The 72089-nt window shown below is 36.5% G+C and overlaps 1 pseudogene; it reads right to left on the bottom strand.

The window, feature by feature from the left end:
• Nucleotides 1–36819: 36819 nt before the first annotated feature.
• Nucleotides 36820–36893, bottom strand: LOC122894790 (annotated as a pseudogene).
• Between the last annotated feature and the right edge of the window lie 35196 nt (nt 36894–72089).

The following is a 72089-nucleotide window of genomic DNA, read 5'->3' as shown; positions in this document are numbered from 1 at the left end:
AAAAATTCAATATCCATTTATGATAAAAACTCTCAACCAAGTGGGTAGAGAAGGAACATATGTCAATGTAATAATGGCAAACTCATAGCTAACCTCATACTCAATGGTGAAAACCTGAAAGCTTTTCGTCTAAGATAAGCAACAAGATAAGAATGTTCACTCTCAGCACTTAAAAGGCATCCAAATTGGAAAGGAAAAAGTAAAACATTTACTATTTGCCAATGATATGATACTAATAGATATACAAATATATAGAAGATTTTAAAGACTCCACCAAAAACTATTAGAACTAATGAATGAATTCAGTAAAGTAGTAGGGTACAAAATTAGCAGACAGAATGAGGATGTGTTTCTATACACTAATAATAAGCTGTCAGAAAGAGAAATTAAGAAAACACCCCATTTATGATTGCATCAAAAATATGTATATGTATGTATATATAGACATTAAGCCCTTGTTAAAAAAGGATGATGTTAGCATTTATTCAGAGGTTGTTATAGAATTAAAGTTATAAATATGTTTGAGTGCTTAAGACACCATCAAGCACATGAAACTGCTCTACAAACATTAACTTTCATTATTCACATATATTCCTATATATTAGTAGAAATATTCCTTCCCATGTTTAATGTAGCATTATTTACAATAGTCAAGGTATAAAACAGCCTAAATGTCCATTGATAGATGAATGGATAAAGAAGAGGTAGTATATATGTATGCAATAGAATATAACTCAGCTGTAGAAAAGAATAAAATCTTACCATTTGTGGGGCACCTGGGAGGCTCAGTGGGTTAAGCATCTGCCTTTGACTCAGGTCATGATCTCAGGGTCCTGGACCTCCATGTCAGGCTCTCTGCTCAGCAGGGAGCCTACTTCCCACTCCCTCTGCCTGCATCTCTGCCTACGTGTGATCTCTGTCTGTCAAATAAGTAAATAAGATCTAAAATAAAATAAAATTAGAAAATCTTACCATTTGTGACTCTATTGACAGACCTGGATGATATTATGCTAGTGAAAAAAGCCCGATGAAGACAGACAAATACCATGTAATTTATTTATATGTGAAATCTAAAAACACCAATTGAACCTATAAAGTAAAATAGAAACAGGCTCATCAATACAGGAAACAAAATACTGATGATTAGTTGGTGTAGACAAAAGAGGTAAAGGGAAATAGGAGGGACAAACTGTCATTTATGAAATAAACTTTATGGGAATGTAATGTATGGCATAGGGAATATAATCAATAATTTGTGATGGTTTTGTATGGTGACAGACTGTAAGTAGGCATCATGGAAATCATTACATAATGTATATGAAATCACTATAATGTACACCTAAAACTAATAGAATATTTCATATCAGCTACACTTCAATTTAAATTTTTTTTAATTTTTTTAAAATTAATTTTAAAAATCTATCAGCAAGAGAAATATCAATAAATTTTCTTCCCTACAATTTTTTAAAATAATTATTTATTTATGGGACACCTGGGTGGCTCAGTTGGTTAAGCCGCTGCCTTCAGCTCAGGTCATGATCCCAGGGTCCTGGGATCGAGTCCCGCATCGGGCTCCTTGTACAGCAGGGAGCCTGCTTCTCTCTCTGTCTCTGCCTGCCCCTCTGCCTTTTTTTTTTAAAAAGGATTTATTTATTTATTTGTGTGGGGGACGATCTGAGGGAGAGGGAGTGAGAGTCCCAAGTGGAGCCTGACATGGGGCTCAAATTCCCAACCCTGAGATCAGGACCTGACCTGAAATCAAGAGTCAGAGGCTTAGCCAACGGCACCACCCAGGCGCCCCTGCCCCACAAACTTTTTTAAGTATGGAACGCTGTTGAATACCTGTAAAGATCTTTATTTATTGTAATATCTCAGAGTCTTTTGTTAGCGATCCTTGTGATTCTCTAAAGGGGCCTACAGGTGCTACATTTTAAAACTTGTCTCTGGAACATTTTTAATATGAAATATCTAGGGCGCCTGGGTGGCTCAGTGGGTTAAGCCGCTGCCTTCGGCTCGGGTCATGATCTCAGGGTCCTGGGATCGAGTTTTTTTTTTGTTTTTTTTTTTTTGATTTAATAAAATTTTATTTTCCAAAATGTACAGTTGGAGGATCTTGTTCATGCATCTTCACCAGCAGCTGGGGCATCTCCACCCTTGGTGTTTCTGGTGTAAATTACTTGAGCTCGACAGGGGCCTACTTCCCTTCCCCTCTCTCTGCCTGCTTCTCTGCCTACTGTGATCTCTCTCTGTCAAATAAATAAATAAAATCTTTAAAAAAATATGAAATATCTATTAATGATCCTAGTATCACACACACACACACACACACAGACACAATACCCATGCCTTAGAAAATTTGGAAATATCTATACACTTGTTGGGTGATGACTATAATTAGCTGAAGATGTTTGAGGGTATGGAAGTAAATCTAATGTGTGTTCAGTTTTGACTAGCATTATGAAATAAGTCGTCTCGGGAAAGAAAATTATGTCCAACAGATACAGGCAATTGACAACAGTCGCAATCTGTAATCTACACAAAGTTTTTCCTACTACATGGATGGGAATACGCACTGTTCAAATTTCCAAATGACAGTGCCTATTTATTCCATAATAGAATACGGATGTGTGAGATGTCCATCCAGGAAATAGAAACTAAGCATTCTAAGCAGAAGGAGATTTAGGGGAGGGGATTAGGTACTTTCAAAGCAGTTGAAAGTGCTGGAAGAATCAGCTGTCAGCTGGGCCTTCCAGGATGATTCCAAGCCCTTGGCAAACTTGACACACCAGGGAAGCTTCAGATCTCTGCGGCAATCAGGAAGATGGGAATTCCAGATGTTGCCACTGGAACATTAGATGTGGCCAGAACACCCCATGAATGCTATGGTCTAGGAGTCACAAAGATGCCACTATTACTATGGCAAATACCACTGCTGTCACTGTCCCTGGACAATGTGGATGCTGATCCCTGGATTGTGATGGCAGGTAAGGTAATGACCACCATCCTTACTTTCCCATAACCTTGCTTTGGTAGGAGGAGCCACAAATCATCAGGAATTGCCCTTTCTTCAGAATTTTTTTTTTTAAAAAGTGCCTTTTATTGGTGTGATCAAACTTGTATCTGAGAAGGTAAGAAATGCACTTACTAACTTTCCAGCCTCTCTAGTTTAGGAAGGCACACTAGGAAGAGTTGGTGATACAGAGGTTCAACGCCTTTTTAAAATGGTGTATTATATTCAAAACGCCGGATGGTACTTATCCACTCCAGGGCCAAGTAGATACTCTGGGATGGTGGTATGCTTTTATGTTAAAAAGTAACACTAAAAATAAGACATGGGAGGGACAGTTAAAAGGGAATAATGCTTCTAAGGAAGATATTTTTCCTAGATCTTTCCATTTTATTCTATACTTGAAGTTTTTTCATTTGTATGACTCCAATTTACGTCAACAGTATTTTTTTTATCTCATTTCATTTTTAAAATTTTTTTGTTTGCAAATTTATTTGGATATACTTTTATTTTATTTTTTTCCATTTTATTTTATTTTACTTCTTTTCAGTGTTCCAGCTTTCATCATTTACACACCACACCCAGTGCTCCATGCACTACGCGCCCTCCATAATACCCACCACCAGGCTCACCCAACCTCCCACTCCCCTCCCCTCCCAAACCCTCAGTTTGTTTCTCAGAGTCCACATTCTCTCATAGTTTGCCTCCACCTCTGATTCCCTTAGCTCACTTCTCCTCTCCATCTCTCAATGTCTTCCATATTATTCCTTATGCTCCACAAGTAAGTGAAACCTTATGATAATTGACTCTCTCTGTTTGACTTATTTCACTCAACATAATCTCTTCCAGTCCCGTCCATGTTGCTACAAAAGTTGGGTATTCATCCTTTCTGATGGAGGCATAATACTCCATTGTATATATGGACCTCATCTTCTTTATCCATTTGTCTGTTGAAGGGCATCTTGGTTCTTTCCACAGTTTGGCAACTGTGGGCTTGCTGCTATGAACATTGGGGTACAGATGACCCTTCTTTTCACTACATCAGTATCTTTGGGGTAATTCAACAGTATTTGTAATCTGAATTACCACTTCCAATCCTTCCAAATCTTTAAACATGGTTTAATTTTAAAAAATCAAACCTCCTTGGAGCACTTGGTGACTCAGTCAGATAGGCATCTGCCTTCAGCTCAGATCATAGTCCGTGTCCTAGATCAATCACCACACCAATCTCCCTGCTCAGAAGGGAGCCTGCTTTTCCCTTTGCCTGCTGCTTGTGCGTTCTCTCTCTCTCTCTCTCTTTCTCATCACTTGTGTTCTCTCTCTCACACACACAAATAAATAAGATCTTAAAAAAAAATTAAATCTCCTTGTTTCACACTCAGATAAGCTGTAAAGGAACTCATTCTCGGTGTCTGAGAATTCCCCTCAAATTCTAAAGACTAATGAGGGACAAGGGTTGTGGAACTAACATTTCCACATGTGGCCTTACTTTATTTTCCTCTTTCCTTCCTCCTTTCCTTCCTTCTTGTTCTCCTTCCCTCCTTCCTTCTTTCATTCCTTTTACCCTCTTCTTCTTCTTCCATCCTTCCTTCTTCCCCTCCTACTTTCCCTCCCTCCATCTTTCCTTCCCTCCCTCTCTCCACCCACCTCGCCCTCCTTCTTCCTCTCCTTTCTTTTTTCACATAAATTTTCCATATTTGAAAATATATTGTATATTCCTTATTTTATCTGAACTCTTTCTCTCTAAACACACACACACAACCACACAGAGGTATATTTATATATGCATTGTTTTCTTTTTTTCTTTAAGCTAAATTAGAAGATGATTATTTACTTCAAGTTACTATTTACATACAAATGTTTTAAAACCTTTTAGAAGAAGATATTACTTTATAAATGGACTTTAAATACATTCTCTGAATAGAAACTTCAAAAACTAGTCTATTTCTTCATGAATTTCTTCATCTACAGAAATTCATTTTACATTCTGTTTTTGGGAATGCATTTTAAGTATAAAATGAACATACTTACTTTAATGTATCAAATTTTGTGAACACAACCAAAATTCCTCTCCTTGAGGAGTACTTCAGGTTATACTCAATGTTTTCCAAGGACAAATCTAGATTTAAAATACTATAGTTAGGGGCATGTAGGTGACTGTGTTGGTTAAGCATCTGACTCTTGATTTTGGCTCATGATCTCAGGGTTCTGAGATCAAGCTCCACATGGGGTTCCTGGCTCAGCAGGGATTCTGCTTGAAATTCTCTCTCTCATCCTCTCCTCCCATTCTCACTTGCCCGCTGTCTCTCAAATAATTTTTTTAAAAATCTTAAAAAATAAATTTAAAAAAAAACTGTGATTATTGTTAAAATAACATCCTCCATAAATAAACACATTGAGCAAATAGAAATGAATAAAAAATAATTCAGGTCTCTTACCTTTGCAGCCTCAATTTTCTCTTCTGGAAAACTGGTACTATATAATACATGATTGCATTTTCAATACTAAGTTCAGGCATTACATATAAACATTAATTTGAAAACGCCTTGGGCAAAGCTGGAAGAAGAGCAGCAGTCTGAAAGAAACAATGAGGCACCAGAGGAATGCCAAGAAAATGACTATCAGAGAGAATACATAAAAATTGATGTTATCAACATGGACGGGACTGGAAGAGATTATGCTGAGTGAAATAAGTCAAGCAGAGAGAGTCAATTATCATATGGTTTCACTTATTTGTGGAGCATAACAAATAGCATGGAGGACAGGGGGCGTTAGAGAGGAGTAGGGAATTTGGGTAAATTGGAAGGGGAGGTGAACCATGAGAGACTATGGACTCTGAAAAACAGTCTGAGGGGTTTGAAGTGGCGGGGGGGGTGGGAGGTTGGGGTACCAGGTGGTGGGTATTATAGAGGGCACGGCTTGCATGGAGCACTGGGTGTGGTGAAAAAATAATGAATACTGTTTTTCTGAAAATAAATAAATTGGAAAAAAAATTGATGTTATCATCGTGAAGTCAGGTTACAACATGTAGATGAAAGTCAGTTCCACAACCACAATAAGAACACAAGCAAGCTTCAATATGTAATGGGAATTTCAGCACTGCTATATTGCGCAACCTTCGGGGACACTACTGCCATAGAGGATAACATGAATGATGCCATTTGAATTTGTTCCTATCCTGGTTCTGAAGATCTAAGGTATCTTCAGGAGGTATGACCATTGAATGGTGACATGCTAGGTCAAAGAAGAGTTGGGATAGGAAGTTCAGAGAGACAGATGGAACTTAGTGATCATGAGCTTTTATATAATTTCACTTTATTGGTGGGGCCTTGATGACATCAAAACTCTGGGTTCTGTTCTAAGTCTTGATTAGAGAATTTTGGGTGTACAGGTGGTTATGAAATGTGTGATGGTCCCTATCCTGTAGAAAATAAAAATGATCAATGACTTGGGGGTAGAGAATGACCATGATTGTACTATTGTTTCAGACAAACTGTTCTATAACTGCAGGATGAGTTTTAGTAGAACAAATGTGGATTCCAGTGGCAGGTTACTTAAGAGGCCTGGAAACGAGATTTTTAGCATTTAAAAATGGTTTATGAAAAAAATAATGAACAACCAAAGACACTAAGATAAAAATCAATAGGATTTGATCATTTTGAAGTTCTTTTCTTTTTTTTTAAAGACTTTATTTATTCATTTGACAGAGATCACAAGTAGGCACAGAGGCAGGCAGAGAGAGAGAGGAGGAAGCAGGCTCCCTGCAAAGCACAGAGCCCGGTGTGGGCTCTATCCAAGACCCTGAGATCATGACCTGAGCTGAAGGCAGAGGCTTTAACCCACTAAGCCACCCAGGCACCCCTGAAGTTCTTTTCAAATTAGGATAATTAGGAGAATAATAACACTATCTACAGAAGTAGAATCATGGTTTCTGGCATTGGACATAAGAGACAAATTGTTTTAATATTGAGATCATACATTGGTAAAGACATCTCCCTTAGAAATTTTCATGTTCTAGTATCTATGATTTACAAAGTTATATTCAAGATCATCATGAGGAAAAGAGTGCCATGAGCATTTGTGTTTTCTATCTATCTCCATATAATCGTATTGTTTAGCAAACTATCCAAAACCTTAGTGGCTTAAAAAACAATCATCTAGGGGTACCTGAGTGGCTCAGTGGGTTAAGTGGCTGACTCTTGGTTTTGGTTCAGGTCATCATCTCAGGATCCTGAGATTGAGCTCTGTCTTAGGCTCTGTACTCAACACAGTCTGTTGGAGACTCTCTCTCTCCCCCTCCCTTTACCCCTTCGCCCCCTTCTAAATAAATAAATAAATCTTTAAAGAAAAAGAAAGAAAACCAACTATTACTTCTCAAAAGTTTGTAGATCAGCTGTATTTCTACTGCTCTGAGTTAGGCTTACCCGACCTCAGTTTGGCTCACTTGTATAACTATGGACAAGTACATGGACCTCATCTTGCCCACTTTCCTCTCACATCCTCTTACCAGAGTAGTCTGAGCATGGCCTCCTGGCATCTGCAGAAGGCTAAGAGAAGGAATAGACATGCAGATATATCTCTGAAACCTCTCAAGTTTCCTACTGTCCCATCAGCACAAGACACATAGTCAAGTAGTGTGGAAAGGGACTAGAAACAATGTGGTAGAGGCATTGTTGAGGAAAATGCACTTCATATGAAGGTTTGCAGAGTCTCTCCATGGTGTTACTAAAGAAGACATGGCATCCATCAGTGGTCATTATGATAACATAGCAGAGGGCCCTGGGATTGGCTTGATGATTTTTCTAGTGTATGGCCACAACCTTATATTTGCAATTGGGAAACTTGTCCTAGTCTTCTTGAGTTTCTTTCACTGACACCTGCAAGTCAGTGCTGGAGAAAAACTAGAACGACATGAAAATATTCTTAGAAGTTTCTTCTGCTCATTGTTCCTACTTCAAGTTATTTAGATGGTCTTCCGAACAAAGAAGAGTTCATATTCCCATTGTAGTTTATCTTTGAAAGGGCTGAAGTCTGTTTTTAAGATATATTTCATTTATTTCAAGTGGTCAGAGTATTTTTCACCTCTTCTTCTAGCATTATATAACTGATGTGTAAAAAATGTGTTATTTAAAAGTGTTGGCATTTTCATTTTAATCCTGATTTTTTTTTCAGCAATCAATGTCATTTTTAATATTGACCATCACTTTGGAAGACCTTACACAACCTGCATGTTTAGTCGGGGAATACCATCTGCACAAAATATAACATTCTAGTCTGTACTTTTCAGTTTTCACTCAAATATTAGTTTGAAGTGAGCAAATATCTAACCTTCTACCAGGGCTTTCTCTGAGAATTGCAGGTCCATCTAGGTGTGAGAGATATGTTGACTTTCTAGATTAGAAGAGTCTTCCAGAAGATCATACCTTTATTTCCTACCCACTCTCTTTTAGGTGTCATTTAAGAGATTGAATTGCTGCAAAATGTATAATTTAAATACTTTAAATGGGCTTATGTCCTGAATGCAATTTTTTAGAAGTTCTCACTAGTGTTTAATAAGAATCATGTTTCTCTTCCCTTTATGTTCCATCCCAAATTCCTGTTACCTAGTCATTTTTTCTTAATGTTATTGCTTTGTCTTACCAACATATATGCGTCAGTATTGAAGACAGAGTAAATGAAATTAATAATAATAACAATAATTAGTACTTGTACAGTAGCACAGTATTATATAGAAAAAATATTTAGGAAAACTCTAACAAAGGGGTATATATGAACTAATAGAATAAGAAGGGCCATCAGCATCCCAACACCCAATTTTATTATTCTTTCTCTTCCCATGTGGTTTCCATCTGTTGCTTGTGAAAAATTTCACTGAGGTCCAGTTCACAGTAGGGCTAACTGAGCCTGACCTTCACCTGAGCATTTGGGTCTAAGGTGTAAGTCTTGGATCTGATTATGTCTCCAATCCTGGCCCAGTTCAGGAAATTAGAACCTGACCAGCTGCGTTTCCCAGTTTGTAGTTTGGAGGCAGTTACCTGGCTCTTTCTCATTCAGCTTGCTGTCTTTTACTTGGGAGTAGACACAGATGTATCCACTAAACCAGTTTTCCCCAATGTTCAATCATGGTTTTGCCATATCAAGTACAACCTACATTTTTTTTTTTTCTTAACAGTTTGAGTGTCTGACATTGAGCCACTTTCAAAAATACTTAAGTATTTTAGATAAAATGTTGTGTGACTAATACAAAGGAAAATAATTACTAATCTCTTAACTAGAAAGTAGATAACCATTAAAAAATGCTGTGGTGAAATCAAAGCAAAGTTTCTTAATTTGAGCTATATATATTTTGGCAGGCCGAAGCTCTGACTGAGCCTGAGGTCTCCATATGTGAAAAAGGAAAACAAATGATGAAGGGTTTAAAAGATAAGCATCAAATGGAACCTTCCTTCTGGATACAGCCAGAAAGATGCAAACATCTTGTTTTTTCCCCCTAGTGCTTTGTCATTTGTTTAAGGTCTTACTGGACTACCATTTCCCATCACTTTCTACAGTGGCAGTGTCTTCTTCCTACATTTGGGGAAATACCATGTTAATCCAATTACAGCCCAAGAAGGCAACACTGGCTTCATTCAGCTGGTGATGCCTGGATTCCTGCAGGGAAGGGGGCATCATGAAATGACTCTTCTGTCCCTCCACGAACTCCTTTGCCATCCTACACTCTCCAATCACAGATTTCAACGTCTTCTTTTTCTTCACTGTTTTTATTTAGGGCCCTCTCTGTGACCTTGTTCCAAGCCAAACGATATTCCTTTCTTTATGAACTAGTTCTGGACCCCGGCTCCTCATATGTCTAAGACCCTCTATAACCTAGTGTATTCAATTCCTTGGTGACTAATTTAGCTCTGAGAGGTTAGGAACTGGTGCGGCTGAAGCAATTGTGTACAGTATCTGGTGATGAGTAAAGTGCAGATTAATTTGCGAGATAGAGCACTTCCACCTTTTTCCCTTTGGCTTGAAGGTTTATTTAGAATTCATGAAGTTGTGTCTGTACTAAAAAGCTTTGAACCATTAAAGAGAATTATTTAACAAAATTTCTAAAAATGCCAGTGCAAATTGGTTTGTCTTGAATTCCTGGTGCTTTGTTATTTTGCCACTGAGAAAAAAGCTTAAAAAAAAAAAAAGCTTGAGGGAGAATATGAATGTAATAAATATTTCATTTTTGTAGCACATCGTGCATTGTTCTTCAGTTTCAGACCTTGCCAGCAGTCAACACAGTAGTAAATTTCAGCACCTGTGGACCTGTTTCAGTAATTTATGATTTCCATTAGATTTCCATTAGAGATGGGCAGAAACAGTTCAGGCAAGTTCATGCACCCCAGCCATGAGCATGGTTGGCCTGAGGGATTGTTTGCATGTGGGTATTTGGCAGCCTGTGCGGTCTTTGTTGTCTTTTGCTGTCATTGTTACCAGTTGGGGGCTGCTCAGAACACAGGGAGAAGCTACAGACATCCGCCATTTAGGATTCCTCTGCTGCCACGATCTGTGCTTGTTTTATTCAGTCATTTAACAAGTATTTAGTGAGCACTTGTTGAGTCCAGGGTCCTGGGATCCACAGATAACTAGGAGATGACCCCTGATAGCAAGGGGTTTCTATGGGAGGAACAGTTCTTTGAAAATAAATGCAATGAAGGACTGTATCATCATACTGAGTATGGCTAAACAAGTAGAGTAAAATGGCCAGTGCAAGAGAGACTTCTGGAAAGGACTTCAGGAAGAAATATCAAATGAAAAGGTGGGGGAGGCAGGGTATTCTTGAGAGGAAAACTGGTGTTGACAAAATACCCAGGAACACTAAACATCATTGGTCTGGCCAAGAGGCAAGGGACTTCTGGGAAGTGGTTTGGCAAGATAAGCCAGAAGCTTAGGGAGCCATGACCATTCCTAGAGAGCTTTGAGGAGTTGACTATAATGATGGTAATATATTTAAACTATAATTATCATGGGGTTTTCTTTCATGAAGTTTTGTGCACTATACTTTTCCCCTAATCAGTTCAAACTATCTGTCCGTCTGGTAGTGAAAGAGATTTAGCCTTGTTAAAACAGTTATGAGAAGAAACAGAAAGTTCATGTTCCTTCTTTGGCATCCAAAGGGGGGGGTTGTTTTCATAACAGGACATAACTTGAAATCCTGACTTTGCTAAAAGGGGGAAAAAGAAAATGATGTTCCATTTTCTCCACCTTGTGCAAAGGACAGCCTGACACTTGATCTTAGAATTTCACTGGATGCTCAGGGTGGAAGAATTACAAGACATGGCAGAGGAAATAAAAGTCCTTAACCCATGAATTCTGAGCCAGAGGACTGTGAGCAAAAGAAGGGAAAAGCTAGAGAGTCAGGAAATGAGAGTACTGGTTCTTATTTCTCTTCTAAACCTCATTGTGTTGAGGTTTCAATACCTATGTATGAGACATATTTGTATAAGAGCACTACAGAAGAAGCCTATTTTTTTTTTTTAATTTTAGCAGATTCCTCATATGCATCCACCTCCTACATGATACAGAAATAATGGCAGGACGTGATAAGAGAAAACATGTAGGAAGCTGAACTTAGAGCAATGCTCCCATTCCTTTGGGGACTGTTCTTGGCATGAAAATAGGCCAAGTTTGCAAGTGGCTCAGTATAGCCCTGGGATCCAAGGAAAGAAGCCAAAGGATCTAGTATTTTTGCAACAAGAACCAAAAGATTGAATTGAGTCTGTAGACATCAACATGTGTCTCTGAAAATCTAAGTAGAACAAATGTCCCCTGACACCCAAGTTAAGCAGTGGCCCAGACCAACCATTCAGGAACCCAGTGAAAATCCACAGGGCTTACCTTGACCTTCATTTTCCCCAGCCTTTGGCCATACAGAGGTTAGATAAGCCTGATTTCCCTAAACACAATTTGGAGAGAGCATAAGAAAGGAAAGAAAATCTAAGACTGTGAACATTTTACCCACATAACTGATCCTGTGCCTAAAGGACTATGTAAATATTTACACTGGACTACATTTGACAGCTTGAACTAAAATTTGTTTATTTTCTGACTCTTCTCATCAAATCTAGGTTTATTAAAAAAGACAGTTTGATTATTTAAAAAATACTACATTATATGTGCCTATTAACCTTGGTGTAACCTTTAATGAGTAAATATGTTACAATTTGCTAAAATGCATAGCATAGTTTGATTTTTATCTCTTTTTTAATGGATAGTCTGATAAAGTCTAGGAAACTGGCCCCCCCACCAAGAAAATCCTAAAATGAAAAAACTCTTTGGCATAAAGATGTTCATTAAAGCATTATTTATAATGGAAAAAAGTAGCAACAACTGTATCTTTAACTTTAGAAAATTAATTATGCATACCATAGCCAAAACATAAAGTTGAAGATTACATGGTTGTTAAAAGTCTTATGAAAAAGTTTTAATAGCTGTAGAAAATTTGTATTTACATCAATAATTTAAATACATACAATAAGATGCACCTGGAAAAAGTTACTGCTCAATTAAAGAAAATTTCAGAACATTAATAAGAAATACACTAAAATATCAAAATAATTTATTGCTGAGCATAGATTCATGATTTTTTACACTGAAGAATTTAAAAAAACTTTATTGTATTAATTTTTTTCAAATTTTTAATGTATTAATGTATTTTTAAAATTTTTTAATGTATTAAAAATTTATTGAATTAGAAAAAACTTTATTGTATTATATAGTGCACATGTACTATTTTCATCATTGAAACCTTAAAAAAAATTACCTATATAAACAAAAAGTGAAGAAGGATGCAAGAGGAGGAGATATGGCATAAGAGGGATCAGAGGACTGGATCTATTATCCTCATTCTTTGATAAATGTGGATAAATGGAAATCTCACAGGTGGAAACACTTTCACAGAATGTATGAATTCAGCAAAATTTAACTGATACTTACCATACCATTTTTGTTGCCTTTCTAATGTCCTGTCTATTCTTCTAAAAATTTAATTTAACATAAATCTAAGTCATATATGTATATATATGTATATATGTATATATATATAAAATATCATATATATAAAATATATGTATTATATATTAGGCATACTAAGATATATATATCTTAAGATTTTTTATTTATTTATTTGACAGACAGAGATCACAAGTAGGCAGAGAAGCAGGCAGAGAGAGAGGAAGGGAAGCAGGCTCCCCGCTGAGCAGAGAAGCCCATGCAGGCCTCGATCCCAGGACCCTGGGATCATGACCTGAGCCGAAGGCAGAGGCTTTAACCCACTGAGCCACCCAGGTGCCCAAGATATATATATCTTAATATGTCTTTCCCACTAGTCCTGGAAAAATATAAAATTTCATCAATTTCTCTCAACCAACCATTGTCAATCCTTCCATGAGTAAATAATAAAGGCATTATTGCTTTGGTTTTCCATAGATTTCGCAGTCCCCAGGAGCTTGGGTATACATTAGACACGTTTTCCAACATTTCTGAGATGTGTCCTTGACAGGAGATTAGTAAGCTTTCCATGGTCAAATGACTTTGGGAAACCCTAGATTACATGAAATTACACATGGCACTTTACTGGAGGATTTCTCATAGTTTGTATCTTGCTCAGGCATAAATTTTTGAGGAGGTATTAGGCATATAACATGTCTTAATTTTATTTGACCCAAAGGTTTTCCTATCCCTCAACAAAGGGAATTAAATTTAACCAACATTTTCTAGGACTTCCAAACACTGACAAGACTGCTGCTTCCATGAGAATATCGGTGAATACACAGGTAAGATACGCAGCTCAGGTTTATCTCCTGCAGGATGGGGAGAGAACGGAAAATTCCAGAGAATAGACACCCGAGAGAGGAGTTAGATAATCTCAGAAGCCAAATTGAGGGATGGGGGTAAACCAAGAGGCTGGAGGTGTGAGTGCTCCATGGCTCAGAGAGGAATATGGAAGTTGGTGTAGCCAATTAATCTGCTTCTGCAATCTCCAGAGTTCCCCAGAGTCACCAGGCTTCCTTACAATCGTCTAGGCCTTGTATGAGAAAGAGCGACAAGATCTTGGTAGCAAGGTTTGGTAACATCTAGAAATCTCCCAGGATGCACCACATGCCCCAGAACTTTGGTATTGCCAAGGGTGGGAGATCAATTCTCCAGATCACTGTGGCTTCAAGTCTTTTCAGAGCTAACAGGCATCAAGCAGTACACCCTTTTCTGGTCAACTAAGTTGAGTCAATGGCAGATTCTGCTCTGGTGTGGATTTTATGATGGAATACTGGTTCTGGTATTGACCATTTCTTTGAGAAAGCTCATTATCCCCTTTAAATGTCAATTTTATCATTTCTAAGATAAAAATATATCCATGTATGTGTCATAAGGTTATTCTGAGGATTCAATGACATGATTTTTATAAAGTGCTCAGAGGAGGGCCTGTCACTTTTCAAGTGCTTAATAAATAGTAATTATTAGCATTGTCATTATTGTACTTAATACACCATAGTTATTTATACTGGTATTGCTATTAATTATATATATTTATAGCACATTAAACTCGAGAGGGGAATTAGATAGTATCACAATATTGAACTGACTGGAAAACATTTAAATCACAGAACTTTCGGCACGAGTACTCATTTTCATCGTATTCTATTTTGGCTTACTAATTCCTTAAACATATAATAAAATCATACACAGTTACAAGCAGTGAGAATAAAGCACATGTTGATAACTAAGTCCTCATTGACTACAGAATGCAGAGACCATTTGAAGAACTTCTCATGGGTCGTCGTTTTGACATTGTTCAGAACCACTTATTAATTTCAGTTTCCAAATATTTAAGTTCAACTATGGCACACCCTTGTCATGCAAAAGAAATGTCGGCTTTACCAGTCATTCAGTGCTATTCACTGGCCTGGAGACACAGACATGAACAGAACCTACCAAACACCTCCCTCAGGAAGCTTTATATAACTACAGTGTAACATAAGCCTGTGGTCATGAAAGTCAAGGGAACAATCAAAATATCTGCCAATAAGACTCTATCATAAAAACTATGGAAGTTTTGTCCTGACCAGCTTCCCTGAATTTGCAGCCATTTTGGTCAAATGCTGCTCCAAACTTCTCCCACTGCAAGACAGAGGGTCAGGAACTCCTTTACATGCTTCTATTAGATTCAAACTCCTACTGCTCACCATGACCAGTCCTAACATTCTCCTGGCTTGTCTAGTTATCCACCCTCTGTAATTGTTCTAATGGGCCCGCAGAGTCACTGTCCTGGAAAAATGCTCTGACAAGGCTGTTCTCGGGCTTTTGAAATTTCAAAACCTTTTTGGTACTGAATATAGTAATCATGACTTGAATTTCCAGCCCCCAGGCCTCCTCTTTCCCTGTCCTGTGCTCCAGTCCAGTTGAATTCTGGTCTTCTCCCTTACACTCAAGCTTGATGTTCCATGCCCTTTATCTCCACGTGAGCAAATCCCAACCATCTCTCCAGACTCAGGACAAATGTACACCCTAACTCTTTCCCTGTCAGCAATTATTTGTACTTCCTTGACTTCACCTGGCTAGGTACCCTTTGAGCACTTACAGCTTTGGGGACACACACATACAAGCACACTAAATTTTAGTATTTATGGTACTAATGACAAGGTTTGTGTATTTTCTATCATCAGGGAAAGAAGACAATTGAAACTATATGATTTCTGTATGTTTCTCTGTTACAAAACACCCAAATGAGATGGACTCATAGAGCCTCTTAGTTCTATGACTCAACTGACTCTAATTTTTCTATTTTGGATCAGTTGTGGTCTTTTATCTGTAAGGATATTTACATGGCTTATGCACCTCCCTTAAAGCCCTTAGTAATCCTATTCCATACATTGGTACTTTAGTACATAAGGATGGTTTAAGAAAAATTACTCTTGTTTCGCTGTATCTTTAAAAATGTTCAGCAATAATGTACAGCTTCCTTCGTTTTTTAAGCTTTCTACCACATTTTATGCATACAAACATGAAAGCATTGGGGAGGGATAGTGTCAGGCTTATCATATTCTTGAGAACAAAAACTCCTGATATCATAGCAAATCGTGAGTTTGTATTTAAATGCAAACATTCTGCTCCTCGCACGTTCCACATGGGAAGCTTTCCGGAATCTATCATTTAACTGTGGACCATCCTACAGGGTATGTGTATTGCTCTCCCAATGTCTAATACAGGTGCATTTTACAGTGATTTTCAACAACCTGAAGAGTGGCATTTTCACAGTAGGATTTCCATCCAGAACCTTGTCCAGAAGGCCCATATGGCTGGAGTTTAAAACAATGGTTAGCCACTAAGACAGTAAATTTAGGGAAGAATGGGAGTGAAAACTACAACTCTCCAAAGGCATGACTCCCATCAGATAAAAAATGAGGTGCAGAAGGTGTGCTTTTGTGTTTCTCCCTGTAAGTTTTAAGGAATTTATTGAGGTTTCCTCACAATGAATTCCTGTGCCACAAAATTGGAGAATCAAACAACAAATTGATATTCCATATAGTTCCTCACCTAAATGAAAGATCAAGAAGTAATCAATGGCAGATAGCAAAACTATAGTATATTATTTGGTGACTATTTCAAATATACATAATTTACTTTGAGGATGTTGCTTTTGACAATATCAACGTGTCCAGAAGGTATGTGCGAGATCGATGTGGTCATATAGTCTTAGGTAGGACTATATTCATTAGCTAATTTTATAAACATTTATGTCTTTCCAGGCACATGAAAAATATTCCCTAGTATTCTGAGTATTGTAGGTAAAATGATTAATTAGACACATGTCTTCTCTTAGAAACTTGGATCTGAGATTTGTTGCGAGTGTTGCCAGTTTGGGTTGGTGCATGCTGGGGAGGGTTTTGAATGAGTGCCTACTCTGCATACCAGTGTTCTAATGCATAATTCTGAGCCTGTCCATTTCGATTCCTGCCTTCTGGCTGCTCCACTCCACCCCACCCCAACCTCCCAGCTCTTTGTTGACTATTTTATATAGTTTACATATTTATTTACCCCTTCCTTAAGTTAAAACCCCTTTGAAGGCTGGAAAGCAGACTCCAACATATTCTTATTTTATGGTATGCTTTCTTTCTCCCTCTGTTCAATTGCAACTACTAGAGCTTTACACTTATCTATCTAATCAAATACCAAGTATGTCTACGGCATCTTTTCAATTCAAACATGATTTTTTTTTCCATTTTGCTTGTTTCTTCTTGAACTACAATTATATACAATGTTCTGTTGGTTTCAGGTTACAATATAATGATTCAACATTTCTAAACACTATCCAGTGCTCTTCACAGTAAGTGTGCTCTTAATTTCCTTTATCCATTCCCCCCTCTACCTAACTCCCCTGTAGCAACCACCAATTTGTTCTTTGCATGTAAAGGTCCAGTTTTGTTTGTCTTTTTTTTTTTCTCGCTTTGTTCATTTGCTTTGTTTCTTGAATTCCACAAAGGAGTGAAATCATATGGTATTTGGCTTTCTCTGTGTGACTTATTTCATTTAACATTACACCCTGTAGGCCCATCCAAGTTACTGTAGATGGCAAGACTTAGTCCTTTTTTATGACTGAGAAATATTCCACATTCCATCTTCTTTACCCATTCATGATGGATGTCTTCCATATCTTCACTATTGTAAGTAATGTGGCAATAAACAAATGGGTGCATAAATCTTTTTTAATTAGTATTTTTGTTTTCTTTGGGTACATACCTAGTGGTGGGATTAATAGATTACATGTTTATTTCTATGTTTAATTGTTTGAGGAAACTCCATATTGTTTTCTGCAGTGACTGTACCCACATGCATTCTTACCAAGTGTGCATGAGGGTTCATTTTTCTGTATAACCTGGTATTATTAAAATGCAAATATGATCACTTAAACCCTTCAAGAGGTCTCTTCAATAAAGATACAATTCCTTAACATGATTTCTATGAGCCTTCCTGAGTTTATCCTACCCATCTTTCTCCTTCTACAACATCAACTAGTTTCTCCACTTAGCCTGGCTTTCTTTCAAATCTTACTAAGCCTGCTTTCTTTGCCCAGTACCTTAGTACATGCTATTCCACCTGAAGTACTTGCCATTCCTCCTTTTGTCTAGAGAGTTCCTTCTCATTCACCAGATCTCCGATTAGCCATTACTTTTTCAAAGCATCCTTCTCCAACTGCCAAGGCTACCGAAAACTATTACTGACCCTCAATGTACCATGTTTGTCCCTTCACAGCTATCAATGGAGTTGCTATTTTATATTTAGTCTCATTTAATGTGCATTATTACTGAAATCTAAATTCTGTTAATACATATCTGTTGAATGAGTAAACAAAGAGAATTCAATAAAGTTGATCTCTGTACTACTTGTGGTGCAGGCTAAGCAACCATATAAAGACATCTGAATATGAACTGTCTTAAATGAGATAGAAACTTATTTTTTTTTCCTTCCCAAATAGTCTTCATGGCAGCAGTACATGGCCGGAGGGGTGGCTGCTCTCCTCCAGAAGACCTAATCTTATTTCTCTGCCATCTCCCCAGTTTGTCTTGGTGGCTATGATTGAAGCTTGGATGCCTGCCAAATCCTCATATCCTGTTTGATGAGGTATTTGTTGACGTCTTTTGCCCATCCTCCAACGGAATTGATTTCTCATTACTGACCTCAGAGAGTTGTTTATTTATCCTGGAAACAAGTCCCTTGTCAGATATTGCAAATACAGTCTCCCAGTATGTGGTTTATCTTTTTTTTCTCTTAAGAATGTCATTTGTATGACAAAGGTTTTAAATTGCAGTGTTGTCTCATTTAGAAGTTTTGTAATTTTAAGGATTCTGTTTTGGATGTCATATGTACAAATCTGTCACCTACCCTTAAGTCACAAAGATTTTCTCTTATTCTCTTCTAAAGGGCTTTACACTTGCATGTTTTAAGTTCAGCTCTATGATACATTTTGAAGAAGTTGTGGTATATAGTGTAAGGTGTAGGTCCAGGTTAATTTGTTTGCCAGTGGATGTCCATTTCACCAAGACTGCTGTTGACCACTGCTTTCTACATTGAACTGATTTTGCATCTTTGTAAAAAAAATCAGAAGGCTGTCTCTATGTGGTTCTATTTTTAGCTTTCCATTCTTTTCTATCCATTGATCTACCTGTCTCTCCTTCTACTAATACCACTCTTTCTTGACTACTGGAGAAGTACAGAAAGTCTTAAACATGGGCATTCTCCCCCCACCAAATTTGTTTATTCTAATTCCTTTGTCTTTCATATATATTTCAGAACCAGTTTCACAATATCCACAAAAAAATCATTCTTTGATTTAGGAATTACATTAAACCAATTTGGGGAGAATTGACATTATATTATATTGAATCTTCAAAACCATGAATACCATACGTCTCTCAATTTATTTAGATTCCCTTTATTTCTTTCATAAGCATTTGTCATTTTCAGCATATAGATACTGTTTATGTTTTTTAGATTTATATCAAAGGATTTCATTATTTTTGGAGCTATTGTAGAATGTATGCTATTTTTCTATTTTTGTGTCTACATATTTATTGTTAGTATATAGAAATAAAATTGATTTTTGTGTGTTGATCTTGTATCCTATGATATTCTGAACTTATTAGTTCTAAGTTTGTTTGTTGTTGTTTGCTAGATTCCTTGTGACTTTCTACATAGAAAATACATAGACTTTCTACATAGAAAATCATGCCACCTTGAAGAAGATATAAGTTTTATTTTTTAATTCTAATCTCTATGTCTTTGATTTTCTTTCCTCACTTTCTTGCACCTACTAGGATTCTTAGTACTGCATTGAATCGGAGTAGTGAGAGTAAATATCCTTGCTGTACTCCTAAACCTGGGTCGGGGGGCAGCCCATATTTCACTATCAAGTATAATATTAACTATACATTTTTAAAATCCTCTTTGTGAAGCTAAGAAATTTCCCTAATAATGTGTCTTTTTATCCTATATGGTGGTTGAATTTTGTCCAGTGCTTTCTTTTCTTTTATTAATTTTTTAATTAACATATTTTTAAATTAACATATAATGTATTGTTTGTTTCAGGGTACAGGTCTGTGATTCATCAGTCTTACACAATTCACAGCACTCTCCATGGCACATACCCTTCCCAATGTCCATCACCCAGCCACCCTACCCCGCCAGTCCTCCTTCCCTCCAGCAGCCCTCAGTTTGTTTCCTGAGATTAAAAGTCTTTTACGGTTTGTCTCCCTCATTGGTTTCATCTTGTTTCATTTTTCCATCCCTTCCCTTATGATCCTCTCTCTTGTTCTCAAATTCTTCTCATATCAGTGAGATCATACGATAACGGTCTTTCTCTGATTGACTTATTTCGCTTAGCATAATAGCCTCTATATAATCCACATCATTGTAAATGGCTACATAATAGTCCAGTGTGTGTGTGTGTGTGTGTGTGTGTGTGTGACATTTTCTTTATCCATTCATCTGTTAATGGACATCTAGGTTCTTTCCATGGTTTGGCTATTGTAGACATAGCTGCTATAAACATTGGGGTGCTTTCTGTGCATCAATCAAGATGGTTATATGATATTTCTTCTTTAAACTGTTAATATGGTTGTATATGCTGATAGATTTTCAAATGCTGAGTCAGTCTTCCATTCCTGAAATGAACATCTCTTGGTTGCTATGCATTATTCTTTTTATATATTGTTAATCCAATTTATTCAGATTTCATTTTGGATTCTGCATCTATATTCATATAAAATATTGGTTTATGTTTTTCTTTTGAATTGTTTTTGGTTTCCATATCAAGTAAATCTGGAACCATAAATTGAGTTATTGGCTTTTTTTCCTGGAGGACATTGTGGAGAATTCATATTATTTCTTCTTTAAATATTTACTTGCATATTATAAGTGAAATCATCTAAACCAGAAGGTTTCTCATTTAGGTTTCTAATAATAAATTCAATGTATTTATTAGTCATAGGAATATTCATTTTATCTACTTCATCTTGGGTGAATTGTGATAATTTGTGGCTTTCCAGGAATCTGTCCATTTTACATAATTTCTTGCATTTATGTGGATAGAAGGGTTTTTTATATTCTTTTGTTACACTGCAAATGTCTTAGCTTCTGTAATGATAGCCTATCTTTCATTGTTGATATTTGTGATTCATGTATTCCTCTCCTTCTCCTTGGTCATTCTTGGTAAGATAATATGAATATCTTACTGACATATGAAAAATATCAGCTTCTGTTTTGATCCAGTTTTTCTATTGCTTTTTTGTTTAAATTCTAATGATTTCTACTGTAAGCTTATTTCTTTCCTTCTACTTGTTTTGGATTTATTTTGACTATTTTTTTCACTTCTTTAGGTGGAAGTTTTCATTATTGGTTCAGAACTTTTTTTTCAGTCTTAACATAGGCAATTTATACTAAAAATTTCCCTCAAAGCACAGTTTTCACTGCATCACATGGATTTTGACATGTGTATTTTCATTTTCATCCTATTAAGTGTGCGTGTGTGTGTGTGTGCATGTGTGTGTGTATACTTTTAAGATTTTTTTGGTGAAATAACTATAGGCTCACAGTAAGTTGTAAAAATAAAACATAGAAATCCTTGAGTCCTTCTTCCATCTTTGCCTAATGGCAGTATCTTATTTAACACCTATTCCTAGTATAATATCAAAACAGGAAATTTACATTGGTACAATACTGTTGATTACACTACAGATCATATTCTGTTTTCATGAGTATTTACAGATATGCTTGTGTATGTTTGTAGTTCTATTTAGTTTTAACACATGAATGTTTAGCATGTTTTTTCTAATTATTCTTAAGGCTGTTTTTTTGGCCCATGAATTACTCAGAAGTGTGTTGATTAATTCCTATGCATTTGGACATTTTCCCGTTCTCTTTTTCTGTAATTGATTTCTAGTTTAATGTCATTATAGTCAGAGAACATACTTTATATGATTTTATTTCTTTTTAATATAATAAAATTTTCTTTTGAGTCAGATATAGTCTATCTTGATTACTATTTCATATAGACTTGAAAATAATATGCACTCCTCAAGACTGTTAAGATCATCCCGAATGAGAAATTTCTGAGAAACTGTCAGAGTGTAGAGGAAGCTCCAAAGGTATGCTATCTATATATAACATAGTATCCAAGCTGGGAGAGAAAAAAGTCATGAGAATGGGGAAACTGATATAATCTGAATAAATCATGGGCTTTAGTTGATAACAATATATCAATATTATTTCATTATTTGTGACAAATACATCATAGTAATATAGGATATCAATAATAGGAGATATGAGTGTGGGTTATGTGGATACTCTGCAGTATCATCACAAGTTCCCTATGAATATAAAACAATTATAAGATAAAAATGTTACTTAAATATTTTTAAACTAAAAAAATACTTCTAAATGGGAGAATATTTATTAGATTATTTTTCTGCATTCCTTCAAAGAGAAGACAGGAACAATAGACAGATGCTAAAAGGAAGTATATTTTATTTCTGTGAAAGAACTTCTTTTCAAATAAGTTGAGCTGCTTTAGTGGTGGGGGGTAATCAAGTTGTCATTGGAAGAATATTTGCTGGAGATTTGGAGGAGTAGGTTAAACTAGAAGGGGTAAGCTAGACAATAATAAAGATAACATTATTGAACAATATCATGTTCAATATTAATATATAATATCCATTCATATGATAATGTTCATTACTTAATACTCTTAACACTTCCACTTACAGACAAGGAAACTGAGTTCTTGCAAATGACTTGCCTGAAGCTACCAAGAAGGTATACAGTCAAGATGGAAACTATTGCTATCTCAATACAAAGTCCACGACCTTTCCACTCATGAGAATGTCTTCCTGGCTGAGTTTCCAAGATGGGAATAAGAAGAAAAATTGAGTCAAGAAGAATAAATTTCATGGAAAGAGAAAATGGTAAAGAGGCAGAGTAAAAAAGCTGGAGAAGATACTCAGGAGTAGGGAAGAAACCAGGCAAGAAATTTGTGATGGATTCCAAGTTAAGTGTAGAACAAACATAAAATAATATTCCTGTGAAGGTACTTAATCCATTTTAAATAGTTTTGTTTTGCCATCTGTCCCTAAATATCACTAGTTGGCAGGAGATATAGACATTTACCCAAGTAAAATACATTGGACTTCAATCCACCTTTTTTTCACAGTATGGGCATAAGCATGTGTGTTTAATGAACATTGCAGGACACTCTGTCCCAGCACCAAGCAAAAATAAGGCTCACATTGGAGGCATTTCATGCTGTGAAGACTGGTATTTATCACCAGGGAGGAAGAGAATGTGTCGTGGTCAACTAATTTTATGGGGAAAACAAATATACATGATAGACTTCATAAGATATTACAGTGTCTATGTTGCCATTGAGAAAATTGTCCAGGACTTATGGAACACACTCATCTTAATCTCCCCTACCACCATGTTCGCCTGTAATTAATCAGTAAGCAGAAGAGAAATAGTCAGAATTACAGGTATTACTGACTTAGAGATGTGAGCATTTCTTTTGTAAAGGGTCAGTTCTCAGAGTCTTGAAGTCTGTTCTGGGTGACTGTGGGCTATTGATCTCCCTATTGTGGAATGTGTCCTAGTTGAAGGTTAGCCAGGGATGCTCACAATGGTCTTTCTACAGGCTAGCAGCCTTCCTCTGTTCATGATGAAACTGTTTAATTCATAAAGCTTTGATGCTTAAACTGCTTCTGACCTTCTGTGAGCACTTCAAAGGGGAAAATTAGCTGCCTAGAAAAATATAATGACCTAAATCCAGCAATTTGGGATATACATGTTATAGTCTGTTGAACTCATGTTGACTATTTATACTGTTTCTTTTGGGAACAGATTGTCTTCGAGGCCCATAATTGGAGAAAGGTGCTAATTTGAAGAATTTGGAAATGACTGGGTATTGATCCCTCATTTAAGTGTCATTCCTCTTAGGGTTCCGGCTCAGAAACAAGATGTTAGAAGCTGTGCATAAAGGTTATTTCTCTGCATTTGGCCTTTATTATTGGCATTTGCTGAAGTGAAATGACACTCATGATAACATACAAAGCAGCATCTGTGCAGTTTTTTTTTCCCCTGTTTTGATTTATTTTTGTTTTTCCTTTTTTATAATTAATAAAAATTTTTTAGAACAGTTTTAGATTCACAATGAAACTGAGAGGAAGGTGCAAAGAGTTCCCACGTACCCACTGTCCCACATATACAGAGTGTCCCCCACTTTCAGTATCCCACAACACGGTGGTGCATTTGCAACAATCAGTGAACCTTCCCTGAAAAAATCGTTTTAATCCAAAGTCCATAATGCACATTAGGATTCACACCCCTGGTGTCATACAGTCTACGTAGGGTTTAACAAATATGTAGTAACGTGTTCTCAGCATGGTAACATCCTACATAATATTTCAACTGCCCTAAAAATCCTCTGTGCTCCATCTCTTCATCCCTCTTGCCTCCCTATCCCCTGAAACTTCAGCTCTGTTTATTGTCTTCCCAGTTTGGCTTTTCCCAGAACGTCAGATGACTGGACCATAAAGAATGCCGTCTCTTCAGGTTGGTTAATTTCACTTAGTAATATACGTTTAAGTTTCTTCTATGTCTTTTCATGTATGGATAGCTTGTTTTTAGTGCTAAATAATATTCCATCGTCCGGATGTACCCCGGTATATTTATCCATTCACCTAATAAAAACCATCTTTGTTGTTTCCAAGTTTTGGCAGCCATGAGCAAATTTTCAAGTACAAATTTTTGTGTAGACATGTTTTCAATTCATTTGTGTAAATATCAAGGATTGCAATTGCTGAATTATATGGTGATAATATATTTAGTTTTGTAGGAAACTACCAAAATGTCTTTCAAGTAGCTCTATCATTTTGCATTCTCACCAGACATGACGGAGAGTTCCTCCTATTCCACACACTTGCCTGTATTTAGGGCTGCCTGTGATGTAAATTTTGGCTATTCTAATATGAATGTAATTTTGTTGTTTTAATTTGTAATGCCCTGATGATATATGAGGCTATTGTTTTTATATGCCTATATTCCATATGTTTATCTTGTTTGGTGAGATGTCTGTTCAAGACTATTATATTGCCCATTTTTTAATCGGTTGTTCATTTTCTTATTGTCCAGTTTTAAGATTTCTTTGTATATTTTGAGTAAGTCTCTTATCAGAAGTTACTTTGGCAAATACTTTTTCCCAGTCTGTTATCTGTTTCCTCATTCTCTTCACAGTGTATTACACAAAGCAGGAGTTTTTGTTTATTTAAATAAAGTCCAGCTTATACATCATTGCTTTCAGGAATTGTGCTTTTGGTGTTGTATCTAAAAATCATGGTCACACCCAAGGTCCTTTAGATTTCTCGCTGTATTATCTTACAGGATTTTTGTACTTTTCCATTTTATATTTAGGCCAATGATTAATTTTGAGTTAATCCTTGTGAGGGGTGTAAGATCTGCATTTGTTTTTTTGTTGTTTTTTGATATGTGGATGTCCAATTGTTCTAGCACCATTTGTTGAAAAGATTATGCTCCACTGTATTGCTTTTGTTCCTTTGTTAATGATCTACTAAATATATTTATTTCTATTTTGTTCTATTGATCTATTTGTTCTTTTGCCAATACCACACTATCTTCTTTACTATGGTTTGTAGTAAGTCTTAAAGTTGGATTCTGCCAGTTCTCCAACTTCTTTTTCTCCTTCAGTACTGACATGGTACTGTGGTTCTTTGTCCCTCCTTATAAATTTTAGAATCAGTTTATTGAAATCCACAAACTAAATTGCTGGGACTTTGATTTGGAGTGTGTTGATAGATCATGTTGTAAAGAACTGACATACTGACAATATTGAATCTTCCTATACATAGACGTGGGCTATCTCTCCATTTATTTGTGTCTTTGATTTCATTCATTGGAGTTTTATGGCTTTCCTCAAAGAGAATTTGCACATATTTTGTAAGAATTATACTAAAGTATTTCATTTTCAAGGGTTATAATATAAATGGTAACGTGTTTTTAGTTTAGTTTTAAATTACACTTGTTCATTGATGATATTAGGAAAGTGATTTATTTATAAATTAGCCTTGGATCCTTCAACTGTGCTATAATCATTCATTAGTTCCAGATGGGAATTTTTGTCACATCCTTCAGATTCTCTACATAGACAATTATGTCATCTGTAAACAAAGACAGTTTTACTCCTTCCTTCCCCAAATGTGTATATTTTATTTACTTTCCTTATCTTACCATATTGGATAGAACTTCTAGTATGATGTTAAAAAGCAGTGGTGGGAGGGGACACACAGTCTTTATCCCCTAGCAGAAAAGATTCAAGTGTCCTGCCATTAAGTCTGATGTAAGTGGGAGATTTTTTTGTAGATATTCTTGATTAGGTTAAGGAAGTTCTCCTCTATTCTGAAGCTGTTGAAAGTTTTTATCATGAATGAGTGTTGGATTTTTTACTTTTTCTGCATTTACCAATAGATCATGGAATTTTCCTTTAGCCTGCCAATGTGAAGGCTTATGTTAATTGATTTTCAAATGTTGAACCAACTTTGCATGCCTGAGATAAACCCCATGTGATCATACTGTATAATTATTTACATATATTGTAAGATTTGATTTGCTAAATTTTGTTGAGGATTTTTACATCTGTGTTCACGAGAGATCTTGATCTTTAATTTTCTTGTAGTGGCTTTGTATGGTTTTGGTTTTAGAATAATGCTAGCCTTAGTTAGGAAATAGTTCCTCTGCTTCCATGTTCTGGAAAAAAAGATTGTAGAGAATGGGTATAGTTTCTTCCTTAAATCTTTGGTAGAATTCATCAGTGAACACATTTGGGCTTTTGTTTGTTTTGTTTTGTTTTATTTGTTTGTTTTTTAAGGCTATTAGTTACTCATTTAATTTCTTAAATTTATATCAACTATTTAGATTATTTACTTTTTCTTGTGTGAATTTTGGCAGATTGTGCTTTTTGATGAATTGGCCCATATCATCCAGATTATCCAATTTGTGGCACTGAATTGTTCATTGTATTGCTTTGTTATCCTTTTAACGCCCATGGAATCTGTACTGATATCCTGTCTTTCATTTTTGATATTGGTAATATATGCCATTTTTTGTTGTTGTTGTTGTTCCTCTTAACCAGCCTGGCTAGAGACTTACTGATTTTATTGGTCACTTCAAGGAGCCAGTTTTAGTTTTGTTGATTTTCTCAATCAATTTCTTATTTTCAATTTTATTGATTCCTACTCCATTCTTATTTCTTTTTTGTATTTACTTTGGACTTAATTTAGTCTCCATTTACTGGTTTCCTAAGGTAGAAGCTTAGACTATTGATCTTAGATTATTCCTCTTTTCTAATACATATATTCAGTGCTATGTTTAATTCTAGGCATTGCTTTTGTTGCATTCCACAAATTTTGATAAGTTGTATTTTCATTTTGCCCAAAGTATTTTAAATTTCTCTCTCTGGTTTCTTTTTCTTTTTCGAACCATGTGTTATGTAAGGTGTGTAGTCTAATCTTATATATTTGGGGAGTTTTGGAGGAGTTTTTCTGTCTTTCTGTTATTGATTATTAGTTTAAGTCCCCTATGTTCTGAAATCAGGCATATGATTTCTATTCTTTTAAAGTAATTAAGGTATATTTTATGGCCCGGAATGTAGTGGATCTTGGCAAATGTTCTATATGAGCTTGAAAAGAATGTGTAATGTGCTATTGTTGGATGAATAATCTATAGGTATCAATTATATCCAATTGACTGAAGATACAATTGAGTTCAATTATGCCATTCCTGATTTTCTGCCTACTGGGTATTTCCCTTCTGATAGAAGGGTGTTAATGACTCCAATTATAATAGTAGATTCATCTGTTTCCCCTAGCAGTTTTTACCTTATATATTTTGAAAATCTGTTGTTAGGGGCATACACATTAAGGATTATTAATTCTTCTTGGAGTAGTGACCTCTTTATCATTTTGTAACACTCCTCTTAAACCCTGATAACTTTCTTTGCCCTGAAGTTTGCAATGTCTGAAATTATTATTGCTAGTCTCATTTTATTTTGCTGTAAGCATAGTATAACTTTCTCTGTCTCTGTAATCTGTGTATATTTAAGGTGAGTTTCTTTTTTTTCTTTTTTTTTTAAGATTTTATTTATTTATTTGAGAGAGAGAGATAATGAGCAGAGCAGGGTAGAGGGATAAGCAGATTCTCCCCTGAACAAGGAGCCCCTTTTGGGATTCCATCTCAGGACCTCAGGACCCTGGGCTGAAGGTAGAGGCTTAACCTGAGCAACCCAGGTACCCTAAGGTGAGTTTCTTGTAGATTAATATACAAGGGTCTTATTTTCTGATCCTCTCTTAAAATCTTGGTCTTTTAATTAGTCTATTTCTTTCTTTTTTTTTAAATTTTTATCTATTTAGACCATTAACATTTAAAGTGACTATTGACATCATTGGATTAATATTTACTATATATTACTATTTTCTATTTGTTGTTTTTGTCCTCTGTTTCTGATTTTATCTTCCATACATTTTTCACCTTTTGTGGTTTTAATTGATCATTTTTAATAATTCCATTTCTCTTCTTTCTTAACTTGTCATTTGTATTTTTTTCTTTTTATCTTTTTTTAATGGTTGCCCTGGAGTTTGCAATAAACACTTATAAGTAATCCCAGTTCATTTTTAAATAACACTATACTGTTTCACAGGTAATAAAGTGCTTTATGATAACAAAGTATCCCTAATTCCTCCCTCCTGTCCCTTGTATCATTGTCATTCATTTCACATATGTATATATATATAAGTATAAATATTCAAAAATATATTGTTGCCATTATTATTTTGAATAGGTTTTATGACAAATCACTTAAGAATAATGTTTTAACTTTACTTTCACTTATTCATCCTCTATTGCTCTTCTTTCTTTATGTAGATCCAATTTTCTGACCTATATCATTTTCCTCCTATCTGTGGAATTTCTTTTAACGTTTCTTGCAATGCAGTATTACAGGCAAAAAAAAAATCCTCTCAATTTTAGTTTGTCTGAGACAATCTATCTCTCCTTCATTTTTGAAGGATAACTTTTCAGGGTACAGAATTCTTGGTGGTTTTGCTTTACCAATATTTTAAATATTTCTCCCCATTACCTTCTTTCTTGCATGGATGTAACTTAAAATTTGGGTGTCATTCTTATCTTTGCTCCTATATAGATAAGGCACTTATTCCCATTCTGGCTTCTTTCAATATTTTTTCTTCATCTCTGATCTTGTGTAATTAGAATATAGTATGCCTAAGTGTAAATTTGTGGGGGTTTATCCTGCTTAGTGTTCTATCAGTTTCCTTAATCTATGGTTTTTAATCTGTGGTTCTTTTCATCTTTGCTGTGTGCCATTAATTTGGGGTATTTTTTGGTCAATAATTATTGTTTCAAATGTGTATGTTAAAACATTTGAAATTGTCCCACAGTTGTTTTATATATTTTTAAAGATTGATTGATTGATTGATTGATTTTAGAGAGACAGTATGGCAGGGTGAGGCAGAGGGAGACAGAGAGAGTCTCAAGAAGATGCTATGCTGAGCGTGAAGCCTGACCATGGTGGGACGGTCTCAATCACTTGTCTCTGAGTTCACAACCTGAGCTGAAACCAAGGGTTGGAAACTTAACTAACTGCGTCACCTGGGCACCCTATTTTATTCTGTATAGATATAGATACACACACACACACACACACACACACACACACATTTATATATATGGAGATATATTTAAGATTAAGAGAGGCAGGCAGAGAGAGAGAGAGGGAAGGCGGCTCCCCGCTGAGCGGAGAGCCTGATGTGGAACTCAATCCCAGGACCCTGAGATCATGACCTGAGCCGAAGGCAGTGGCTCAACCAACTGAGCCACCCAGGTGCCCCTGGTATTTGCAAATTTAAAGATTCTTTCCTCAGCTATGTTTAGTCTACTAATGAAATCATCAAAGATGTTCTTCATTTCTATTACAGATTTTTGTCTGTTATATTTCATTTTGATTCTTCCTTAGAATTTCCAACTCTCTGCTTATATTTCCCATACTTTCTTGCAAGTTGTCTGCTTTTGTCATTGAATACCTAAACATAGTAATCAGTTTCTTTAAATGCCTGGCCTGGCATTCTAACATATCCTGTCATATCTGACTTTGGTTCTGATGCTCCTCAGTCTCTTCAAATGGTGTTTTCTCTCTCTCTTTTAATGTGTTTTGCAATTTTTTTGTGGAAGGATTGTCATTATGTATCAGGTAAAATGAACTGGAGTAAATAGGCTTTCAATAACATAGTGGTAAGGTGTGGAGGGAGGGGAAGCATTCTACTGTCCTGTAATTAGGTCTTAGATTTTTTGTTAGCTTGTACTCCTGGACTTTGAACTTCAATTTTTTTTTTTCCTCTCTTTATATGGGATAGGATTCTTAGAGGGGTTGGAGTTGTGTATTTCTCTTACCCCACAGGAGGGCTAGAGAAAGCTGACGTTAATATCTCTTTTCTTCTGTCGAGGCGTAGGGCTGACTGAAGTTGTGTATTCACTTCCTCCAGACATGTTAGACTCCGATAAAACCCCAGCAGGTTAGAACGGAACATATTGCATGGAGCACTGGGTGAGGTGCATACACAGTGAATGCTGGAACACTGAAAAGAAATAAAATAAAATAAAATGCAAAAATAAATAAAGAACAGAATGTTCTGGCATATTTCAAATGGTTCCTTTTCCCCTCCACCGATCTGGAGCACAAAGGGATTTTTCTCTCATATTTTCTGTAAGGACCTGGTAGAGCTCCTAGGACTAAGACTGAGTCCTAGTGTGGGTTTCCCTTTGGGCCTCTAGAAATTTTTAACTCTCACACTTGTCCACAATAAGACACCAATTACATGGATTTTCCTATGACAGAACTTGTACCTGCAGGGGTTTCTGCTCTGGTAAGTCATGTTTTTTGTATCTGCCTGTCTTACAATTTGTAAGTCACTGGTTTGTCCTGTGACCTCACTTCTCTGATGGATCTAAGAATTGTTCATTTTTCAATTTGTTCAGCTTTTTATTTCTTGTTAGAATGGAGTGACAACTTTCACACTCTTTATATGCCAGACTGGAAACCCAAACTCTAGTCATGAATTAAGTTAGAGGCCTATTCATAGATGTTTTTACTTTTAGTATAATTTTAAAGCAGTAATTTCCCTCAATACTATATATACTATAATACCTAATATCTGAAGTTAATTTTAAATTAACTTTATACATTACATCATATATGTTATGTATTATAGGTTATATAATATGTATTTATATTATATATTTTATATTTATATTTATATATATATATATATATACACTTTCCTTATTAGTGAATAACTTCTTGACAAAGATAGAATTCAGGCTAATGAACTATGTCAGTTATAAAATTTAGGGCACAGCTTACAAAGCTATAATCTAAATCTTAGAATTCTGGGATGGAAACCAACAGGATTTTTACTATGAAAAAAAAACAAGAGGAAGATATGTCAGTAAAAAATGCAATGAACATAAATGGGCAAAGTTGAATGTTTACAATCCAAGATAATCATGTGATCACCTAGAATGATCAAGAGTCATAAATAATGGATGAAAAATAACTAATGAGATCATGTTTCCAGTGTGCGTAGGACAGTCCTGATCTTTACCTATTTCCTGGGCATAATAATTAATAGCATCTCTAACTTGATTTATACACTAAATTTTATTGTCATACTAGTAATAGCTTCTGCAAAGAAAGTCTCTAGCACCATGATACCAAAGTTTTATGAGAGAATGAAAAAGAAAGTAGATGTTATTATGTTAGAGAAATCATTGTTTCTACAGGCTAAGGGAGCATATTTTGGGAGGGATTACAAAAGCTTCATCAATTTAAGTACCTTCTTCTGCTGAATGAACTTTTATACATCGTCCATCATTTTTGAGCTATAGACCCAGTTTTCTTATTGCTTCCTGGACATTTCCACATTGAAGTTCTACAGCATTATTGACACATTCCCAAAGAAATATTTTCCCCCTACATTTGTCTTCATTATTATTATTAATTTCATTATCATTCATCACTTACTTAGGCCATTGTCTTGCGGCCATTATCCACCACACCAAGGCAATCAGCATTCTCTATTTATTGTACTCTAAAATATCTCAAAACCACTTTAATTTAGACCCTCTTTTCTTCTGTGTCTCAAAATATAGACCGTTTTTTTATCAGTCTCTACCAACAATTCCATGTACTGTGTACATCTCTAAAATAGAGTATATCATTATATTACTTAAAATTGTGGATGTTTTCTCACTGCCTTCAGCATAGTAAGTCATACTCCTAAGAAGGGAATAAAAGGTGCTTCACAATATGGCCGCAATCTCTTTCATCTTGTACCTCCTCTCTCCCACACCCCCAAGTTCAGTAAAAGAACTGCAACCAATCCCATGGAGAGGACATTTACATCTTTATGTTCATGTTCTTATCCACATGAAATGTTCTAATCCCCATGAAATGGGTCCTAAATGTCTCTCTTTTTTTAAGATCTTTATTTATTTATTTGACAGAGAGATCACAAGTAGGCAGAGAGGCAGGCAGAGAGAGAGGAGGAAGCAGTCTCCCCACTGAGCAGAGAGCCCGATGCGGGACTCGATCCCAGGACCATGGGATCATGACCTGAGCCAAAGGCAGAGGCTTTAACCCACTGAGCCACCGAGGTGCCCTAAATGTCTCTTTTTTTCCAACTGCCAAGTGTTAGTTTGTTCACCAGAAACATTCTTTGTGATAAGTTCTCAACTATTGCAGGTTGTCTTGATCACTCCCTTGTACATGTCCTGCTAGAACAGCATCTAATCTTACCATAGCTTTTATTTAGTTCACTGCATTACATTTACTTTATCAGTCATCTTTCTCCTCAATGAAAAAGTTAGCTATGTAAGTGGTGTGAAATTCATTCTTATCTTCTGCAGTAAACATAGTGTCTGACCATGAGCAGCCTCTCAATTAGAATTTTGTTTCTTTTACAAATTAAACCACATTTTAATTAATTGTTTATTCTAATAATTTAACATTGAAATGATTGGACAGCTGTTGGAAGGATAAGGGGATGTGCATAATAACTTTTAAGATGACTCACACTGCCCAACCCTACTTTAAAAGGAAAGAACCAAGAGAAAGTTTTAAGTTGTTAATAACAAGTGAGAAATCAAGACTCCTGCTATTCCTTGGGTGAGGGTGAGGTTATAATAACATGATATTTAGGACATAAAAGGTACTCACTCCATGGCAGCCAAGAAAAACTATTAAAAACCAGAATCTAAGTTAAATCCTTAATGATCAGCAGATATGATTTTTGAATTATTCTTTTAGGTTGAAAGATGTAAACTATTAAAAATTTAATGCTGTAGCAAGGAACTGAAAATGAATCAAACACAAAACCCCGTAGGGTATAATCTAGGGTTAGTGGGTTAGTATAGAAGCTCAGGCTGCTTCCTCTAACCACAGGATCTTTAATACTTCCATAATGTTGTATGCTAACTAAAGTGTACACACATTCCTTTGCAAATGCGGACCTCTTCATTGTTCTGGAATGTCGGTGGGACAAGTGCTGCACACTCACCTTACAGAGAGGAGAGAACTGAGTTACAAGAGAACTGACTGAGATAACAGGACAAGCTAGCAACAAGAACAGAAAAAAAAACATGTGCCTTTTTATTCTTTTTCCTTTCCTTTACTAAACGTTATTTCTTTCAGAAAAATAAAATAATGTTTTTATAAAATGTTTGTTGTTTTAAAAGCTCTGCTTTTTGTCTGCACTATTTCCATTGTCAAGAAAGGTGGATTAATACACGGAAGGCAGGTTTAAGCCACAGGTGTGTTAAAACTAGAAGACATGTTGGATGACTCTCTGTTAAGCTGAAAATTCAATTAAGCTAACCAATTCTGGCTAATTCTTTGGTTTTTTTTTGTTTTACTGTACTAACAACAATAATAAAACCTGACCTTTCCACAGTGCCTTTCCTTTCCAGAACCCAAAATATCATCATGAAGGTGATCCCACATGTTTGCAATGGACCTGAGAGTTTGTCATAAAAAACACCTATTCCGTGTATTTGACCCTTAAAATAAAGATACTGATGGATCTACATTGAGGTCCGTTCACTCTCCTTTTCAGCATCAGCATTCATCTTCATGCACTTAATCCATTTGATATTCTAAATATATTATATTCTGTCATTTCATAAAAAAAGAAATATATAAACCCTATGCTACGGCTCAGTTTCCCACCTATGTGATATAGATATCAAGAATATCCTTAGTATCTGTCATGTGAAAGTTAGTTCTAAATGCTTTAGTTAGAGAATAATATTTAGAGAGCAAAATGCTTAATTTACTAAGGGTAACTTTGTTCCCTGAGATATTAAATCAGATAAGCTTTTTTTTTTTTTTTTTTAAACCTCACAACTAATTCTTCTTGTCCCCAATTCTGCCCAGGGGAACATGCTAATTACTTTAATTCATCATAAGCCAATGCCTGTGAATAAATAATAAACCTACTTTTCTCCAGAAAAATGTAAGTTATCTTTCAACTCTTTCCAATAGGAAGGTTCACATACTCTTCTTAGTTGGAGACACAAACCCATTGACTTCAATGGACGATCCTAGCGTAATAAGTACATTGTGTTCACGGACTTGCTCAATCATTGGAACAATCCTTCACATTCATCCGTCAGTAAGGAAGTCATCCCAAACTTGGCCCATGGCAGAATATGGGCACCAACAAACCTGACTTCTGTGGGAATTTATATGGGTGTTTCAGATGGTTTGTATTTTGCTTCAATTTAATCTCATTACTCTATCTTAGAGGTCAACTCCTGAGTCAATTAAATTACTTTTGCAAAGTCACAGAAAGTGTAGGAACTTTTTCTCAAGATTCAAGATACTGTTGGCTATTGAACAACTAAATAAAAAAATAAATAAATTGAATTAACAATAACAAATTGAGAGTTGGAGTTAGGGGATGGGCAAGATAGGCTACTGAATAATCAAGCACCTAAGCAACAATTAATTGCTTAAAAAATAATATGACTGATCTACATTCTTATTTCACTCTATTTTATTGCTATCATTAACTATGTTTTCACTGCAATGAAATCTGTGCATAATGAAAACATGTATATACATTTAAGCGTTGGACATGTTTGAAATAAAATTGAATGAGGTTTCACAGGATCCTTCAAGATATCAGATTCTGAGGCTTTGGAAGTGTATCCCTGTGGGAAAGTGGGATATATAACATTTTTGTTTAAACTGTTAAGATGTGAGGGTTCCTTGATGAAATGACAGCTAAAACTTTGAACAGAGTTCAGAATTCTTGGCAGGGATCTTCAACTCAAGCATGCCTTGGAAGTTCTCTTGATGGTGAAAATTGTGAGTGATATGGTTGAGTTGCTAGAGGTTTGAGGTAGATTTGCTGAGAGTTATTGTTTCTAATGACAATAATATCAGGATATGACAAGTTTATAACTAGACTAACTTTTGGAAATAGAAAGACCTGGAAGTCATCAAAAACCATTGTCCATGACCAATTTCAAGATGAGCTTGTTTAAAATTCCTTCCCGCATTAATCATTGAAAAGAGGAGGGAGAGTAAAGAAAGAGATGGAAAGAGGAAAAAAAAAAAACACCTAAGCTAGAAATTTACCTATAAATGTGATTCTCTGTTTTACTGCCATATTGTCGGTTCCCTGAAATCTTAAAAATCAGTTATGAATGAAAGAAATTCCTCTCCTTGTGCTATAGTTCAACAGGCTAAAGTTTTACTCTCCCAGTTTAAGTCCATTATGATTCCTTAACCCCAAATTCTCCATAGTTCCAAGTTTGAGGAATATTACTTAGCTAACAATTTTTTTCATTATCGTCATCATCATCATCATCACCATCATCTCATAACTAGTCAGATGGATGAGGTAACATTGCATTTAAAGGGATCTCTTGATGATTTCTACTACATTTAGGCAGATATTTAAAAATCTGGACTGATATATACAAATAGTAATCACATTCTTCTGAAGACTTTAAGAAGGAAATTTCTCATCAACCTACTTTATGCCAATTATTCCTTATCAAGTTATACATGCAGAAATACTGGGTTTCTGTCCCTTAAACTCAGCCATGGGTTGGCCTAGCCTCTCATGTGAACTTGCACAGTAGAAAACTATTATGATCTTTTTGTTGGTGGTGCTATAAAACTCTTCTCTGGGTACTTTAAAATAAGTAGCTAAATATTTTAAATATTTAGCTAAATATTAGCTAAATATAAAAAATATAATTTTATTTACAATTTTATTTATTTATAATATTTAGTATTTATATGTATATATTTGTGTATATATATGTGTCTATATTTCTTGGACATACATATACACATCTATCTACTATGAAAAACAATATTTTTAATAGGTTATATATCCATATGGAATAAAATTCAAAAGGAAAATAAAAGAGTATTGAATTGAAAGTATTTTTTTCCCTTTTCCATTATGCATCTGGTTGTTCTCAGATACATATATACAATCACTATGATGAGTCTTTTTGTGATTTTGAGAAACTTTCAATGCATGTGCAAGCATAAATTGTATGTGGGTATAACTGTGTGTTTGCATGTTTCATGTTGGTAAATGGTTTAATTTTCACTAATATATTATGTCCGTGTGTGTGTGAGTTTAACCATAAAAATATATTTTGGGGATAGTTCCTACACTTGATCTTAGCCAAAAGGCCGAGAAGCGATTTTGGGGATAGTTCCTTAAAAGAATCTATAGACTTGTCCTATTCTTTTCAAACTGATGTAGCATTCCACTGTCTAGTAAGATGATCTTATTATTTTATAGTGCTTTTATTTATCCCATTTAATTATGTTTGCCCTAAATTCAACCATTTAAAAATTAAGATTATAATTATGTTGTAGGATTTGTATTTGTAAAAAAAAAAATTCCCTAAAATTTCATAATGATATGATAGTTTTTTTCACCCCCCCTTGGATCCGAGTTTTATTGAGAAATAGCTTTTGCGCTGTTGAACACACTGTTGCTTATCTTCTCAGCAACCATCCTTTCTTAATTTCTTATATCTTATAATAGAAGCAAAAAGTCTAGCTACTCTCCTCTATTCTCCCTTGGGGAGGGGGTTATCTACATGGACCAGTTCTTTCAATGAATATTTCCTAGAGTAAGGAAAAATATCTTTACAGAAAGAAAAGATGATGTGCATGAGGGAGGCCCATACTGATCTCCCTTTGAAATATGGCTGTGTGGGGTTGAAATGCTTGAAACCACCTTGAATTCTTGATGTGACAAGGTTGTAGACAGCGTGACAAGGGTGGGTATGTGAGAAGAATGGAAAAGTTGTATTTGAACCCACACTTAGTCCCCTTAACTTTAGATTTCTTCTTATGTGTGAAAAATAACCTTTATTTTTACATGATTTTTAAGAAGATTTTATTTATTTATTTGAGAGAGAGCGAGCAAGAAAAAGTATGGCAGGGTAACTGGGGCTGGTGGAAGAAGCAGACTCCCTACTGAGCAGGGAGACTGTTGCAGGTCTCAATCTCAGGACCCCAGGATCATGGCCTGAGCCAAAGGCAAATGTTTAACTGACTGAGCAACCCAGACGCCTCTATGTGACTTTTGGTTAGCCATTTTATCACTAACAGTCAAAGACATCTGAGCTGAAAGAAACTCAAACATACCTTCAGGACTGAGCATAGATAAATAGATACCCTTCACCCCCTGTATAAGGCAGACGCTATGTCTTTCTGTGTCAATGTTCTAGTTCTTTATGACTAGAACTAGTCATAAAGACTAACCCACATCTTTGTCAGAATGTATGCTAAAAACTATTTTGTTTGGTTATTCTGGATCATAATCACTAGCAAACTGTATCTATTTTTAGACTGTGATAAAATGGAAGCAATAGTAATTAGCAGTACTACAAATGACTTTTTCATAATGGGTCTTAAATTCATAAATGCATTCTTAGAAGGTAATAATATATTACAACATAAAATCTCAGTCTTACATAATCTTTATTTCTTGGAAAAAAGATGCTGATTTCACTTATGAAATGAAAGTGACTGCAAAAAAAGATCTTAATGGCATATGAGTTTTTACCTTGTGTTTTGTGATGTTAACATATTAATGAGATATAAGGTGCACTTACAGATTTTGCTTTAGTATTCTGGAGAAGCAACATTCATGAACAGTCAATAACATCAGTTTGGTCTCTATAAAGAAAGAATAGAGTATATTTTATGTGAAGTTTTTTGTTTTTGTTTTTCCCTCAAGAAAGAGGATGAAGGTAATAAGAAAAATGTGACTTTAGTAAAAGTATATCTGAGTTTCTGTTTCCTGGACCATCTAGAGATGCCTGGAAATGATACTGAGCAGTAGGATAGGACCAGAAGTTCTGGCTAGGTGCTCTCCAACACAACAATGTAGACGAGAATTTCTGGCATGGAAGCCTCAAGCAAAACCTTCAGAAGAAGGAAGGATTCAAGTCTAAACAACAGAAATCAGCATGGAGCATGGAAGGCAGGGCCTTCTGGATTCCTCCAAGGAATATTAGCCAGCTTCAAACAAGATTGGAAAAAATACAGGCCAACAAGAGTGAGGAGCCTCGGTATTTACTAGGAATGCTTTTACCTACAGATGAGTAGATGGCAAATGAACACACAAGACAACCATACCAATATTACAGAATCTGAGCAGAAAGTAAATGTATATTCATAAATTGACTCAAAAATAGCCCTTATTTCTATGTCTTTAAACCTTGACTTTATACTGTTCTATCAAATGATACAGGCACTTAAATAAATGTAACGAAATAAAAGAAACTGTATCAAATCATATAATAAAAGTCAAAGTGAATAGATGTTTCTAGAGGATCCATTCCATAAGGAAACAGAAGGGAACCTCTTCAGCTAAGTGAGATCAGAGGAGAAAGTAAACAGGGTTGTCAGATTAAAGTGGGACTAACAGAGTATTTCATGTTTATTTGATAGTCATGAGGCTCTAAAGTTCATTTAAAAATGTGGTTCATTATGTGGCAACACAATTTAAATAACTGTTAAATTTTAGAATCATAAATATTTTTACTGCCACAATTAGATGGTGAAAAAGAATTGCTAAGTTTCAGTGGCATCCTTCAACATTAATACTCACTATCCCATTTTACAATGCATTTACAATAGCATAATCTCATCTCCACCATGTAAATCGAGTTAGATTCCTTTTTCCTTCATTTGCAGCACATTCTGCTGGCGGTGGCTAGATAAATGTTATGGTGAAGGATAATTTGGTTGCCCTCCAGCACTTGAATGTCTGATATTGCACAATCAAGGAATGGGTGTCACATTAAGGCAATTCTTATAATATAATCAAAGTTCTCATGTTGTACTCTCCTTTAGATGAAACAAACTAATGAAATGTATTGACCCTCCTCACGCACTTCTGAAGCAAAATGACTAAGCAGTATTGAGACTACAAGAAATACACTGACATTGATTGTGAAGTCGGCTTTTCCCAGTCACACTGGTGGCTGATTAAAGTGTCACATTGACAATATAGCCCCTTTTGAACAGGAAATTAATACCAGCTTGGTGGCAAAGAGAATCATCTTCCACAAGGAAACTCGCATCCTCGTTAATCCTTCTTAGGGAAAAAAAAAAAAAAGTCATATCTTTTGCACAAGCACAACCTTGAGTTTTCTTGTTATGAAAGAATAATCAGAAGTGTCCTCACTCTAATTATTTCAGAAAATAAGACACCTCTGGTATTTCATGCTTGTTTTTTCTATAATAATTCTCCAAAATAAGGAGACAAAGAAAGAGTAAGACATTTTGAACCTTTCACTAATTCATGTGAATAGGCATTTAGTTTGAACAGTAAAAGGTGAAGATATTACCAATATTACATCAATATTTAGTATGATTCATTTCTGATACATGGAATAAGAGAAGAAACAGCATGATTTTTCAATTCTATTTGTGATGTTATACTCAAACATTTAATCCCTTCCACAGAGAATTTCTCTTTATAGAAACTACCACATGCCACTATCTTAGGATTCCAAATGTGAACGAACCTACAAGATAAGGTATCCAAGTGTGGACATGCTCGATTTGCCAACCCCTTAACATTCTGTTCCCCCTTGTCATGGAGGGAGGAAATAGTTACTCTACATTTCAGGTTATCTGTTGTTTCATTAATTTCCCTTTTAATCTTGCTTAATAATTCACTCAATAGATAAAACAACGTTGACAGTCCTTACCTTAATTAACATCTAATTGCTGCTTGTGTAGGACAGGCATGGTCACCAGGCTTCTTCCAGCTTCTAGAAGGGGTACAGGAGAAATGAAGTGGATGAAGAAGGCAAGGGAAGGGATGGCTATGTTACTAGGGGTATCTTTTCAAAGATTCAACCATAAGATCAGGGGTAAGATTACATGCAGACCAACGTTCTTCATGCTGGTTTAGAGCCCAGCCAAGCTCTTCATTGTTCTCACATGGTTTCCATTCCCCTTTTGCTAGCTCTCACTTCCACCTCAGTCCTACAAAGTTGGGACAATAATTTCCATGGGGGGCTGGTCCTCACTTTCCCACCTTCCTGCAGAATTTCATAGATTTTAATCACAATGTGTTATAATGAAAGAGTAAGTATTTAGGAATCAAGATTCCTGTTCCTCTTTCTCCCACCGTCCCCCAAAGTGATAGTGTCTCTGCCTTAAATATCTTTTGCTTGGACCAACCTACTTTTCTTCTTAATTACTTGCTCACAAACTTACCAGCTTTTTGAGATAGTAATTAAGTAAGTAATTAAGTAACATAGTAATGATACCTGCTCTATCTGCAAATGCAAGGCTGCAGAAAGTAAGAAAGAGAGGAAGGAAGGAAGGAAGGAAGGGAGGGAGGGAGGGAGGGAGGGAGGGAGGAAACACCTCAAAGGAAATAATTTCTCCTTCCTAGGGATGCCTTCAGTACTTTGCCTTCAAAGTTTAGATCCCACCAGCACATCAGCTCAGGCTTCTTAGCCCGAATTGAGTGAAAACGCCCATTTAAAAGGGAGGTGGGGAGTTCAAGTTGTCACGAAGGATATTTAAATGCTCTGGTGATTACACTTACTCCAACATTTAAAACCCTGAGTTTTAAGACTTTTTTTATATTCTGGGTATCAGTCCCTTTTCAGATGTGTGACTTGTGAATATTTTCTCCCATTCTGTGGATTGCCTTTTTACTCTATTGATAGTGGCTTTTGATGCACAGAAGTTTCACATTTTAATGAAGTTAGTTTTCCTTTTTCTTTTGTGACTTACGCCTTGGGTGTTTTAGCCAAGAAGCTACTGCCAACTTCAATGTCATGAAAATTTTCTTCTATATTTTCTTCTAAGAGTTTCAGTTTTAGTTCTTACATTTAATGTTTTGATCCACTTTAAGTTAGTTTTTGTGGACCAAAGGACTTGAAGAGATATTTCTCCAAAGAGAGACACATGGCCAAAAAACATAGGAAAAGATACTCAACATGACTAATCATGAAGGAAATGCAAATCTGAACCACAATGAGATACAATTCACATCTGTTAGAATGGTTACTAATAAAACAAACAAAAAAGCAATAACAGCAAGTGTGGGCAAGCCTGTGGAAAAATCAGAAACATGCTACCCTGCTGGTGAGAATGCAAAATGGTGCCTTCGCTGTGGAGAACAGTCTGATATTCCCGCAAAGAATCAAAAATAGAATTGCCGGGAGCCTTGGTGGCTCAGTGGGTTAAGCCGCTGCCTTCGGCTCAGGTCATGATCTCAGGGTCCTGGGATCAAGTCCCTCATCGGGCTCTCTGCTCAGCGGGGAGCCTGCTTCCTCCTCTCTCTCTCTGCCTGCCTCTCTGCCTACTTGTGATCTCTCTCTGTCAAATAAATAAATAAAATCTTAAAAAAAAATAGAATTGCCATATAATCCAGCAATTTCGCTTCTGGGTATACACCCAGATTCTTTAAAAAGAATTTAAAGTAGGGAGAACAAGAAATATTAGACACAAGTGTTCAGAGCAGCATTATTCCCAATAGCCAAAGTGTGCAAGAAACTCAAGTGTCTACCGATGGGGATACGTGGATAAATAAAATGTAGTGTACATGCAATGAAAATAAATTCTGAAATGGTTGAAATTTGAAAATGTTATGCTAAGTGAAATCAGCCAGTTACAAAAAGACACATACTATATGATTCCACTCACATGGAGAGGTTAGGATAGTGATAGTCACAGGGACTAAAAGATGAGTGTTGGTAGTGAGACTCGGGAGTGGGGGGCAGGTAATGGAGAGCTCCTGTTTAATGGGTAGAGATTCAGTTTTGCAAGATGAAAAAAGTCCTGTGAATAGATGGTGGTGTTGCTTAAACAACAATTGGGAATGTACTTAATGCCAGTGGACTGTACACTTAGAAATAATTAAAATGGTAAATTTTATATAATGTATATTTTCCCAACATTTTAAAAACTAAAAGAAAACACAATTTAGATCTTGAAAACAGGGAAAATATTCGATATCTGGTTAATCAACCAATGAATTCATTCCGTACTTATTAAGTACTTTTGGTTTTTTATACTCTAAATTCAAATAATTTAAAAACTGAGGTAAAAGTATTGTCCTCTAGGATCTTCCAGGCCAAAGAAGAATCACACAAAGAGGTTTTATTAAATATAAAAGTTGAAAATTACAGTATGCATACCACAGGGTTGAGATGATTTGTTGGGATACTTTAATAGGAATTCTAAGTTAACTTAAATATAATGTTTTTTTTTGTGATATCATGTATGGTGCAATTCATCCTTTTAAAGTGTATAACTCATTATTTTTTAGTATATTCAAAGAATTAGCAACCATTATCACAATCAATTTTAGAATATTTTTATCACTCCCAAGACAAATTTGCTCTTCATTTAGGGTCATTCTCCATTTTCCCAACTTTTCTATCCCTCCCCAAATCTAGGTAGCTTCAGATCTGTTTTCTGTGTCTATTTTCTGTCTCTAAGGATTCACCTATGCTGGACATTTCATATGAATCAAATAACTCGGTACGTAATTTTCTGTGACTGTTGTCCTTCACTTAACATAATGTTTTCAAGGTCCATCCATTTCATAGCATGAATTGGTACTATATCCTTTTTTATTGTCAAAAAATCTTTGATTACACAATTTTACAACATTTTGTTTATCCATTCACCCATTCATTAATGGGTAGAGAGAACAAATAATTTCTCTCTACTTTTTGTAGAGAACAAATAGTAGCGAGAACAAATAGGTTCTCTCTACTTTGGGGCTATTCTTAATATTATTAATATACTGAATTAATAGTATTAATATACCAAATTAATTATATTAATGTAATATATTAATTATTAATATATTTATTTTATATATTTAATTAATATATAAATATAATTGATATATAATATTATTAATATATTGAACAAATAGTAGAGAGAACACATAGGTTCTCTCTACTTTTTGGCTGTTATTAATATACTATTATGAATGTTCATGTACATGATTTCTTGTGGGATATATGTTTTCATTTCTCGTATGTGTGTACATAGGAATGAAAACTCTATATCAGACCTTTGAGGAACTTTCATATTATTTTCCAAAGTGGGTGCATCATTTTACATTCCCACTAGCAATGTATGAGAGTTCTAATTTTTCCACATCCTCAGTGACACTTGTAATTATCTTTTTCTTTTTTTTAAATAGCAATCCTAATATGGGTGAAGTGGTATCTCATTATATTTTTGATGTGTATTTTCCCAGTGAATATCTCTATTCATTTTTAATGCCCTTTAACATCTATATTTTTGTGGAGATTTTTAATCAACTAGAATACTCTGAGATAGTAATAAATAGTGTGTGTGTTTGTATCACAGGGCATGCACGGTCAAAATTCTTCACTGATATTTTGGATGATCAGAAAATTTGGAGAATCAAGGAACTTAACAATAAATGCTCAATTATAAGAAAGCAAAGAGTACAAGAAAACCATAAATAAAGCAGTTCTGTGAGGAAGAGATCCTGCAGTTGAACCTTTAGACACAGATAGATGTCTACTTGTTGGACTTGTGGAGCAAGACAGGAAGGCATTATAAAGAAGAGAATAACATTTATTTTATTTTTTTAGGAATATTTCTTTTAGACAAAGAGAGCAGGGTAAGGGGCAGAAGGAGAGGGAGAGAGGGTCTCAACAAGACTCCAGGCTGGGAGCAAAGACCATCATGGGTCTCCATCTCATGACCCCGAGATCACCATCTGAGTGGAAACCAAGAGTCAGTTTCTCAACCCACTGGGTGCCACCCAGGGGCCCTGAGAATAACATTTAAGACAACAGAGGAGTGAGGGAATTTATCAACGTTGGTGAATCTCAAATATTCTGAAATTACTTGAAAGTGCAAAATATCCTTCAGGGAATGAAAAAACGTGTTTGAGCAAAGGAAGGCAAGGACCAGTAATGAAAGTTTTTTTTTCATTCTCTACTCTTCTCACACACAAAAGGGAGCCTTTAAAGATTATGAGGCTGGGAATGACACTATCTGTTTTATAAAAGTAATTAGCCCCACAACGATCTCAAAAATAACTTATGGTGGTTAGTCCAAAACCAGATTCCAGTTCAGACAAGAAATGATGAGGACTCAAAGCTTGTTAGTGATCTCTTAGTGTCTAGGGTTTAAGTTCCTATCTATTAAAAATCTTCATTCTTACCTTTGCTCCCTTCTTAGGTATTTCCCACATATTTTAAGTATATTAATAGTAATAGGTTTTATTATTAATTAAAATGCATAATGTATCCTTCTGAAAAGTGTATTTTGAAGCAAAAATATTTCCTTAATACTTATCCTTTCAGTAAGAATTCTTAACCTGGGCCCTACGGATCCTGGGGAAGCTAATGAGTGGACACAAGGGAGTCTGACATTGCTTGAAATTGTGTTTCAGGGTGTGTTTGCACTCCTACGATATTTTCCTGGGAAAAGCATCCATAACCTCTATCTAACTCTCAAAGGGGTCCTCCAGCATTGATAAAAAGACTGGGGAACTTATCACTCTTTTACAAACTGAGGAAAGGAATTCAGACTTAGGCTAGAAGAATGCTGAGCACTGGTCTGGGATTTCAAAGGAGTTCATGATGTTCTCATCCTTAGGGGACTTTAAGCAATGAACTCCATCACATGTACGAGTTTACAAAAATCTGCAATTAGCAAGGCACTTGCTGTTAAGACACAGGGTTCTCAGCCTGCTATATAGATTTTTTTTTCAGATTTATTAATTTGGGAGAGAGAGAGAGAGAGAGAGAGTGGAGGGGGGTGCAGAGGGAGAGAGAGAATCCTCATGTACACTCTCCACAGAGAGTGGAACCTGATGGGGCATTCAGTCCCAGGAACCTAAGATCATGATCCCAGCCAAAATCAAGAAGCAGCTGCTTAACGCTCTGAGCCAGCCAGGTGCCACTTCTATACAGATTTCTGTGTTGGCTTTGCACAAAGGGACTAAATCTGAGGGCCTTGCCCAGACTCATGTGCTTTTTTTTTTTTTCTTTTCTTTTTTCTTTCTTTTTTTTTTTTTTTTTTTCTTTTGTAAAATTGACAAGCATCAAAAGGATTGCCAGAGAGTTGCAATAGGAAGAGGGAAAATGGTACCGGCTTCTTGTAAACAAACGGACAAACATCTGGACATAGATGAAAGAATAGTTTTTATTATTGTAGATACAAAAGCAGGAATCAGATTTATGGTTCACAGATAAAATACAACCAAAGTTTAGGGAATCTCATAGATAATGCTCACTTGCTCCCCCCCAACCAGTGAGCATGAATTAAAGAAAGAATTCTTACAGAGGTCTGATAGTGAAATGTCCCCTAGGATTACAAGTGAAAAATATCACTTCTATCTAAAATAATCTTTTTTCTGGAATGGGGTATGGATGGGAAAAGTAGACCTGTCGTTTCTTAGGGGAAAGTTTCAATGAGTATTTTTGTTAGTTTGGTTTTTTTAAGACATAATTATTACCTTTCACTATAGCAAGGGTAACTCAGTGGTCAGAGGCAGTATTTGTGAGATATGCATGTTAGCATATAATGTCAAACTCTGGAACTGGTATCATGGTCACAAATTCAGGTGGTGGAATTCTGCCATATGGCTTCATGCTATTTATAACATTTCCGAAAGGGTAGCTGTTTCATCCACATGAGCCTTGACTTATTATAGCGTCCAAGTTTCATGGAAGGAGCCTGCTAACATTACCCGATAGCTCTTGTAAGCAATGCTTAAATCAACGGATCTTTTGTAGTTCTCTTTAATGGAGTCTGGATGATGAATTTACATCTATATATCAGAAACATTGTCTTCTGCCCTACATTACTAATGTCAGAAAATTGCCTCTATATAATTCATCAAAGTATTTCTATAGACTCACTCTTTTATTATCTTTTCTCTTGCAAACTGTATAATTCCCCTTCATTCCACGTCAGGAAAGACCTTTAATCTTGCCTGGCTGCATTCTGTGGGTCTTGTACATTAAAGGGCTTGAGCAGGGGCCACTGTAGGCAATAAAAATGGGAGCAAGCAGTGATGGGGACAGTCTCATGGCAGTGACTTAAAAAATAGCCAGATAGAAAACATTCTTCAATTGATTACAGCCTTTATAAAATGGTTTTAAATGCCTGGTTGACAAAAATTATGTCACCCATGTTTACACATTTCTTTATTATTTTTTCCTTTAGAATTTACACCCCATCGTATTAATTTGTCCTCCTGGCCCACTCCCACTACATACACTTTAATTCTTTGTCCTTTTTAATAACAGAGACTAGAAAGAGTGAAAGTCTGACAATGTAGTCAGAGCATTTCCATCCCAGGGTTATAATGGAACTCTGGGAAATGACAGACAAGCTTATATGATTCATAATCCCAAACCTTTGATGTCTCGACGCTTATTCCATTCTTCTCTTAGAGTTTGTTCCAGTCGTCTATGGTGGGAAAGTAGAACTGAGGCAGACCCTCTCAAGAGCAGACATACTATTGACAAGTGTATTAGGAACAATGACAATACATTGAAAGGATAAAAATCAATGATATTTTTAGATGAAATAAAAACACATAGATTTTTAAATGTGAGTTTAAAACCCAGACAAAGATCCCAAAGGATGGGTTAGATACACCGTGGGAAGTCTTCTTCCTCGAGCTGCAGAGGTACCAGGCAAAGAAACAAAGATCATTTGGGTTATTTGTGTTCTCCAACTGTGAAGGTTGGGCTCAAGGGAGTGAAGTTTTTTTCTGAAAGTTGTACAGAAAATTTGCCTTTAGCTGTGAAAAGTAATGAAATAAACTGTCCAAAGAATAACTGAGAAAAATAGAGGGCTGTAACAGGGACTGATTTGTATTTATCTCTATTTCTCCAAGCACTCATCAACATACCAGATATACAGTAATCGTTTCATAAATGGCTTTGGGATTGAGAGATTGCTTTTTGCAACTAAGGGTTTTTACCTCCTCATCTATAAACTGAGGGTACAGTGGGGTTCAGGAACTGAATCTGTGGAGTCATACAGTTGAAAGAGTACTAATCCCAGCTGCACCCTATGTCTTAAATAGAAGCAGAGTGGGGAGAGGGCTTCTTAATATCCTCTTCCCTATGTGGGCCTGAGTTAAAATTGGTCTTCAAAGATCTCTGCATGAGATTTAGAAAGTGGAAGTGAAAGGCCAGTCAATACCGATGGGAGATCAATGCAGGACCCCAGAGACCATCATTGAATTATTATCCCTGATCTGCCATTAACCTTGTATGTTTGGGGCAGCAATCAGACTCGTCCAGCTCCCCCAGAATGGCTCCTTCAACTACTTTATGTCCTAGACAGTCATTTCTCCCCCACCATGGGGAAAGGAAAGAGTACCTCATGCACTTAGATGTAGATGTAGTAATCAACAGAAATGGGACCCAGCTTGCCTTCATGGGTTCTAGTTTGTCCTCTCTGTTTCCAGATCGCTTGTGTTTTGCATCCAATTTTCCTCCCTATTTTCCTTCTTCTCTCCTCATGACATTCAGTGACTACAGGACCACTACCAAATGGTCCTTGTGATCTTCCTTAAACCCCTTTACCCCCCTATGTTTATGGTTTCTGATTAGTGGCTTTTGTCTCATCCTCTAACTATCTACTTTCAGAAATTCACTTCCCCAGCTTCTTCCACAACTGTATAAATTCTAATCTCTATAAAGCATCCTATTCTTCAAATAACTCATTATAATTTAACCCCCCGGTACACCCTAACTGGTATTGTTATTAGTACAAGAAAAGGTTGCATATGGGCTTTCCAAATTGGTTCTGGTATATCTGGAATTGGTTTTCTGATTTGATTCATTTTAAAAGAATCAATGGCCCTGTCTATAGTGGTAAAAGAACACTGATTGTTCATGACATAGAGTAGCAAATTTCTTAAGTTATCACCTATGTACTCTTAAAATCAAATAGCTCTGGAAGACATAACTTGGGGTAACCAAGTAGCTGCTGCCATAGTACATTTCTTTTAAAATAAGAAGATTGAGAGTTTAGTTGACTACTTCTAAGTTCAGAAGAGAGTTTGAGGATCCACAGAACCCAGATTTATGAAAATTGACCTGACTTTTCTTTCTGTGGGTTGCTGAGTTACATTTCAAATGAAATTCACACCCATGCAAAGTCTCTTATGTTACCATTAAGGTATTGATGGAATGAGATGGAGTGAGACCCTAACAATTAGTATGGAGTCATAGGAACAGATTCTCAATGAAAATGGGGTCTTTGACTCTCTAGAGTGTGCTAAACACAGGGAGAGCAGATCTGTAGCACTAATCAGAAGGTGTTGGTACACAGAGATCTTTGGCATTGACTAATTGGTTCTGGTATTCTTTTAAATTAAAGAGATGTGCATCCTACTAATATCTTACTTTACATATGAGTGGAAAATCCCTCTGTTGGTGAAAAGATACATAAATGAATCACCACATTGAGAAGACATAGACCCTCAAAAAATTTCCAGATTTGAATCAGTTCAGTCCCAGGGCAAACTTGTATAAGGAGGGAGGGAGGAAATTAAGTCCATTTTAAGAACGACTTTACTGCTCTACCAAAAACTTATACCATGATTGTACCATCTAGCCTTCTCCAGAAGGATCTGAAACTATTTATCAGGGTGAAATGTACTGAGAAAGAAGAAACAATCTAACTTTCCAGAGATAATTAGTCACTGACTCTGAACCAACATTAATTACTGAAACCTAAGACACAATTGTGGTCTCCTAGTCAGTATGGGAACTTACTGCAATCAGGTGATCGATGGAGTTTTGGTTTGTGTCCATCCCACAGTGGGTTCAGTAGGTGTCTGGATCCACTCTGTGGTTATTTTCCCAGATTCAGAATAAATAGTTGGAATTGACATCCTTAGTAATTGGCAAAATTCCTATATTGGGTCCCTGACCTATGGAGTGCAAATTATTATGATAGAAAGGGTCAAGGAGGTGATAGAGCTGCCTTTAGTTACCAAAGTAATAAAGCTAAATAAACAAACCCAGTTCTGGAGTGATTGCAGAGATTATGAACCTGGTCAAGGACCTGAGATATGCAAGATTGTGATTCCTAACCTCACCCTCTTCAACTCACTTATTTGGCTTGGACAGAAGACAGTACTCTTCTCTGTCCCACTTCAGGGCCCTATTAAGTTTCTGGTTCCTTGTCCTAATCTAATTATTGGGGATCTTGACCACTTCTGCATTCCAGAGGGAATTCTCTTGCTGTATTTCACTGTATCATGCTGATTAAGGCTGTGAGTGGGAAGTCACAACTATATAAACAACTTGGCAAGGTATATCAATGCCAAAAGAGTGGGTATAAATGCCATAAGGATTCAAGTGTCTACTGTATCACTCAACTTTATAGGGTTCTACTTATTCAAGACTTGCTGAACTATCCCTTTCAAGGTAAAGGACAGGAGCTTTCATCTGGCTACTACTATATGAGACATAGTACCTAGTAGACTGTTCTGAATTCTGGAAGGAATATACACCTCATTGGGGTGTGCTATTCAAACTTAGTTACCAAGTGACTCAAAGGTTCTGAGTAGGGCCCAGAAAAGAGAGAGTCTACAACAAATCCAGGCTGTCATTCAAGGGTCTCTGTACTAAGATCAAATGACCAAGAAGATCTGATGGATATTAATGGGCCTCTGGTAATCAGGGATACTATATGGTGTCTTTGGCAGGTATCTATGGGTCAATACAAATGTAGACCTTTTAGATTCCAGAGTATACCTATATAACTCTCTGCAGGTAAGTATTCTCCACTTGAGAAATGGCTTCTGGCTTATAGAAGACTAAATACTTGACCATGGAGTGACAAGCCACCATGCAATGGAAACTGCTCATCATTACCTGGAAGTTGTCTGACTCACAAGTTATAAAGGTTAGCTTTCAAAGCAGCATCCTTTCAAGTAGAAGTAGTATATATGAGAGCCGACATTCACAACTCTTATTCCTACTACATTGCCTTCTCTTTCTCAACCCATAGGAATGATCTTACATGAAGATATCTATGTGCAGTTAACTAAAAAAGAAAAAAAAAACAGTCACTTATAACTGGTTCTTTTACAATATGCTACCTTCACCTGAAGACCAACAGCCTGTAGGATATTATAGTTTCACTGTAGAGTGGCTAAAGGGTAGTGGTACTGGAAAATCTTCCTAGTGAGTAGAACTTCAAATAATACCCCCTATTTATTTAGTCTAGGAGGAAAAATTGTGATGGACCATGACTAAGAATTACTCTTAGAGTCCTAGAAAGAACAAATCTGGAAAATTTGTTTTAAGGAAGTCTGGAGAAAAGTTTGCAGACACACTTCTTTAACTGGGTGTAAAGTGAGGATCTTTTGCTTCTGTGACTGTTGATCAAAAAGAAAACTCAGCAGTAGAGTATCTTCATAATAAGATGGACAAGATGATTACTTCTATGGATGATTATTTCTATGGACGTCTTTCATTCTTTTTATGCAGTCACTCTTGCTTTTGCTTAATGAGGTAATGGAAGACTTAGCCAGGATGGCAGGAATAGAAGTTATCCATGCGCTCTGTGACAAGGACTTCCAATCCCCAAGGATGACCTGCTATCACAACTGCTGGAGGTTCTACCTGCTAACAGCAGAGACCAACATGAGTTCTTCATGTAGCATTATTCCCCAGGGGATCATCTAGAAGACTGGTAAGTTGATCATTTTGAACATCTTCCATCATGAAAGGGAAAGTATTTTGTTCTTACTGGAGTACACACATATTTTAGATGTGGATTGACCTTTCCTATTCACAATGCCTCTGTCCAAACTAACATCTATAGATTCACAGAATGACCTGTGAAACGTCACCGTATATCCCACTTTATAGTAAGTAAATTTAGCAATGGACTTATGCTCATGAAACTCATTGGCCTTACCACATTTCTCAGTTTCTCATCAGGCAGAACCAGGTAGCCCAACAGAATGGTGAAATCACCATTTGATGCCAAGTAGATGGTCTCATGTCGCAGGTTTGCCATAATGTTCTCATAATATGCTTTATTCTCTATATCAGTGGTGAGAATGTCATGCTATGTCTTCCATACCAGAGACTCAAGGGTCTGGGAGTCAAAGGATGGATCTAAGAGCTTCTATTCTAGCTCTTACTGCCCATGAAACATAATGAAACATTTGCATCTTTCTCCTGTAACTTTAAAGTCCTGGATTTAGAGGTCTTAGTTTCCAAGGAACACATATTTTTGCCAGAGTTTACAGGATAGATTTCATTAAAATGGAAGGTGACACATTTCCCTGACCACTCTGTGTTCCTTATACTAATTGTGTAAGCTGTCATGATTCAACTGATTACCAAGGAAGAGTTGGGTTGTTACTATAGTAGGCTTACAGTAAGTATACCTGGATTATAGGAGGTCCCTAAGGTACCTCTTAGATATTCCTATGTCCTCTGATAGAAGTTACTGAAAAACGAAATAACTGGATACACACAGGCCTGTTAATAGACCAGACGGGAACTACAGACTGCCATCACTCTACCAGACAAGGGCCATAGCTGCTCCCGTTTCTTGCTGAAAGCAAAGAGAATATGGACAAGATAGTGAAGGAAGGATTTCTAAATATCAGCACAGTCATTTGATCCTTAGGGAAAGTATCTCTGCCTTATCTTAATGCAACTATATTTACATATGTATCAACAAATTCTTTTTCTCTGTTTAATCTGGATTTTATGGGCTGCCAAATGGGGAGGGTGACTGCACATGAATAGGAATAAATATCACCCAAAGATGGATAAGCTGAAATTTGGGCTTTGCATCCTTTCCTGGGAAAAGTTCAGTTGTAAAAGGGATAATTGCATCATCTTAGGCAGAAGCATGGCTTTGCTCTTGTCTCTATTTGGAAGTTAAATACAGGCAGAAGAGCAAACGAATACCAAGTTGACAAAGGGGGAATGGTGCTGTTCTGTACTGTGTCAACCTAGCTAAACTGCAACTGTCTATCCCAGGATTCTCTTCCACATACCGTTAATGGGTGTGGTGGAACACAGGGGAAAATAACACAAGAATTGGGAGGCAGAGTGAAGCAACAGCCACTATGCTTTGGAGCTGAGTGGAGGGCCAGCTAGTGATGCAGTTTTTACAGAGTGATCTGTTCATTCATTTGATGGATGGGGTAGTAGCTGGACTCACAGATAGCTCCAAATGCAGCCACAGGTCTTTTCCTCCTGCTTCTCTGAGTCCTGGGCCATGGATTATGTGTCCCTGTGTAAATGGCAAACAGTCTTTTCTGAAAGTCACCAGGTGTTGGAGTTTAATGCAGTAAGGAACAGGTGTAGGTTCTGGTTGGTCTTTATCTTTCCTCTTTGGGCATCAATCTTTCCTACCTGCCTGTCTGGTTTGTTGACCTCCAGAAAGGTCAGTCCCACCATGGTACTTCTTAATTGTCCAGCTTAGTGATTTTTTTTCTGATTCTCCAACTGATCCCTTGTATATATTTTTATTAGCTTCTTGCATAATTGTGTATGATCAAATAATCATTATAAATTCTTTTTTGATTAAATAAATTCTTATTTATATCATTTCAGCTTTACTGATCAAACCTGAACTGATAGAAACTTTGATCCTGAACCTTTTATTAAATGAGGCCCCACTGCATCCAGCATAGCCATCACATATGGCTCACCTTTAGATTCCTTGAACAGGTGTCATGATGACAGAGTAGGGACATGGTTCTTAAAGCCCAGTTACTAGGATTAGGCCTCATTAGGAGTTAGTTGGCCTATGGACAAAACACCAGTTTTTGCTATTTTGCCCATGTTTCACTTTGCACAAACGCACTTACCTTTCTATGTTTATCTTTTCTGCACTTTGTGCATTAAGAGAGGATTGAATTTTGAGAACTGTTGCAAGGGGAGAAAAGGGGCTGAAGTCAAAACAGCAGTCAACAAAAGATAACTGTCCCATAATTATTACTACCCATTGCTTCCAACACAAATGATTCAAACATTTCAACCACAAATATTCCTAAATGAATATGATTCTCATTTGTGACCAAAAAGTATGCAAACAATTTAAACTCAGTAGAGAATTGCATGTATTAGTCCATTATATGCAATAAAATACACCAAGTCAAGTTCATCCTAGGTCTGCAGCAAAACGCAGATAAAATTCAGATAAAAATCTTCTTGTCATGCTGTCCCCTTAAATGATTTTGTTCACCTCCATGGCTTCAACTGCAGGTCAAAGGCAAATGACTTCAACATCTATGTCCAGGTTCTTGACATATCAGTGGACATATCCACTGATATTCCTGAGAGGTGAACTTCAGAGATGGAGGGCTGTATTCACAGAGAAAGCCACTATGAACCACAATTAGAAAACAAATCACTGCTAATTTGTGTACATGCACACACATAAAGAATTGGCAGAAAACATCTTTCCTAGGATGTCCAACAGTCCTGGCCTACAATGCATGGATGTGAGATGTACTGCGTGATTTACAGTGACAAGGTCCTCAACACATGACTAATTTTCAGTGCATTGCTATAAGGGAATGCTATTGACCATGCTTTGCCTATAGGAAACTTTTTTTTTTTCCCCTTGCAATGAATTATATAGTTTCACTCATTCCATTTCCCGACTTGCTTCTGGTTTGTTGCTCTGGTACTTCTGAACCACAAAGCAAGTATGTCATTTAAAAAACATCAACGGGTAAGGATAAATGTGCTCTGAGCCCATGCACAAAATACTTGATAGAAAAAAAAAAAAAGGAAAAAGAAAGAAAAAAATAGTGAAAAGAAAAAAGAAAAAAAGGAAATTAAAAGGGATAAGAGCTTTTCAATCAATTTGATAAAAAAATTTAAGTTAATTAAAAGAAGACTCTATTTTTCCCTAGAAGGCGACACTGATCTTTATTATTAATGCGTACCAGTGTTCCATAGCTCTGCATAATGATGGCCTGTAACATCAGGAGCAGTTTCATCTGGAGCCTAATTTGTTATAAAATCTTTTCTAGTATTCTTAAAGTGTGGCCTCTGCCACTGCCTCCCTCCTACTTCTGGGCTGGTTCTGAACTCTGAGAGAACATCTTCCTTTCTGCCTTCACCTGAGAATTAATTTACAAGATTGTTTTTAGCCTTAAAGTAGTTTTCCAACCCTCAAAAAAAATCACTTATAAGATTTTCACTTTACTTTCTTTTTTTTGTGTTCTATAAATAGAAACTATTGTCAGAACATCACATGCATGCAATCTTCTCTTCTGTGAAAGCAACCTTAGCAGGGAGAGCAAAGAGAAAGGTGATTAAAAGATGTCACATTTTAATTCAAATATTAGAATTAGAGAAGATTAAAATATTCCCAAAATAAGTGTATCAAGTTTGATTTATTCATGCCCACATTTATTCACGTGACTATATATTTATTGGGTGCTTTCTACATGCCAGGTATGGTATTGGATACTGGGTAGGTAAAGATGTTTAAAACATTTTCTGCAACTCAGGGGATTATGGTATTTACTACTTAGTACTTGTTGTCCCAGAAAGAAGAATAAAAGGAAAAGTAAGTCACAGTTCCTACTTCAAGGAATAACTATTTCATACAAAAGTACAAAGTAGGAACTCCTGGGTGACTCCGTTGGTTGAGTGTCCAACTCTGGATTTCAGCTCAGGCCATGATCTCAAGGTGGTGAGGTAGTGTCTCATGTGGGCTGTGCACTGAACATGGAGTCCACATGAGATTCTGTCTTTCTCTCCCTCTCCCCCTTTCTAGCCTCATGGGCCCTCCCCCATCTCTCTCTAAAAGTAAAGAAATAAAAAAATCTTTGTAGATAAATACATAAATAACATAACATAAAGCAAATAAATGACAAAGTAAAACTTAATATAGAACAATGTTCCAACCCCTGTGTATAAAAGGTGTCAGATGTGAAAGTCCATGGGGCCAAAAGATGTGAAGGAGACTCTGTGAAGGAGATAACCCTTAAAGTGGATCAGGACGGATGGGCTGAAATTATGGCATGTCAATACTATATAATATGCCTCAGTTAGAATTCTGCAGTTAGAATCAAATTACTGTTGAGTAAGAAAAAGAAAACTGTAAAAAAATATATATGGTATGATTCATTATTCATAAAAGTAAAAATCTAAAAAAAAAAAAAAAAAAAGATGGTCTGAATTTGGAAGATGTGGCAGCCAATAAATGTTTCCAGAAGGCACATAGCATTTCATATTCAGGGACAAGGAAAAGACTGGGCTGTCAGTAGTAAGTGTGGGATATGGAGGAATCATCCCATTAGAAAAACATGGAGTGTGGGAAGAGGTTAACATTCTATGTTATAAAATTTTGTTTTGTAAAGCAAAAGCCAAATCAATTGCGGTATTTTCTCTTCCTTCAGGCATAATCCAGCACTGGTATAATAGATTGGGAGTACCTAAGGCCTAGACATCTACTTAACTTCTTCATGAAGAAAATTCTGGAGAAAATGTCCAGATACCAGAAAAAACCAGGCCCTGAGAAAAAAAAATGTACCTAGGATATACCAATGGTCATATATTACAGGAATTTATCCAGAGATTCAATACAAAGTATCTCTAAAGATGTACAGATATAATATTGAAAATTGTAGATAGAAAACTTATTCACATTCTACAGTAAAAAACAGAAGGGAGAGAGAGAAGATTAAGAATTAGATCTAATACCCAGACAGAAGAAGGGATGGGGGAAAAAAGACAATAGAGAAAGCTGCCCAAACAAAGCAGTTTAGATAAGTGGGAGGGAGAGGGGTAAAATGGAGACCAAATGAGAACTGAAGTAAGATTTGCCTGTGCTATATCTTAGGGAGAATGAGCCCTTCTCAAGTCTGCTGGGAAGGAGCAGAGGAAAAGTGCAAAGCAGACCTCTCATTACAGTCCTCTTACCCACTTAATTTTGTCGAAGGAAGATCTAGTAAGAAAAGTAGAAAATAAATACCCTGAATCATCAGTTTTCCCAGTACCGGCTCACTGGTAACATGGCCCTGGATTGTCAAATGTGGTGAGTTCCCAGTAATTCTCATCTCAAGAAGGAGATAAGAGAAGTAGAAGGAGCTGAACTTTAAGGATCATTTAGCCAACAAATTCATTCTTAAGGCTAATGATACAGTGACACTGCATTTTGCCTGTGGGTTAACTCCTAAAATAAGTATCTAAGGTGAAAACTATGTGTGCTCAAAATGAGTCTTTGAAAGGCTTAGGGAACAAACTAAGATGTTTTTGAAAAGAAACTGTAAAACACAACAATTGTCTCAAGCCACAGTCCAGGGGCAGGGAGCAGGCAGGACAGAAGAGCCTGAGAGCTTTGCTTCAAGAGATGACTCAGGGATCCAGGTTCTTACCCTCTCATGTTTCCTGTGTATGATCAAGACAGGATCAAAAGAAGTGGAAGAAAATCAATTCCTTTTTAAAGAAGCTGTATGAAGTTTGGTCCCATCACTTCTACTTACATGTCGCTGATGAGAAATTGGACTCCTGGCCACACTGAGCTGCAGAGAATGATGGGAAATATAGTCTCTGGCTGATTGGCCATGGCCACCCTAAGGAGAAAGTGGGCAAATTAGAGAGAAATCACAGGAAATGAATTCTAAGAGAAACCCAGGCATTTTCCTTAGTCTGCCTTTCATTGTTAATCAAACCAGGCACTCCTCTCTTGGCAGATACTTACCTCCACTCAAAGGGAAAAACCTCAGCCTCTCATTCACTACTGTGACCAGTTCAAGGCCCCAGGCCTGAGGATAACGTGGACTTCCCTTCATCAAGCCCAGCTATGATTCCTTACAGCTCCGTAATCTATGAACTAATAGACAAGTTACCTGTCTTCACTCCAATCCAGTGTATCATGGTGAAGAAGAATGTAAGGCATCCTTTAATCCCCAGAGCTCAATTTCATTCCATTTTTCCTACACACTAGCTTATTCTTGCTCAAGTTTCTCTCTTAAAAGATCTTCCTGGAAGCAGCAGGTAACATCCAAAACACAAAATCATTCTGAGTTGTTCTGACTAGTTTCCTTGGAGCACAGTCTTGGAAAAAACTAAAGGTTTCACTAGATTCTCAAGCTATTATATCAACATCAGATCATTGAGAAAATGCCAAACATGGCATGATATATTCAAAGTGTTGAAAGGAAAAAAAAGAAAAAAAAAAAAACTTATAACCAAGAATATGCTACCCAGCAAGGTTTTTTACTCAGAACTGAAGGGAACAGAAGACAAATTTCCATCAGGGCCAACTCAACTTTAGAAGAAATATTAAAGGGACTCCTTTCAATGGAAAAGAAAGGCTATAACTAGAAATAAGAATAAAAAAATTCAAAATATGTCATCAAAAAAACAAAATAGGACAAGGATAGGGGTAAATGTGTAGAGATTTCAGAATGTGTCCAAACTTTAACCAACAACTTAAAATAGACTGTGGTGTACATGGCAAGTTATATATGAACCTCACAGTAATTACAAACAAAAAACATAGAACAGATACACAAAAAATTAACAGAAAGAAATCTAACATAACACTAAAGAGGGTCATCAGATCACAAAGGAAGAGTGCTGAAGAAGAAAGGAACACAGAAGAACAAAACAAACAAACACACACCAGAAAACAGTTAACAAAATGGTAATAAATACATACCTTTCAGTTATTACTTTAAATGTCTACATGCTCCAATTAAAAGACAGAGGTGGCTGAACAAATAAAAAACAAGACCCATTTTCATGCTGCCTTCAAGAGACTCATTTATTTATTTTTAAAGATGTTATTTATTTATTTGGGAGAGAAAGAGAGAGAGCATGAGCTGGGTGAGGGGCAGGGAGAGAAGCGGACCCTCCATTGAGAAGGAAGCCTGATGTGGGCCTTGATCCCAGGAAGGCTTATGTGTGGCAGAAGGCAGGCACTTAACCTACTGAGCTGCACAAGTGTCCCAACTCTTTGGATCTAAAGGCATCCACAGACTGAAAGTGAAGGGAAGGAAAGAGATACCTCATGAAAATGGAAATGAAAAGAAAGCTGCAGTAGCAGTACTTACATCAGGCAGAATAAGCTCTTACTTGACTGAATTTTTTTAAATTAACATATAATGTACAGGTACAGGTCTGTGATTCATCAGTCTTACACAACACACAGTGCTCACCACAACACATACCCTCCCCAATGTCCATCACCCAGCTACCTCATCCCACCACCCCCATCCCCTCCAGCAACCTTCAGTTTGTTTCCTGAGATTAAGAGTCTCTTATGGTTTATCTCCCTCTCTTGTTTCATTTTTTCCTCTCTTCCCCCATGATCCTCTGCCTTGCAGAATTGAAGATAAAAATAATTAAGATAAAATAGATTTTAAAACAAAGACTGTAGGGTGCCTGAGCGGCTCAGTGGGTTAAAGCCTCTGCCTTCAGCTCAGGTCATGATCCCAGGGTCCTGGGATCGAGCCCCTCATCAGGCTCTCTGCTTGGTAGGGAGCCTACTTCCATTCCTCTCTCTCTCTGTGCCTCTCTGCATACTTGTGATCTCTGTCTGTCAAATAAATAAATAAAATCTTTTTTAAAAATTTTAAAAATAAAACAAAGACTGTAACAAGAGACAAAGAAGGACATTATATAATAATAAAAGGATAATCCAACAAGGAGATATAACACTTGTAAATATGTATGTACAAAACATAGGAGAGCTTAAATGCATAAAACAAATATTAACAGGCACAAAGGGAGAAACTGACAATAATCCAATAGTAGGGGACTTTAACACTTCATTTATATCAGTGACTAGTCCGTCCAGATAGAAAACTTAAAAAAAAAAAAAATTGACCTTAAGCAACATATTAATCCAAATGGACTTAGTAGATATATACAGAAAATTTCATCCAAAACAGAAGAATATACATTCTTCTCAAGCATACCCAGAACATTCTTTGGGATAGGTTACATGTTAGGCCATACAACAAATCTCAAATTGAAGAAGATTAAAATCATATCACCTACCTTTTCTGACCACAACAATATGAAACTAAAAATCCATCACAAGAAGAAAACTGAAAAACAAAAACCACAAATGTGGAGACTAAACAATATGTTGCTAAGCAATGAAGGAGTCAGTGAAGACATTGAAGAGGAAACAAATATATTGGGAATATATACTGAGGGTGGAGGGTTTTGACAAACTGGCTCATGTAATTATTATAGAGGCTAGGAAGTCCCATGATTTGCCACCTGAACCTGGACACTCAGGGAAAATGGTGGTTTGATTCCAGTCCCAGTCTAAATACCTGCAGACCAGAGGAGTCAATGATGTCCATTCCAGTCCAAGGACAGGAGAAGACTTATGTCCTAGCACATGCTAACAGACTGGGGGGAAAAATCACATTGGAGAGGGCAATATACGTTACTGAGTCCACCAATTCAAATGTTATTTTTATCCGGACACCTGGACAAAAATAATCTTTGGCCTGGCACTCTACACAACAGTGGAGTTGACACATAAAATTAACCATCACAAGAACTATTCCCTTTTTCCAAGTGTCAACTTTTGCCCATTATCTGTCTCTTTTATTCACTCCCCAATACCTTTTGGAAGTTGCTTTTTTGTATTTTATGATTGTTCTCTCTTAGCGGTTTGGTCCAACAGGACCTAATTTATATTACTAGAAGCTCTTTCCATCAGCTTGACACCATTGCTTGCATATAAGATCACAGCTGCTTTGCTTAGCCTCACATTCAAGACTGCATAATCTGGCTTTAACCTTTGTTTTCCATTTCACCTTCATATAGATTACTACCTTTCTTACACATTGCATCTTATTCATTCATTAAACAATAAGCTTTTGAGCACCTCTCATGTATCAGGCAGCTGGAGACAAACCCAGAATTACTCTTGCCTTCTTGAAGCAGACAGCATAAAAGTCTTGCAAATATGCTTGGTTATTACTGCTTGGAGTCTTTACTGAGGCTTGGTTACTTCCTCTATATTTTAATTCCTGCAAATATTCTCTTTTATCCTTTTACACATAAAATCTTGCCCATCTCCAAATTTTGTTTCATCACACATTTTATTAACTTTATTTATTGCATCTTTTTCTCTTCTTGAAAGAACTAAAGAAATGTCAGGAATTCAATGCACTTTCTTCACATTACAATACCTATCCACTGTTGGTGTATGGCTATGCTCAATAAATGAGTTAATGCTCTTAATTCCTTTAGTCTTGATTTGTAACCTATCACAACATTGAACATATAAAAGTTTGCTGCTAATGAACCAAGGGGTTATGTTACAGGCTGTAGGTTTTTTTTATTGAAAAATGAAAATAAGATTTTATAACTTTCAAAGCCTTTTGGTATTTTTATGCCCTGAAAATAACTTACCTGCATACTTTTCATGCTAATCTGAATCATAGGCAAATTAAGGAGAAAATCTTCAGAAGTCCATGTTGATGATTCATTATTAATTTGTTTGCTTCCCTTGGTCATGATAATGTCTGAAATGCTTTTACAGTAACTTTTATGTTCTTTCAACCCAGGAGTAAATCAAGAGAATCTGAAGGTCATAGGAACACATTCTCTTTCTTTTGCCTATTTGCATTCATCAATTTATCTTCCCTCCCATCTGCCAGCCATGAGTGGCCTCAGCAGTTAGTGGTGCAGTGGGAGCTATTCATGTCAAATAGACTGGTTCAAGTCCAACAGAGGTCCGGAGAATAGTTTTTGATACTTGAAACCATAAGTCTTTACTTAGAATTTATTGCATATGCATTAGTGCCTTTCTCCTTAAAAAAAAAAAAAGAAAGGAGAAACACATATGTGCATGTTCAGATAAAAGCTAGATCATTGTTATCCATCCTATGGGAATCTATCTCTTGAACCACAAATCAAAATGCTGACAAAGGTTTCCATGCCACTGCTGAGTGTAAAAGGATGTATGTGAAGTATAGGTTACATAATGAAATGCCAGAATTTCAGAATAATACAGTAACTAACAGAATTGAGTAGTAACTGGAATCAGAACTGCCCTGAAAAACCCGAGGCATACGACCCTCACAGGTTTTCATTTTAATGCAGAAATGGTGACCTCTATCATGTGTGCTATGAAGATTCTGAGTTTCTCGAGACAAAGTCTGTGTCTTATTTTTGAGCCATCATTGTCCATTGTGCAGTCCTGGGAGAACACAGGCAGTATGGCCAAAATAATGGTTTAGCTACCGTCTGTTCTGTCAGTGCCCGTACCACATCAGTTGCTAAATATGTTTATAATATTCTCTCTCTCTCTTTCTCTCTCTCTCTGTTCTTACAAAGGTGTTTTATTTTAGAGCACTGCTTTTCCCTAGAGGGAATGGAATATACTGCAGAAAGGAGGTAAGACCATATATTTTTGCATATTGACTTAATATGCTTCTTCTACATTTTGTCAGGAGACATGTATACACATGTATATTAGATGTATGTGTATTCTGCATCATAACATCTGTCTATACATAGATAACATGCATATAGATTGACATACACATATTATATATCACCCCCCCCAAAATATAGAAGAAGAACATTGAGTCAATACACAAAAATATATGGTCTTACCCTCCTTCTGCAGTGTCATCCACTTCCTCTAGGGAAAATCTGAAGTTGGAAACAAAACTCTCAAATTTGTTTTTATAAATATGTGCACCAATAACAAAAACATAATACTGGAAGCCCATCACCCTTGAAGATAGAGTTCTGCGCAACTTAAATCCTCTATGCCAACTCGCACAATTGTGACTTGGCTCAGAGAGGTTCCGAGTCATTTATCCATCTCATTGCATCCTGAGATGTGGGTGGGACTGAGTGGTGCATTAAGAGCAGCTAACGGGAAGAGGAAATGGAATGGGAAGCAACCAGTGGCTTATTTCAAGGGCCAATGTCGATGACATAATAGTAATAATCAGATAGGAGAGGAGAGGAAGAAGTAGATATCAACTTGAGAATGAGACAGAGCAGAATGAGAGTCTCAGTTCACCAGTTTACAAATGCCCTCTGTTGTGTGCCCACAGTGCTGCCTCACAATTTTACTAAATTGTTTTTCTAGTAAACAGACTTTACTACTTTTAAAGACTACTGGATGATATCAAACGTATCCCATTCTTGTCAAACTTTCAGCTTGTCCCTCCTCAACTCATTCTATGATTTATACACTAAACAGAAGCCACTGGGTGAGAACTTCTTCAAAAGCCACAAGTCTGGGACACTTGGGTGGCTCAATCAGTTGGGTGTCTGCCTTAGCTCAGGTCATGATCCCAGAGTCCTGAGATTGAGCCTGACCTCTGGCTCCCTGCTCAGCAGGGAGTCTGCTTGTCCTTCTCTCTCTGACACTACCCCTTATTCATGCTTTCACTCACTCACTCTCTCTTTCTCTCAAATTAATAATAATAATAATAATAAAAATAATAATAAAACCTTAAAAAAAAAACCCACAATTCTTCCTATCACCAATCTCTCCTCCATCTTCCTACTGTGATGGGAGAGGTGTGCCTTCTCCTATGCGGGGAGGCCCACTCTTCCCAAATGGGCTCCACTTCCTGTCCTCTCCTGTCTCTTCAGGAATCTTTTCTGGAAATGTTGGTGTGATCCTCTTTTATCCTTTGCAACTGACTATGGTTCTAAATGGCACTGATAAGGTGACAATCCCCACATTTTGATCTTCTACTGAAACTCTGGGCTCTAGATTCCTATCATATATTTGACTTACTTCTTAAGCTTGGTTGCCTGATGGATATCTCAAACTCAATATAACCAAATACTTGATGTCTTTTCTTTTCTCTTTTTTTTTTTTTTTTAAGATTTATTTATTTGAAAGAGAGAGAGAGAGAGCCTGTGGGTTATCATGGGGGAAGGACAGAGACAGAGGGAGCGAGAATCTCAAGCAGACTCCACACTCAGTACTGAGATCACAACCTGAGCTGAAACCAAGAGTTGGAAGCTTAACCAACTGAGCCACAAAGGCATCCTCTTGATTTCTTTTCTTTACTTTTGTACTCTCTCTGGTTTTCCATATTAGTAATTTATAGAGCTTTTGCTCGGGGAAATTCTTAGGGTCATTTGTGATCCTGATTTTTCTCATAGCCACATTTTTGAAAAGCAGCATTGTTATGTTAACTAGAAATTAAATAAAAATTTGAAAACAAATAAAATTTAAAAAAAATTAAAGTAGGACCATGATCACGCTCCAAGCACACTCATTGTTTTTTTTTGTTTGTTTGTTTGTTTGTTTGTTTTAGTCTACATTGGCAAGTGGAGGCTAAAGCAGATTTTGCTGGGGGGAATAAAAGGAATTGTGACTTTTGCAAAAAATATTGTGAAACAACACCCAACATTATTTAAAAGTTTTGAGTTATATAAACCATGCAGCAGTAAGTGAAAAGAAAATTTTGACTGCCTGTATACTGCAACATAATAAGTCAAATGGTAAAAGAACACAATTCTTGGGACGCCTGGGTGGCTCAGTTGGTTGGACGACTGCCTTTGGCTCAGGTCATGATCCCGGAGTCCCGGGATCGAGTCCTGCATCGGGCTCCCAGCTCCATGTGGAGTCTGCTTCTCCCTCTGACCTTCTCCTAGCTCATGCTCTCTCTCACTGTCTCTTTCTCAAATAAATAAATAAAATCTTTAAAAAAAAAAAAAAAAAGAACGCGATTCTTATAGTCCTCTTTCCCCATGAGGATTAACCCCTCCTTAATTTGTTTTTTACCCATTCCTGTGCATTCCTCTGAACTTTTATTACAAACTAATAGATTAATTAATAATATAAAGAGATTTTCACCAGGCATAAAATGGTTAATAAATGATATTCTATACACTCTTGGATGATTTGCTTTTTTTCTTTTTCAGTACTTTATTTCTGAGATGTAATCATTTTACTACCTGTGACTCTAGTTCATTTCCACGGATGAGAGGATTCTATGCTGTGAACATACCACAGCTCTTTCTCATTCTTCTGCTGATGGGTGTGATACTATTTATAAGTTTGTGATTTTTATAAACAATGCTGTTCTGAACATTCTTCCTCATGTCTTCTAGTATGTATGTATGAGAGTTCCTCCATGATATATATACTAAGGAATGAAATTCCCAGGTGACAGAATACAGGTATCTTTAACTTAACTGGATATTGTTAAATCTTTTTTCAAGTAGTTTAAGTCAAATATATCATTAGTAATTGTTAAGAGTTCCTTTGTTTACATTCTTGCCAACACTTGGAATGGTCAGACTTTCTAATATTCTCCAATCTGTTGAGAGTAAAAATGTATCTCATTGAATTTTTATTTTATTTTACATCATTAATATGATTGAGAGTATTTGATATATTTATTGCCTATTCATGTTTCCTTCTCTGTAAATTACTTGTTCAAATCTTCTGTTCAATTATATATATATATATAATATATAATATATATGCTATGCTTTATATAATTATATATTTTTTTCTTCCTTAGAATACTATTTTTCCCAAAGATTATTGCAAAAGAAAACAGTTGAAAAGATGCTTCTCCCATGAATAAAAAAAAAAAAGAATATATGTAAACTTGGTTTTGACCACTAAATACGTTTCATTCTCTGAAAGGATAAAAACAAAAAGACTCAGGTGAAGTTTATCAGCGGACCATGATAGTACCTGGAATCTCATTAACTTGCAAGTAACGGGTTGAGAAGCCTTTCTTTCCTGGCAGTAATTGTACTGGATCGTGGTGGTCTTCTGGTCTGGAAAGGAGTCTGATATAGCAGTGGAGAATACCTTGGACATGCCCAGGGGATACACTGTGAAGGGCCTGAGTCCAACCTTTATCTACTTAACTTGTCTCACTCTCACTGATTATAGAATGGGAGTGCGGTCCAGACCCTACTGGCTCTTCCAAGCAGATGTGTACAGGTGGCCTGGGATCTTAAGTGCTCCTCTATAAATAAAATTTATTAGAGGATTAAGTGATCACTTGTCAGTCTTGAAAGGAGTAGATTGGACCCCTGAGTCTGACCATTCAAAGATCTGAGGGATGCCCCTGGCATCTTCTTGTCCATGGAAACTTTCTTTTCTAGATCTGTCTGTGTCTCTCTACCTCTAGAGACTTCAGAGTATTTTTTTATACAAAATACACTTCCCCTAAGCAATGTAATGTATTAGATTATATAGGGTGTAATAAAGCATTCATGTTTTTCTCCCTCAACAGATAGAAAACAGATGTGTTTCTGAAGCAGCTCAGAAAGTGAACATGTAAGGAGGGAAAAATCATATTTTGCAGCCAAGAAAATGAAAGAACTGTATTTCAGACTCAGGTCATGTTGTGTGTATGGGTTCACCTCCACACCTGGGTAAGGTCATTTGTCAATTTAAGAAGGGGGAGAAGTGAGTGATCCATTTGAGCCTAAGTTTTCTGTACTTGATATTTGTGGTTATGTTGAGATGTCCATACAAGTTAATGATAATAATAATGAGGCAAAAAAAAATTTCAGTAAGTTAAAGTTTCATCTTATTGAGTGCAATTGAGATGACTGAGTCCTCTTCTATAGATTTTATAGATCAGACTAGAGTGAGAGGTTGAATTAAGTTATTTGAATCTCATTTTTCCAGTAATATGAGGATGGTGCCATAATGTTTGAGTCCAAGTACTTGTCTTAGAGCTAAAGTTAAAAAATAAAAGTATAATTTTATACCACCATTTTAACACTGGAAAATTACTAAGACCAAAGGTATTTTCCTGCCTTTCCCATGCTTATACCACTAAAAAATGAAGTCAGATTCAACCTAGACCTTACATCCAGTGTTATTTCTGTTGGTATATTTTGCATTTCCTCTTGTTACAGTGAAGTTTGATGGTCCTATGAAAGTGTTTTGAAAAACTAAGCCTGTAGTCTGTTAAATGACTTATGGTATTAATTCTCGGAGAGAGGGGGGAGGAAGTGGGAGAGAGGGAGAGAGAGAAGTTAGGTATTCTGATTCAGGCTCTGTCAATCAATTAAAAATAAATTGCACAGCAAACCATTATGCTGAGGGCTCAGGGTGCAGGGAAGGGTCTCCCAACATTGGCACTATTGACATTTTGAGTTGGATAAATCTTTCTTGGGGTTTTCCCAGTGCATTGCACAATGTTAAGCACCATCCTTTGGCTCTGCCCACTAAATGCCAGTAACAATTATCCCTCACCTCCAGGTTCCAGTGACAACGAAAAATGTGTCCAGAAATTGCAGAATGTCCCCCACTCTGACCCTCAGTTGGGAACCACTTGTATATATGGAATATGGGGCTTGTTCTCCGAAGAATATGTACAGGATAGGATAGAGGGGTAATATATTATCTCGTGGTAAGTTGCTATATGTAGATAGTGAATGCAAAAGTTGGGAAGCTTAGTATTGATCACAACATGGAAAGTTTTGTGTGAAGCACCAAAGAGCCTTATTGATGGCATTTTTAGATTTGTACTCAATCAGTTTGAATAACAGCAAAGACTTCTATGATAGGAGATACAGTGAATTTTAGGCATAAGGAAACCTTGACCTTTCCTTAACTACAGATTCTGTCCTAAGAAGTCAGTCTTTGATGATATTACATCTCCAATTTTATCATAAATTAACAAATAAACACCAAAAATCCATGTTCAGTTAAAATGCAGAGTAGAAAAAGTGTATTACTTGAAAAGATAGCATTGGCTTCGAGTCTCTCATTTTATCTCAAACGTTTTTTCCTTGTTCTTGCTATTTCATTGGTCATCCTTCTTTTGCTTTATGATCAAGCTAATTTTTTGTTGTCATTTGGTATATTTATCGAAACATTTGTACTCCTCCTTTAATGAGTACCCTTATTATCATTACATCAGACCATCTCTCTCTTTCTCTTCTCTGTAATCAGTTATATCTCTTTCCTTCTAATTTTTTTTGTTTCTCTCGGGCCTGTCATCCTTGCCTATGGGTGGCATATTTCTTCTACTTCTTACTCCTTAGAATATGCTTTTTCATTTCCATAACAATATTTTGTCTGAATTTTTTGAGACATTCTGGGACATGCTACAGGATGAAACATTAGAAATTGATAAGAGACTAGTGAAAGGATGAGGAATCTTTGATTCTTCTCCCTTCTTTGATTCAAAATCCATCCAACCTGGGAGACTGTGGACAAGTAGGAGAGGCTGGGGAAGGAGTACATAGCAGGTTGCTTGTGTCTATGCTAAATCTGAGCCCACACCATGATTTCTGGCTGGAACAGGGCAGTTAAATGGACTTAGCACATAAGCAAAAATATTGAAAATAAATTAGTGCAAGGTAAGAAGGAATAGAGGACATTGGAGGGTGATTGTATTAGTCATTTCATTGAAACAGAATATAGAGATTTACAATAAGGCATTGGCTCAAAAACACTACCCACAACTTAAGGCTGAAAAAAAATAAAATCATAGGGCACCTGGGTGACTCAGTCGGTTAGGCATCCAACTCTTGATTTCGGCTGAAGTCATGATCTCAGAATCATGAGAGGGGGGCCCCAGGTCAGGCTCCACACTGGGCGTGGAGCCTGCTTAAGATTCTCTCTCTCTCCCTCTGCCCCTCCCACCCCAAGAAAGAATCAATATTGCTGAATGCTGAAATTCCTGCCTTAAGGACTGAAATTTAAAAGTACATATAAATATGTCAAAGAAAGGTTAGACCCTCACTAATTACACTACTCTATTTGTTCCCCCGGGTATAACTCCCAAATGCCCCCAAAATCCCTGTTTTAAGTCCCTACCTCTAAATAGTCCGTCTACACAAAGCTAAGAGTTAAATAAGCTAACTACAATAGCAATAAAATATTGCAGGGAGAATTGCAAATGCACATGTTCACAAACCAGAAGACCTTACACTTTAGAATAGTCAAAGTAATTACTTTATTGATTGAGGAAAAAAAAATTAAATGCTAAAATAAATCACTAGAGTTAAGTACACAAATTGCAAATGTTCTAATTATTCTATTTACCAGGTTTTTAAGTTGTAAACAGTAAAAATCTAGAGCCCAGGTTAAGCACCTAATCAACAAAACCCAAGCATATTATATTTTAATGAGTTCCAGTTATAATTAAATAAGTCATTGACTCTTCATGAGAGCTGAGAGCAGAAAAGCTATAGTAAGGCCTGCCACAGAGGACAGTGTCTGCAAGCTGAGGGCAAAGCTGGAGGGAGAAACTACTCATCATTTGAGGTCCTGTGAAGGCTCTGGGAGTCCTCCTAGCTGAACCCACTGAGTTTTCTGAGCACATACTATGTACCAGGATTTTATACATTAATGCATTTATATAATATGTATATCATCACAACAGCTCCAGGAGTTAGCTAAGGTTATCGCCACCCTCTTGCAGATGAGGAAACTGAGACACAAAGTGTTAGGTATGAAGCCTTCAGAGCAGGTAGTTAGGAAGTTACAGAGCTGGGACACTTGGGGGGCTCAGTCAGTTAAGCAACTGCCTTCTGCTCAGGTCATGATCCTGGGGTCCTGGGATGGAGTCCTACATCGGGCTCCCTGCCCAGCTGGGAGCCTACTTCTCCCTCTCTCTCTATTCCTGTCCCCTGCTTGTGCTCTCTCTCATGCGTGAACACTCTCTCTCTCAGATTAATAAATAAAATCTTTTTAAAAATCTTACACAGCAGGGACTTGAATGCAGATGCCTGTCTCTGGACCTCAATGTCTTCTTTTTCTGACCTCTGCTGCAGGAATGGGGAGTTCTGCCCTGCTGTTTCCACCTTGGCAAAAGAGGCTGGAAACTTTATATTTTAATCACATGCACTGGCAGTGATTTCTGTGTCTTCAACCTTTCAAAAACCCTCAACATGATGTTCCCTCACTAGAATTTTGGGCAACTAAGAGGAGAAACCAATAGAGGGTCAGCAAAAGGAGTTGTCAGAGGAGTAAATAGAGACATAAGAAATCTCAAGGGAGATTTGGTCCCAGTGAATAATTTGGAGCATTTACTCTTTCTCAGGTGCTGTTGTCTATAATACATGTATCTTTGCAGCAAACACAGAAGCTTCATGTTATCAGTTTTATAGATATCATTATAATTGACGAATTGCTAGAAGCCACAAGTAGTTCAGGGTCTTCTTTAAAGGGCCAGACTGAGGACACACGTGAGCCAACTCAAGGCAAATCCTCTGAATCCAAGATTGTAATATTTTCTCTAGCTAACCAGAAAGTTTGGCTCAGAACAACAGAAGCAAAAGAGAAAGGGGGGGGATGAACTTACTTTATAGCTAATGACCTGATAATAAATGTAAATACTATAAAGACCACTCAGACTAGAGATTGGAGAATGAAAGAGCCACTTGGTTTTCTTCTTATCACACCACTGATGCCACTGTCTCCTTTCCCCGTGCGTTCCTGAAATAGATGTTGGTCACTCTGGGAAAGTCCCAAGCTCCCTCTGAGGGTGAGGTTCTGGTGAGGGAACATTCTGAAGTACCTCCCCAGGGCTTTTTAATTTTAGATTAATGGTACTATGGAACATTACCAGGACTGGACTCTCCTGCCCAGAGGGGTCCTTAGGTCTCAAATATACAGACAAGAATCTTTGCAGACTGTGTACGGCAGTATTGAAAAACAACTATCTTTGATAAGAACTTGCAGTTTTATGCTGTTTTTTGAAGCCCTTATAAGTAAAACTTTTGTACCACATGAAAAATTTAACTTTTAATTAAAATATGTTACTGTGGCAATGTCCGTCAGAAGACTCTGGAATGAAACTACCTTATAGTGGCTTAGAGCAGGGAACAATAGACTGGGTGTCGTGTGACCAACCTTTCTGGTTGCCCAGGACTAATAGAGTTCTCAGAACATGCTAAAGCATGGAAAGTCTTGGGGAAAAGAAAGACTAACACAATGAAAGGCGAAGGCCAGGGGATAAGTGTGCTTGCCTTGTGAATACAGGAAGGCATGTCTGGAGAGTGAATTATTCTACAGTCAAATAGTGGCAAGTTTCTGCAAGGTGAGTTAATAATATGATCAAGGTTTCCCCCTCTAATATTTCCATTTGCAGAAAACTTGTATTTTTTTAAACATGCACTTTTCCCCAGTTTTATTGAGATATAATTGATATATAATATTGTGTAAGTTTCAGGTGTACAACATAGTGATTTGATAGACATATATATTGCAAAATGAGCACCACAATAAGATTAACAGTCATCACATCATACAGTTGTAATTATTTTTCCTTGTGATGAGACCTTTTAAGATCTCTCTTAACAACTTTCAAATATACCATAGAGCAGTGTTAACTGTAGTCATCATGTTGTACATTGTAGTGCCAGAACTTACTTTTCTTATGCTACAAATCTATACCCTTTGATCACTGTCACCTAATTCCCCCAGCCCCCACCTCTGTTAACCACTGATCTGATCTGAATTTCAATGAGTTTAATTTTTTTTTTTAAGATTTCACATGTAAGTGAGATCATATAGCCATGATCTTTCTCTGTCTGAGTTGGTGTAACACCCTCAAAAAGTCCATCCGTGTTGCCCACAAAAGGCAGCATTTCTTTCTTTTTATGATTGAATAGAATGCTTACATATATGGATATAGTTTGTATAGTTTATACATCTATATATACCATAATTTCTTTATTTGTTCATCCATCGATGGATTCAGGTTGTTCCTATCTCTTGACGACTATAAATAATGATGCGGTGAAGATGGGGATGCAAATATCTCTTCACTATAATGATTTTACTTCCTTCAGATATATACCCAGAAATGGAATTGCTGGATCATTTGGTAGTTCTACTTTTAATTTTTTGAGGAACCTCCATACTGTTTTCCAGTATGGCTGAACCAATTTACATTCCCACAAACAGTGCAAAAGGGCTCCCTCTTTTCCACATCTACCCCAGATTTATCTCTTGTCTTTTTGATGATAGTAAATATACATTTTTTCATTCATTCCTTCCAAAGCACTGACAACATTTTTATTATCCCAAAGTGTAAGATAAACAACAACAAACACTAAAAACAAACCCAAATGGTCACTCAAAATTAATACCAAGAGGGGTTTCAGGATCCCTTTGACAATTCTTTTTAAAGATTTATTTATTTGTTTGTTTGTTTATTTATTTATGTTAGAGACAGAGAGAACAAGAAATAGTGGTTGGAAGCAGGAAGAGGGTCAAAGGGAGAAGCAGAGAATCTCAAGCAGACTCTGTGCTGAGCCACGAGCCCACATTGGGCTTGCTCTCATAACCCCAAGATCATGACCTGACACTTAACCATCTGAGCCACCCACGTACCACTCAGATCCATCAGGTCTTACCACCTTCTTTTACTAGACAAAAAACAAAAACAAAAACAAGTCCCGGGAAGCAGGAAAGACTTGCCCC

Source organism: Neovison vison, chromosome 13 (genome assembly GCF_020171115.1).
Source record: "Neovison vison isolate M4711 chromosome 13, ASM_NN_V1, whole genome shotgun sequence".
In the NCBI taxonomy this organism is placed as follows: Eukaryota; Metazoa; Chordata; class Mammalia; order Carnivora; family Mustelidae; genus Neogale; species Neogale vison.
The sequence above is the reverse complement of the archived record's forward strand: the minus strand, read 5'-3'. Positions and strand labels throughout refer to the sequence as shown.